This window comes from Rosa rugosa, chromosome 7, assembly GCF_958449725.1.
Source record: "Rosa rugosa chromosome 7, drRosRugo1.1, whole genome shotgun sequence".
Taxonomy (NCBI): Eukaryota; Viridiplantae; Streptophyta; class Magnoliopsida; order Rosales; family Rosaceae; genus Rosa; species Rosa rugosa.
Genome location: NC_084826.1, coordinates 19,128,675 through 19,200,763, shown reverse-complemented (window position 1 = coordinate 19,200,763; position 72,089 = coordinate 19,128,675). Strand labels below are relative to the sequence as shown.

The following is a 72,089-nucleotide window of genomic DNA, read 5'->3' as shown; positions in this document are numbered from 1 at the left end:
AGCTAAAGTCACGCTTTAGCAAGTTCTCCTCAATTCCCAGTGGTTCTCGCTCTGCTCGATCTACAACATCGAGTATCGATTGTGATTTTCAAGAAGCTCAGCAAAAGTCCTCGCCACGAGGCACAAAGAATCCCACGACGAGGTTGGTGCTCTCCTCGTCTACAATCGCTCAACAGAAGTCAGGTCAAGGGACACCCCCGACGACCGCACCCGACGGTGCTGGCACGCCCGCGCAAGAAAATAGACTGTTGACCAGCTGCAACAAAATTGGAGCCAAACAGGAGCTTCGACGGCACAGAGAGAGAGAGAGAGAAACCGGAGGGCAAGGACCCAGGGGAGGCAGAAGCCTTCGTCGCCGATGAGGTCGTTATGGACGGCCGAGGAGGTCGATCTCGACCATCACTCACATCCTTGCCTCCGACGACATCGTTCAGGAGAATCTCGCCGGCGTTGAAAAACCGGCGTGGAAAAACCGAAGGTATTTTTTGCCGGCGTGCTGGAGAGAGAGAGGAGAGAGAACCGGCGAGTTGGACAGAGAGTCAGAGAGAGGACAATGGCTGTAGTTGTAATTCTTTAATTGAGTTGAGGGCAAATTGGTCATTTTGCGTTAGATTGGGTAAGTGGGAACAAAAATCTGTTGGTGGGGTAAGTGGGATAATTTTTACTCATTTTGGGGCTTTGGGTCAAGGACCCTTAAAAAAAATTAGACCTTATTGATGATTGCCCTTGCCGAAGAACAACATTGCCTCCGCCACTAATTAATTGTCATGGTGGTTTTGCCATATTTGAGAATTAATTATTATTTTTTTTTTTTAGGCTCATAGCAAAATTTTGTTTGTAAACTCGTACGAAAGAAAGAGTATCGAGAATCTCTACTACAAATCATAAAAACTCCCCAAATTGATTATCTCTCCAATGAAAGCCTTATTTTGATACCGAACACAACACCCAATTAACCCTCTTCTTCCATTAGTATATCATCACAAGCACCATCAGAATTCATTCGGCTATGACATTACTGGCTCGATTTTTTTTTTCACTTAATAGGAATTAGGATTAGGTCATATTATTTTCAGTCTGTAGATTTCATTTGCTGTCCTGCATTGTTAATCTGCTGACTGCTGTCACACTCACGGACCAAAACCAAACGCAATGGCCCATGACGCATATACCAAAAAGAAACAACAGGTGTTTTGCAGGTGATTTTCGTTTGGATGGGGTTCAACTCCGTTTTAATGGTTATTGTTCTCTCCCATTGGGAGATAGTGTTCAGTTTTGAACAGTGTGTTGTTCCAAATTGTTCGGTTACTCGATTGGGTTTCATATTGCTTTACTCTATTCATCATGGCTGACAGAGATGAACAAATAAACATAGAAGAATTTCTCAATTCAAGACAACCAGCCATCTATCACCTTCGTGTTTCGCCACTGGTGGCGGTCCAGTTTCACCGGAAGGAGGTGGGAACGGTTGCAGGAAGTTTGAGGCGATTACTCACAAGAAGTAACCACACTTTTTGCGGGAGTAGGAACTGCTACTGGCTGCGCTACAAGCAGTTGGTACAGGACAGCTGTCCAAAATTTTGTTTTTGAGTTGGACAGAAGAAATGGGCCTATCGTAGTCCACCTTGGTCTTTAATCATGAATGTTGTTGAGTTGTTTTAGGTTACAAATGTTATAATAGGTGGTACTCTTTCCGCGGTTCGGAGTTTTTCCCATTGGATTTTATACGAACAAGGTTTTAACGAGACCACCTTTAGTTTAGGTTGAGTAGAAGTGAAGACTTTTTTCCACTTCTTCCATTTTCTGGTTATAAGTATGTACTTTCGTGAAAGTTACAGTCAACGCAGCTAATTAGTAGTGAACGCACTTTTGTTTCCTGACTTTCATATTAGGCGGTGGATTGTCATTTTTAACTCTCCCGTACTTATATCTTGTAATCGTATCTCATGTGAATATATATAAAAGCTGGTTACTATAAAAGCTGAAGGTCTGAAACCCTATCACTGAGAGCAGATCACATCTATCACACAATAGCCGCTCTCAGATTCAGAGGCAACTAATAACACCAGCAGGCAGAGGCTCAGCAAAGACGTCCCTAAGAAACTCTTAGGGTCCTCAAAATCACCAGAGCTTTCCTCTTTGCTTGTTGCCACACCTTAGGATGCGTGACAACAAACAAATAAGAACAGCATTGAGATATGCAGCGTTTTTTTTTTTTCTTCGTCTGTTGGTGAATGAAATGCAGATCGATGCTGCGTTCTGTCCTGAAAGATTAGACTGCAGATTCAATACTCGAGTTTTCATTGGGAGTCATTTTGGATTAAATTGTGGCCGAGCTTGTGGGTAAGAAACTGTGAATTAACCCCTTTGCTTACTCAGCTACCTGCAGGTACTCAAACTATATCTTATCTTTTCTATCGTCTGATAGAGTGCTAGCTGCATAGAAAAAGTGGCATACAGAAGCAGCTTTCCAGAACGATTAATCAGATCGATTCCAGATTGCTTACTTTGTGAGGAACTTTGTTTTTAATTTTGTAGGCTTGTGGATGTTTATTAAGTCTTAGATTAGCTAGCTGAAGTAGAGCTATTATTTCTCATCTTTTCCATCGTCTGCTAGCTTCTTACCTCGTCATAGTTGCGTATAAGCACATTCTAGGAATCGAATCTTTTTACTTACGTACACTAGACCCCGTACAAATAAATACCTGGTGCTTGCTCTCTGTTTTATGCTTAACTCGACATATTTATAGCTTAATTGTGAACAATCTTGCTGCACATAATTATTCTTGAGACGAAACATTCATGTGAGATCACTCAACGAATCCGAAAGTTTTTTTTTTAAAAACCTAGAGGAATTGTATAAATTTGACAAATTAGAAGAAAATTGTTTCTGAGATACGGGCAGGGATCGAGATAAACAAAGAAAATCAAAAGAGACTTGATCCAAAACACAAAGTAGAGAGAGGACAGAGGCGTAACGACTTGGGGGTTTGGGAATTATGGCATTAGAGGGGTGATAGATAATATTCGAAAGAAAACTAACAAAAGAAAACGAACTAAAACACAAGAACAAAATCAACTATGACAACAAAGAAAGCAAACCCAAACTGTAAACACAAAAAAATGGTCTGATACACATACGGATAGTTGGTGAGGTGCGACTTACATAGGAAAAATTTATTGACCTAAACATGTAAGCAAAAACGCAAAAAAAAAAAAAAAAATCATAATTTTATCCCATTTATTATGGTATTGTTTTATGATACATCATAATTAGTCACTTCGTTAGGTATCGTATCAATTCGTGTCCTACATTTTGCCCTAACGAACATAGACTCACAGGCCAAAACCAAATCAAATGGCCCAAGACCACATAGGCACAAACGATTATTAGAAACCACGTGGTTTTCAACTACAAAAGCTAAAAACCCTATCACCACGAGTAAATCAGATCTATACATTAGCCGCTCTTGGAATCTTATAGATTGAGAGGTACTGCCAGCAACCAACACACACTGAGCCATTCTTAGGTCATTACAGTCTTGAGTGGGACTTAGACGTCGTCGACCGGAGCATGCTTCAGCCCCTTAAAATCACCAGAGGTTTCATGTTTGCTTGTTGTCACATCTTAAGACGAATGTTATCGAGATAGTACTGATCTTCAGGTGTGACAACAAATACGTACCTAGGAACACTGAGAGAAGCTATTTTCTTTCAAGAAGGATTAGGCTGCAGATCGAGTCCAGATTGCTCTGGAAGTAATTTTTATTCATGTGTAGGTTTGTGGATGTTACTTATGGCCGAACTTAGCTACCTGGTATACTCCAAGTCTGTTGTTTTTTGATAAGTCCGTTGTTATGAGGACGTTTTGTTTGATGAATCTTTCTGAAAGATTAAAAAAAGATAACGGATTTCTTTGTGAGTACGTAATTTTCTGTTAATTTAACTCGTAGGATAACAATAATTGAAAAACTTGCATTAGTTACCGTTGTTTATAAATATATGCACGTGCCTACCATAGCTAGCTGGTAACCCAGGTATTTTATTCTCAAATTTACTATCGTCTGCTTGTGCCTTAAATGCATATATGCATACTTAAATAATCAAATCTAGGAGGCCAAGAATATTTTTATACACAGAGATAAATCTTTATTTAACCTAGTGCTATTGATGAGCAAATTTAGCCGCATTTTACTGCTAACCTTAGTATCTGGACTATCTGGTTAAACAAAGAAATAGACGAGGTGACCAGTCAGAAAAGACAAAAGCAAAAAGTAGAGGCGTAACATGGGGTTTTACACATACATATATGTTTGGTCGCTAATCTAAGCATACATATATACATGCATGAAAGGTATATATGCTCGTAAATTTTGATGTCTATGTTAATGGGGGAAACAGATAATGCGTTTACCAGTAGCTACTGCGCTACTTGAATGTACGTGGTCGTGGTGGAGACTCATTTGGGGAGGCAAATGGTACCATTTGGTTCATGAAAAGCTTGGCAAGAAAGATATACATATCCTCTAATGCCAAGGCACTGCTAGTCATTGGATTCCTTTACGAAAATACAAGTCCTCCAACGTGAAGTGAGAAACCTAAAGTGGATGATCAGTGGCCCTCAAAATTCTCAAGGCCTCTTCCACCCCACTACTGTATATTGTGGAATATAATCATGGCTTACTGCTTTACAATTGGAAGGTGTAAATTCGAACTACCTGAACCCATCATTTCTTCTGCATCCAAAAATTGGCCTTCCATACCGAAGAAGTCGATCAGCTTAGAATATAACACATTCACACGTAGTCTACGTAGAAACCATGCATAGACTAGTAAGCCTTCAACAGATTCCCTATATTTTGATTTTTCTCTAGTTTAGGGAAAAATAAGCCTCTTTTACTCCAACAGATTCCCTATAACTATCCCTATTTTAGGAAAAGTGAGGAAAGAGAAAACCAAATTCCCTATATTTACAGCAAACTCTAAAATTTTAAAGAAAAATATGGAGATTTTAGAGATTGCTGTAAAATAGGGAATCTGTTGGAGTTGGAGAAGAAAAAGAGGCTAAAGCTTTGACTTTTGCTTCCCTATTATTTAGAAATTATAAGGAAGCTGTTGGAGTTGCTCTAAAGGAGCAAAAATTAAGGTAAAGTAGGATGAGTGGCAAACAAAATCGTGGCTGTCTAGTTTCTCTTTTAGAGTTTCGAAATCGGACCTCGTCGACTAAAAGAAAGTCGAATACTACTATAATATGTACAGTAGAATTATTTGTTTTTTTCCCTTCATTCTTGGGAAAGAAGATTGAAAATTAAGACCTCAACCATCATTGTAGAAGAGAGATACAACTAAATATCTTAGACTAACAATTAGTTAGTTAGTTAGTTTTCTATATAAACTTTAGCCCACTCCACCCTTACATATGTCAGTGAGAATTGAACTCATGACCTTTACAATGTTGGAATTATAACTTACCAATAAGTCACAGCTCACCGATAAGATATATTTGACATCATGAAATATCATTGTGACTATTTTTTTTTTTTACGGCACATTATGACTAAACTAGAATAAGGCGCTTTGCACGCTGAGCAAACTTGGATGTCTATCAATCACCAAAATCTTACAAATTACAACTACACATGAAACATCAATATAGGTATACTGTTAGATGCAATTTATTTCTGAACATCTAAATACTTTATCATATATAGCAACTCTGATAATTAAAGCAGCAAGAACACTTGTAAAAAACAGTTTATGCAAATTCTGCAGATATATAACTAATAATGATTAATTTATGATCAATTCTGAATTTGTAAGTTTATAGATTTACATATACAAGACAATTAACATGGCTATGTCAAATTTAGAATTGATATTCAAAGTAACTTAAACATTTGGATCATAAGAACACAATATTGTAGCAACCAACTATGAGACTTAAATCAGAAATTAAAAGTAGTTTGTGATACTGACACAATTCACAAGACACCAAATAGGGCAAGGATCGAAAATGATTCTTGGAAAGTGCCTTACCTGGGAAATACATCTTCAATAGAGTTCCGCTACGCATCCCTCTGTCAACCCTTGGAAGAGAACTATCTTCCCAGCTTCTACAACACAACCAAGAATCAAGTATGCATGTCTAATGATGGTGATGGAGTGCCTGTGTCTATTGCTCTTCTCCAAGATCCACCCTTTAGTCTCAGTTTTGTGATGGGACAAAAGAATCTGAGTTATGGTGTTCTTGCAGGGATCAATACAGATGTTAAATCATTTTTTTTATATCTGCAAAACGGTTGAGACAGTTTCTTCCATCAAGAAACTGTCAAATAACCTCTTTGTTTGTCTGATAATGATTGATATGGATAATCACACAATTTGAATTTCAAATTCAAAACAGATTGCATTAAATAAAATCATTTTCGATTACAACTTTATTTAATTCACTGATGTTACAAACTGAACTCTAAAACTCCTCACAATGTCAACTTAAGTGAAAATGCTGATATCTAGTTCAATAAGGTCTTACATATACTGCCCTGTATTGATCACATATATATTGAAGAAGGCGCTCTGCTGCCTTTTGGGCATCTTTTATATGTCTAATAGAGTTCACAAGTTGTTGGTTCAACATCTTCAGGTTTCAAATATTTCTTTTAGGACTCCTTTCCACTTACTCATGATCCCATTATGACTTGTATTTGTAATCAACTTGAGGGACGTAATTTCTCCCAAAGCGGGAGACGAACCACTATACTTTTCGTGTATATATATATATATATATATATATATATATATATATATATATATATCTCTCTCTCTCTCTCTCTCTCTCTCTCTCACGTTAACTAGAGCCTCCGATGCTATACTTTAACATTTTATATATCTAATAGAGTTCATAACTTGTTGGTTTAACATCTTCAGGTGTCAAATATTTCTTTTAGGCATATCTTCTAAGAGGCCAATATGGTAGCAGATCATTTGCAACTTTCAATCAAAATGTTGTCCATAATCGTGTTTGGTTTCGTAATTCCCTTTTGAGTTATTCCATATGTAAATTTTGATAAAGTTTTGTATAAGATCCCAAGAGGATTGTCTTTGTAATATTTCTTTGGGCTAAAATCTGTTTAATTCCTATAGACCTATACTTTACCTCCAACATCATTTCAGTTCCTAATATTCCAATTTCATTCAAAAACTCCATGATCTCTCACTTTCCCTCCAATAGGTCCACTTCGTCTAATGACTCTATTATCTAGCTGATATGGCCAACTCAGCGCCATGTAAGCGAGATAGATAGTGAAATCTCTAATATAGCTCGGTGTTCTTTCTCCCTTCCTTTTTTTTTTTTTTTTTTTTTCTTTTCTCCCTACCTTTTTCTTCACACCCAAAATCCAAAATCCAAATCTGTAAGCACCTAGATTCAATTGCGCTGGCCGAGATTTTCAATAACGAACTGAGCATACCCTACACCAACATCCTACCGCTCAACCTGACAAAGCTCGTGACCAAGGCCCTCGATCTTGGCTATTCCGGCGTCGCCTACAACCGTACGATCAAAGGCATCATGTCCGATCACTACATCTGCTCCGTCCCCCTCCTCACTCTCCATTCTCTACTCAAACACTCTCCTCACAGAGAAACAGTGAACACGTCGACTCACCTAGAGAAATTTAAAAAAAAAAAAACCCCTTCTTTGTGTTCAAAAGCAACTACGACTGAAATTCCCAAAAGCAAAATCGAATCGATCCGGGCACCAAACCTGTAACACCTCGAACCGTACCTCACCAACTTGAGCACGTCACAGTGTCGCGTGTCTTTAAGACATAAATCGAAGTTTCGATTTACATCCTAAAAATCCGCACGGCATTTAGTTGAATAAATTTTCTGCAAAACGCACAACGGAAACATATTAAAAACTTCAAGGTGAAAACTTTATAAGTCATAGACTTTAAGTTGTTAATCTAAAGCTCGCTTTAGTTAAGTCAAATAAAACTAGACTTAGCAGATTATTGATATAAGGACGAATTGGGAATCATCAGGTTCCGTACAATAAGTTGATATAAGAAAAGTAAAACCTCGAAACCTAACTTTCAATTGGATGACAATTTGTAGAAAAAGTCTCCGCACACCTAGTTCCGTCCTCCACTCACATCACAAGTGCACAGTACCTGCATTCACACTGATGTAGGGGTGGGCTTTCGTCCTTGCTGCGCCATAGAACCTACCCCAGCTAGGTTTGAAAATGAACTAGAAACTTTATAATTTGGGCTTGATATATATGAAAATGAAAACAAATATTTAAGAACGACAAACTTAAAATACTTTTCCGACTTTAAATCTATGCATGACTCAAACAACGTGTGATTTACCTGATGGCTTAGTTCCGTAGAACCAATAACAGACCTTTACCAATCACAAGAGCGCGAAACTTAACACACAAGCTACATACACGGAACCGGATCGTCATTGTGATCGAAAGCACTGTCCGACCGGTATAGCTTATCCTCTGGAGGTTTAGGGGTGGCTAATCCCTAAGGAAGTTGTCACGCCCCTGATTTTTAACACAAATAAAAATCGATATATAATCTCATAATTACATATGCGTGATCGTTCAACCATCAATACCAAGCACCTGGAAACTTTTTCCCTTTAAACTACATACGTATTGATGCCTTGAACCCACTATGTCAATATTGACCCGCCCACAGAGTCATATATTACATAAGCTTACGAATTAAATTGTCAACAACAAGATAAAACGTAAAACCTCCTCAGAGTTTACTACATAGCGGAAGTCATGACAATGGCAAAGCCAACCAGATTTGCTTCCTACCTGTTCTGCTGCCAACAAGCTACCTCAGCTTCAGCCACGATTACCCTGACCTGCAAGATTAACCTCTACATCGTTTGAATAGTGCACCGGGTTGTCACACAACAAACCCGGTAAGCTTTTGCAAGCCCGTATGAGTAACTCAAAACCACACCAAAATCACGGGATGAACCCCGCACGTTTCAATCAAGAAACCAAATCACGCTTTGATCCCTTAAAACACGAAATAAAGGAGAACAACTCACACTTTAATCCCATTCAAATCGAAATAAAAGAAAGCAACATACACCTTGGTTTCTTTTAAAACGAAACATAGAAAACAACACACTCCTTGGTTTCTATCAAATATAACATAGAAAACAACTCACACTTTGAATTCTATCAATCGTACCAAATCGTACCATAGAAAGCAACTCACACCTTGATTTCTATCAAATATAACATAGAAAACAACTCACACCTTGAATACTATCAATCGTACCAAATCGTACCATAGAAAGCAACTCACACCTTGATTTCTATCAATCGTACCAAATCGTACCATAGAAAGCAACTCACACCTTGATTTCTATCAATTGTACCAAATCGTACCATAGAAAGCAACTCACACCTTGATTTCTATCAATCGTACCATAGAAAGCAACTCACACCTTGATTTCTATCAATCGTACCAAATTGTACAATAGAAAGCAACTCACAAATTGATAGAACCAAATCGTACCATAGAAAGCAACTCACACCTTGATTTCTATCAATTGTACCAAATCCATACGAACTCCAAAATTTGCATACTATATATCGAAACGCTCGTATCAACGAGTAGAACATATATAATACCAAAAACAGTCCCTTACATGGCTGGAACGCCGCCACCGGCCAAAACTCATTATTTCCCAAAACTCCCAACACCAAAAAGTTTCATCTAAGCATGCTTGTGAATTTTCATAACTAGCTCGAAATCAGAAAACAAGCATAAAGGATCAAAAACTACCTCACAAGCTTTGATTTTATGCTCAATCCGAGTTGAACCGATTTCCACGTAAATCGATCCAAATAAACACCAAGGATCGATCAAGGAGGCTCCCACGAACCCAAATATGGAAGCTTGAAGCCGTGCCGTCGCCGGAGCTACGTTTTCCGGTCGGGTCCGAAAACCTCAAACTGCACCGCCTTGTAGCGCCGCACAAGGTGGATATCGCCGCTAGAGGACACCACAGGGACGACCAGACGGAGGAGGCGAACCAGCTGACCAAGTTTCACGGCCAGAGATCGCCGGAAACGACGGTTCGGGTCGGGTCAGTCGAATATTTTCGTTTCTGAAGGTGTCAACCGAGAGAGAAGAGAGAGGAAAAGAGTTTCCGGAAATGGAAACTTGGAATTATAAAAATATTTCCGGAAAACCTCTATTTATACTAAAATGGAAACTTCTTCCAATGACCATAACTTCTTCATACGAACTCCGATTTCCGTGTTCCACATGTCCACGAACTCGTATCGACGCGCTCTACAACTTTTGTGAATGAAGTTTTCGGAGAAACCCAACGAATAAAAAGTCAACCCTTGCGCCCCACCCTAAAATGACGCTTCCTGAATAATTATTCCCCCGAAACACTTCCGCTCCATCCACGAGCCACGAAACCGTCCAATAACCGCAAAAATTAAATTCCAGAAAATCCTCGGAAAATAAATACGAATTTCCGGGGCATCACAGAAGTCATTGACCACCTAACCACTCTTAACCCACCACCATCACATTTTCTCACACGCATGTTAACGTAAAAACATTCATAAACTTTGATATATTTTCCATGCATCAAAACAAATAACAAGTGCAGGAAAAATCACAAACTGAGAGTCCGAGTCCCCTACCTGGATTCCGAAACTTTAACTCTCACGTTGTCTGAGCAAGTCTAATACTTCTGTTCCTCGACTGGGGTCCTAATTTCTGACATAATGATCATTAATAATCCGTCGAACAAATATTTAGAGTCTCGACGATTAACTAATCGTCCGACCAACTTTTCCTTGTTTGACCAAGCTTTGACCAATCACAACCAATACCCTTTTCGACCAATTACGCAATATAACGAAATAATTTCCAATACCAACTTAGTTCCAATTCATATTAGGTGCACCCAAATTTACTAAGGAACCCAACATACTTATCTTTTTTCCTTACTTATCATCACTTTTTTTCTCAGTTTCAGTCAAATCAATACGACAATTTCAAAATCATAATCACATTCAGGATCACACCAACAAACAACCAAGGTTTGAGAACTTCAAAGAGACTTCGAGTTTACCTTCGATATCAAACTTGTTCAAAAGCAGAATCAATCCGCTAACTAGTTTCTCGCCGAAGCACACGGCAAATTGAGAATTCTTCCCTTTTGCTTGTCAACTTCCAAACTGAACCAATTTTGTGTTTACCCGCAATGTCAATACGCAACTCATAGTGTAAATCAAAAAAGAGAATTTACTAAGGAGGCCGAGACTGCCACCACAAACAGTAACACCGAAGCGGCAGGACTTACCCAATATCATCAACTCCTCCCAGCTAATGATTTAAGCTCGACCATTCTTCAATTCATGCTTTGTGACGTCAATGATGATGCAAGGAAATCAGAATAGTCGCCAGCGACGACATTCGTACCCAACTAAAAACACGATCACTCAAAACTCAACCAAACTAAAAGATAATTACACTAGCATGTAGAGCACGGAGAGGTGATTGGTTTTCATACCACATGCAGCTCAATCCATTGCTGGAGTCGCTGGTAAAAGCCGAATAATCGCCGAAAAATCTGAGAATTGTCTGCGTCCATTCTCCCTCCACGGTCAATGATTGGTCAAGTCATGACCAGTGGCGTGACGACGATGACGAGATGAGCCAAACATGACTGGTGTGCCGAGTGAATTAGATATGTTACTTGATTGAGCAAGTCTCCAATATGAGACTTGTTTCCCAATTCCGATGTAAGAGTTGGATTGTTAATTGATTACACATGCAGACCTAGAGCTAGGTTGTACGTGAGGGGGCGTGTTGGAGAGGAAATATCTCATATTAGAAAAGTGATAAATAAATAAATAACTTATAAGTGGATGACTCACACCCATTTGTATCGAAGCGTTTTGTGTTAACACCCAACACCTAACGGATGATTAAGTTGGGACAATATCGACACAATGATGGGTCACGGGCCACACTTATCATTGTTTAACAGTTTATATGATACGTCCCGAATCTCAAGTTACCGGTTTACTGGTCATTTGGATGGAATTACTTTCACTTTTTACTTCGTTTAGGTACTTTTCTTTGACGAAAAGTTGACTCTTTGTTCGGTCCAATTTTTTAGAAAACTCCCTTTATTAAAGTTGTAGAGCGTGTCAATGCGAGTTTGTGGATATGTGGTATGCGAAAAACGGAGTTCGTACGAGAAAGATACGGTCTATCGAAGTTTAAGTTTTTCAACGGAGTTCGGGGGCAAAATTGACTTTTTCCACCGAGACTATAAATAGATGAAACCTTCTTTTGGGAGGGGGGATCCCTGATTCTTCAGGTAGCATACCCGAAATGAGCGAGAGAGCTGGAGATCAGGTCAAATTGACCCAGAACGGGAACCTGGCGGGTTCTTCGCCGTCGGTCAGAAAATGACCGTCTCTTTCTCCTCTTTGGTTCTCTGGTAGTATTTTGGACTGTGCGGCGCGGAGGAGGGAGAATCGAAGAGTTTTAGCCGACGTTGTCGATCGTGGTGGCCTGAATCGATCTCCGATATCCGACCACTTCTAGGCCGCGCCATCAATTGGGCTCGAAAGCCTTTTGCCTTGCGAACCCAGCGCCACAGGTCTCGCCTCCTAACTCGTGATTTCATAAGTGATTTTGTGAATATTTGATTAATATCTTGGAATTATATAAAATTATAATTTATGTTTTCTGATTAATATTTCGTATGTAAGTTGGCTTGTGATTGGATTAAATGCTTGATATTTTCGATTGATTGAAAATGGAGATTTATGTTGTTGCAGAGACACTAGAAGAGAGGGGATGAACTAGTGGTTTCGACTTGTGGCACCAAAAGAGTTACTAGTGGCCATTGTTTATGTTGTGAGACCAGGAGAAAAGGGATGTACTGGTAGTCATAGTTGTTGTTGTGGCACCAGGAGAGAAGGGATGTACTGGTGGTTTTAGTTATTTTTGTGGCACCAGAAGAGAGGAGATGTACTGGTAGTTTTAGTTATTGTTGTGGCACCAGGAGAGAGGGGATGAACTGGTGACTGTTATGATTGCTGATTTGATATATGTATACTATGATATATGTTGTGATACGTATATGCGTGATTGAGATCTGATGGGCTGTGACCCCTGTTGTTTTTATAGTGGGTGGGTGGTTGAGGTCATGAAGAGCAGGTAGGCTCCAGGGGTTAAGCAGTGATTTGTGTGATTAAAAGTGTTCTATTGTTTCTGCAGGGTTGGGTAGTCCATTTTTAAGGGAAGTTCTGCTGAATTTTTTCGATAGAACTTCTTCTAAGTTGGGCCCAGTAGGACTACTCTGGATTTCAACATGAAATCCGGAGTCGGTCCTGTCATTATATGATAACATTCGACATTGGATAGTAAATGCCTCCCAAACATTGACAACAGTGATATTCTCACACCTCCAATTCGAGTTGATTGATTAAAAGCTCCATCAAAATTTATTTTCATCCATCCCATGAGATGGCACTTCTTTGGATTAAAATGAACACTGTTCTTTGGTGGTATATTTCGAATTAAAGAGGCAAGATTCATGAGTACTTTTGCTATAAAGTTCCAAATTTCTAGCACTTTGGATGCCGAAATACTAGCGGTTCTAGAAGCTCTACATGTGGCTTTCGATTGAGACTGACTCTGTTATGGTAGTGAGGTACCTTAATTCTCCTTATTTGATTCCCCAAAGGTTACGTACTACATCGACTAACAAACCTGTTCTAATAGCTTGTCACTCGTCTGTTCATGTTTTTTCGTGTCTTCCCGGAAGGTACCATTTATGCTGAGAAGCTGGCTGGCTAAGTATGGTGGGATTAATATTCCTCCCTTTCTTATATCATCAGTAGGTCATGACTACGTACTCATCCAGAACGTCATATTATTTCTCCTAGCATTGTTTTTGTTCTAGTTTGTTTTCTATTTGTTGATTTTAAATGTAATGGTACTTTGGGTAATAAGTTTTCTCTTTCTCAACTTTTGTAATTTTAGATGTAATTTAGGCTTAATTCCCCACAATTTTCTCTATCTTCTCTATTGTATTATTCGTTCAAACATCAATAAAATTTCTAATAATATGTTAGTGGTGTGTTCTTGGATGTAGTGGTCACTTTTAGAATTGTGTGAAAGTGGAGTGCATAAGATCTGAATTTCTTACAATTCGACTCAAAAATGTGCCATGGAGCGAGAACATGCATGTTTTAAATTTATTTTTTATGACATGAGTTTAATGATAACCCTAACGGCGGCAACAGAACGAAAGTATATTCTGAATTATACTTTTTTCGTGTTTCATATAATCTATAGATTATAGCGGAGTGATTGGTCTGCTGGGATACATTACATATGTTTTCGAACTATTTTAATGTTTAGGGTCATCACCAGCAACTTTTGACCAAAAGGTTTAGAAGTTTTCCACAGATTGCCAATTTAATTGTATTGTTTCATTGGTAGAATGGACAGATTTGGAATATAATTGTTGTTTGCAAGTATAAAGACGGATGGGAATGGTGTGAATATGAGTATGTGATGACAAAATGCTTGAACCAAATAGTTCGTTAATATTTGTTTAAGCTTTGATGTAGAGAACCCTATCTCCAATATAATTTCGACTTTGAAGTCTTTGGGGGATTTCGATCTGAGTCATGTCCAGCCATTCATTTGGTGTTTCTAAGATCCTTTGGCTTTTGAAAATTGGTTAATTTAATTTAAAGACAAGCCCGGCCCCATGAAAATGGTTGATGCAATTGCAAAGACCTTTTAGCAACTTGGTCTACGAAAGGCCTAGAAAACAACATGCGCACGGACAAGTCTTTTGAGAACAATTTTCTATTAATACTTGACTTTGGAATTGCAATTTGGAAATTAATTAAGTTGAGATGCTTCTTACAAAATTTAAAGATTATATAATGTAATGTTCAGATGTGCAGTTAGATCACTAGTGATTTGTAACTTGTAATTCTTTTTATTTTCTTATGGATCGAAATTATATGAGAACATTAATGAAGCTAGCTTTTTTTTTTTTTTTTGATGACAAAATACAAACAACAACTAAATGACAAAACCTCTGCTAACACCCCTCCCAGCTGATCCAAATGGAACGCTGGAGACACAGAAAGGGGTAAACAGTAAAACCAAACATATGGATTCTGAGACCTCTGATCTGCCAATGCTAATTGATCTGAGACAAAGTTGGCTTCACGATATATATGACGGAAAATAACCGGCTGTAGCTGACGAGTGAGAATCTAGACATCCTGAATCAGTGTTCGGATTTGCCAAGGTAGTTGGCAAGCACCACAGATGCAGTCCATAACAATCTTCGAGTCACCCTCAACAATAACATTAGGAAAGCCATGTAAGACCGTTGTGTGTAAGCCCTCCCGCAGTGCTGTAGCCTCCGCAACAAGAACAGGAGCACAACCAATCTGTCTATTAGCTACCACTAGAGGTTGTCCATCTTCATTACGGATAACAAAACCAATAGAAGCCACATGATTCCGGACAGAAGCATCAAAGTTTAACTTAACTTGGTGCATATTAGGAGGTTTCCATTTAATATGAAAGTATCTCGAGATCTTTGGCTGGGAGCATTTAGGATTGGCTCTGGCATAGTTAGAGCTGAGTGTGAAAGCTTGAAATAAACAGTCAACCGGCGAAAGTTGTAGATTTCTAAAAATGATTTTATTTCTACAAGTCCAAATAGCCCAAGTCGTGTAAAATATAGTAGAAAGAGCATCAACTGAGGATGGATCAGTACTAATCTTATCAATCCAGTCTAGAAAAGTAGCATGCCAAGACAATGGGTTTATATAGGGGATAGAGAACCAAACTTGACGAGCAAACGGACATTGCATAAAAAGATGATCAATAGTCTCAATTGAATGCGAACAAAGAGCACAATATGAAGGAATATTATGATTGAATTGAGACAGCAAATCCCGAGTTTTAAGTGCATTTCTAACTAAAGTCCAAGCAAAAATCTTAACTTTAGGAGCAATATTTAACCTCCATAATTTGGATAAAATGGATATTCTAGAGCATGAGACAGTCGACTGTGCTAATTGAAGCAAAGAAGCAGACTTAATAGAAAACTCACTTGAAGAAGAAGGACCTCAAACAAAAGTATCCGGGACAGGATGAATAGGGATAGGAATAGCTATAATCTGCTGAACAATATCATGAGGAAGAAGATCTTGAAGAGCCGCAATATCCCAAGTGTTATTAGTGATGAAATGAGCTATCGTAAGTTGCCAGTCCACTTGAGATCTCTAATCTTGTGGTAATAATGTAAATAAAGAAAAAGGAAAAACCCAATTAAAAGACCAAAATAAAATAGAGTGACCATCCCCCACAATCCATCTAATGCCCTCGAAGAGTAAGTCACGAGCATCTAAAATACCTTTCCAAGCCAATGAATTAGAAGATTTTTTCTGAACAGTAAGAAAATGATTATGTCTCAGATATTTCCTCTGAACGAACTAAACCCACCAATTATCCGGCTGAATTAAAATCTTCCAAACCCAATTTAGCTAAAGCCGCTTGATTGAAGTGACTAGATACCTGACCCACTAATCATCATCTCATCGGGCGTGAAGAAAAAAAAAAGAGGAGCAGTGTAACTGTCCTTCCTTCCCAGCCCAAACCCCTAACCCGCCCTTAGCTTTGGGAAGACAAACTTGATTCCAATCAAGCAGACCGTGAGACTTACCCCAAAAAAAACTGCCTAAATTCCCTATTAATTCTATCTGAAAGTGTCTTAGGATATTTAAAGCAAGAAAGAATGTGGTTAGGCATCCCAAAAAGATTAGACTGTAATAAAGTTAACTTACCAGCTCGTGAGAGAGTATTCTTTTTCCAACCTACAAGTTTTTTCTGAATCTTAGCGGTAAGGTCATTATGATTAAGTGGATCCTTCCAACAAATGATGTTCTGAATCCCTAAATAACAAGCAATAACTCTTTTATTAATGAAGCTAGCATTCATACCCTAAAAAGAATATAAACAAAAGTTCAGTAGGCAACGATCATATTTTAAACAAAAACTATGATGGATGAAGCACTAACTTGATAACGTCTTACCTAAGCAAAACTATAAACAAAAGTTCACTAGATACAGAAACAAAGTAATGTTCAAAAAAAAAAAAAAGGATTAAATTCAGTTTACTTCCCTGAACTTTGGGTCTAAAATAAGATTGGTCCATCTTTCTGAAAATCGATTACGATGGTCCCTATACTCTCAAATGACATCACCCGAGTCCAAAATTTGAATTTGGCTCGAAACATGACGTCAGCTGTTGAGTTGGAGCCGACATAGGGGCCCACAAGGAGGGCAAAATGGACATTTCAAATTTTTCTAATTTTTTTTCTCTATACTCTCTCTCTCTCTCTCTGTGAAGCGGCCATAGAAGCAAATAGAGCTTCCAAGCGACCTCTGGGTATCAGCATCTGCACCCGCAACTAATCCCAGATCCAGCTCCACTGCACCTGCTCGGGTCGGGTCATCAACAACTTCCTCACTAGCTCCGAGTCAGACCGGAAAAGACCCAGACCTAGACCCATACCCATCGATTCTTCTAACGGCAATGACGTCATCTCCCTCGACACCTCCATGTCCGCCGCCCCCTTCACCGACACCTCCGTCTTCCAAGAACCCCTCAAACAATTCCTCTGTCTTCTCTCACTCTCCTCCTCATCTCTTTCTCCCCCGCCGCCTCTTCGTCCATGCCTTCGATGACTCATTGTCTACGACCAAACCAGACGAATCGACCGAAAATGGCAGCGTTTCGGCCCCCGAGGCTAAAATCAATGTCGAGAATGCAAAGCTACGACAGACAAGGACTGTCCGAGCGGCGAGTTTCAGTTTCAGGAGGCGAGCCTCTGGAAGAGCTTCGTCGTCATGCTTCGGATGCTATTTGCTTATCCTTGGGAGCGGGTTAAGAAATGAATGTCTTGACCATGACATTGTGTGGCAAGGTTTTGATCCATTCTCACATTTTGCTTTTTATTTTGTGTATTTACAGTGTTCGGTGTTGAATTTGAAAGAGCTGTGATTTTTGGTTTTCGAGATAGCTGATCAGTTAAAGAGTCGATTCTCTAGTGGATTATCGCTGCCTCAAATTTGTGAGAATTTTGTGAAAGCAGCATATGATCCTCGAATTGCTGGTGTGTATCTTCTAATTGAGAGCTTGAACTGTGGTTGGGGTACAGTGGAAGATGTTGTGAATTGTGATTATGTACGTGTTTCGAACTTCAATTTGTGTTTGAAGATGTGCATTTGAGCTTATATGGATTGTTTTTGTAATGCTACTAGGTAGGTGATCACTCTGTGACATTTGTTTTTCTTTGTAATATGATATCAATGTTGTCTTTAGATGTGGAAATTGAGTGATACAGTTATGGGAATTGATAAGACTTCTTTGTCGATGGTTGGTTTTTGATGGGTTCGGAAGAAGGAGAAAGAGGAGGAGGAAAGGGAATTGAAGGTTCGGAAGAAGATGAAGACTTTTTTTTTTTTACGATGGTTGGTTTTTGATGGGTTCGGAAGAAGGAGGAGGACTAGGAGGACGAGGAGGAAAGGGAATTGGAGGTTCGGAAGAAGATGAAGATTTTTTTTTTTTTTTTAAATCATTTTATTGTGAAAATGTCCGTTTTGCCCTTCTTGTGGGTTGAAAAAACTGAAAAGTGAGCCTCCATGTCAGCTCCAACTCAGCAGCTGACGTCATGTTTCGAATCTAATTCAACTTTTGGACTCAGGTGATGTCATTTGAGAGTATAGGAATCAGCGTAATCGACTTTCAGAAAGAGAGACCAATATGATTTTAGACCCAAATTTCAGGGGAGTAAACTGAATTTAATAAAAATATATATATACAGAAACCAAGAGACAAAATCGATCATTATGTGTATATAATTTTGAACCAGAACATGCTCGATATCGCCTAATGGCAGAAGTCCAACAACCTCGGAAGCCAAAAGTTCAAAACCCCTTGCCCCATGGCTCTACAGTCTCTACTTCACTCGAATTCTCGAAAGGATAAAACTGAGATATAAAATTTGTTTCGTTTTTATAGGAATAGAGCCGTTCATTGATAAAGAAATTGGTAACATCCATGCTAACATCTGGAAAGAGCCAGACAGAAACTCAAAAACCTGGACAACCCATAGCTAATTCTAATTTGTAATTATTACAATATAGTGAAACAATAGCTTGAAAATTTCGACGTGTTGTGACAAATGTATTTTACTGATGAAAAGAAACCGACGAGGACTCCGACGCCGAGCCGTCGCAAAAGATAGCCGTGCCGTAATCACAGTCTGGTCCAGTGAGAGCTCTCCTTTGGCTAAAATTGGCATATTAATTGTTATTGCCTTATTTTTTGGTACATAATCGTTATTGCCTTATTGGCTCAACTATTTTTCTTTCCGAAGTATGATTGTGATCGGTAACTTTCTGCAGGCCCACTATGGACCTTTCTTAGATTTTGGTAGCCATCTCTATTCCACACGTCTCTTTCTGGGTTTCTAGGGTTTTGGAGGTTCATGCATGTATCATGGTATCTTTGCTGGTCCATTTCTCTATGCGTATCTTATACATTTATAAACTTCTTTTGGATTTTTATTCTTAAGAAAGTTTATCCAGTGTTATGGAAAAGATAATTGTAAATTATCCATGGTGTGCCATTCGCTAGGGTTCACCAAAACTTTCCTCTCTATACTTCCACCAACTTAGTGCTGCTATTTGCCAAGTCTTTTGATGTGTGTTTTCCTCTCTAAATGTTCACCAAAACAAAAAAAGAACCTGAACAAAATTCAGCTTCTTTAAAAAAAATTATTTAATTAACAATTAGGTGTTATTTACTAAGTGTGCAACCCAAGATTTAATAGGAGTTATTTTTTATTGAAACTGAACTTTATTAAATCAAATAGGAATTAATACATCAATTGGGGAATAGCTATTCTCTAGAGAGGACTCCTAGGGGGTGTTTGTTACATGAGATTAGATGTGATTGATAAGGATCCAGCTTGTGTTACACTAATTTCATGTTTGGCAACAACCAAGACGGTTTTAAATGAGACTCTAGAGTCACAAAATCTCTCTAACACCTTCTACCTACCATAGAGACCCAAAAAACCATGGGATTGTGAAAGCCCTCGTTCTCTCTACTCTTCGCTTCAGTGATCGATGAACTCTCTCATCATTCTCACCTCCTCAAACCATGTCCGACAAACTCCCTTGAAAGCTTCTGCAAATCTCACCTCCTCAAACCATGTCTCACGAACTTCCTTGAAAGCTTCTGCAAGTTGAAAGCTGAGAAGAAACCAAATTGGATGATTGGGAATCAGATTATTGCAATGAAACCAAATTAAATGAGTGCATTCTGTTTGCAATGAAACAACCTGTCAATTGTTTGCCGACTTGTGCCAACTATGACTTTGGTATAAGACAACAATTGATGTACATGTCTTCTGGCTATAAATAAGTAATGAACTTATCTATTCTCTTAAAATAATGCTTCTGCAGAGGTTTTTTTTTTTTTTTCTTATGAGAAAAATTTTCACTAACAAATCGTCAAAGAACATATCAATAATACTCAAAATAATGATAACTAGAAGGAAAAAAAAAAAGATAACTTCAACATTGATTTCCTAACTTCAACATTGACAAGTGCGTGCAATTCATAAAAAGCAGTCTAAACACGCTTGTTGATAATCAATCCTACAACACTGAAAACCCTCATGGATCTCTTTCAAAAGAGAGAAGGAAAAAAAAATTATAGCAAATTAACATGCAACTGTGGTACAAACACACATATGCACATCCTACAAAGCACATGCATAATGAAAATTTCAATCAATTGGACCTATATATTCTTAGCTACTAAACTGAAGAATCATGATCCGGGATTTGTAATCGGATCGAGGTAGGATTAGTCTGCGTTGAAGAATAAATGAGCCAATGTCGACGCTCATCCCTTGCACCTTTCTTCAAATTGAAAACGAAAAGCAAAGAACAAACAAGCAAACAAATTGAGAAACAACAAAGCCACAGGCAGAGTGGTTGCCTATTTACTCCACAAACAAGGCAACAAAAGATGATTGTTAGTTTATCGAGCTAGTTTCAACTTTCAACAGTATTGTAAAACAAGTTTTTATGGACTAAATGCTTTAGCACCAAGCAACTGTCACTCGATAGGGCGTGGTATTATCATCAATGTGTAGGATTTAGAGTTTAACTTTCAAGTTGCAATCTGACCAAGTTTCTGTCCAACCAAATGCAAGATAGCTGTCCAAACTTGCAAAAGTGTGGGCTTGTAGAATTTTAGGAAAATCACATTTAAAATGCACACTAGTGTTTTCTTTTTAATCAATTAACATGATTATTTGATTTTCTTATTGGTTCGAGGGGTGAGCAAGAAACATGGCCATGATTATATATATTTGCAGAGAAAACATACTATTAAAGTAATTATAGAAAAGGGGGCACAGCACGTCAATTCCCATTTACAAAATTGATAGAATAAAGCATGATGGTGGAATGTGCGATTCAACTATGCCTAAATTCCAAATGACACAATGATAGGAACAAGGAACAGGCCAGGTATCAAAAGTCAGATTCCAGAAGCATGTGGTTTGAAACTTGATTGGTTTTTACGTATTCTGCATCACTTCATAGATTTTCTTTGTTAGATATATAAGAGGAGATAATTCTAGGATCCAGGAATTGAAATCCGGCTTACTTCTTCTTCTTTGTTTTTTTTTTTTTGCTAACCTTAACGGTTTGAAAGAATTTTATTAATTAAAAAAAAATTGCACCTATTTTTGTTTTTTTGGGGGAGGGGGGGCTAATGAGCATTATTCTACGAGGTTCAATAGCTTCAAAAAATACATGCACAAAATGCAATAAACAATAAATAAACGGGTCATGCAATACAATATAACAAAATGGCTAATTTCATTTTACTTCCATGGCCTTTACACCTTAAATCGTTGTACCCCTGCACTTCTGATTTCATCACATGTATCCATGTGCTCTCCAATTTAATCAATATTGTAAAATCATTAGTTTTTACTATCAATTATTTTGTAAATTGAAAATGTAGAACTAATGACTCTTTTGTAGGATAATAATTCACTAATCTACGTGAGATGCAAAATTATATCATAAGCGACCAAAATTTCAAAATATATCGCATAATAGTTGACAAAAAGGATAATATTAATTGAAATTGGAAGTACAAGGATACCCGTGATGAAATTAAAACTGTAAGGACACATGTGATTAAGGGTATAAAAATTAGAAATATAAAAAGAATTTTATTTAAAAAAAAAAAACTAACTAAATCTTGCTCGACAAGGTCCAATAACTTCAAACTCTTTAATCTAGAATACAAGTACTCAAATATTTGCAGCTAATAGTAAGCAAGATCAAAGTATATGCCTAGTTTCTCTAGAGTTAGAATTCAAAAACTTGGATCAAGAGATGTTGAAAAGGCTAGGAGTGACCCTTTGGGGATCTACATGCAGTTGACCTTTCTCAACCCTTAGCTTTCACACCCACTTACTCTTCACATGACAAAAGAAAGAAATAAATTCAAACAACTGTCCATCAAAATCTTATCTTCTTTATAGAAAACCCGAATTTCATATCAAAGGCTTGAGGAAAGTAAGTATATATCAATCAAATTCACAAAAGTAGCTTTTGTTTTATAAAAATTTTCAATACAAAACTATCCATCAAATGGGTCAAACTCTATATTTCCATCTCTTTTCATTAAATGGCCTTTCCTTTATGAGAGAAATGAATGACCTCAAAGTAAGCGTTTCATAGATATTATTCATCAATTCCTGTGGTTGACACGCACCAACTTTCCTCATCAAGTACTCAAACACCTATCATCGATCTCTTGCAAAATTTTGACCAAAACCTTTAAAGCTAAGCTAAGCTTTTGAAATGAAAGGTCCATCTCTGTATGTTTGGTAGAGCCAATTAAATTATTCTTAATGAATTTGGATCATCATCCCACAGATAAAGAAGTGTAATTTGATCATCAATCATGAAAGCTAATTAATCATCCTCTCGAAGCTTATATGAGGCCATGATTCCTCTCAACTTGCAACACACAAATCTTGTAAAAGTGCAAAAGCCAAGCTGTAAAGATCGACAACCAGTCCCATATGGGAGAAGAAAAATCCCAAGGCTGGTGGAGCAGCATATATGCATGCAGCTAGGGTCTTTCATCGATCTGGTTCACATAAATGAGAAGAAAGGAAAGTCCTGGATGATCCCTACCCAACTCATGAAGCAAAAAATCCACATGCAATCGAGTGCACGACATGTGCTCCACATGGAGGTCAAAATGGTCCACCAAAAAACAAACCAGTTTATTACATCTCATTCACCTCCATCACTAGCTGTAGCTGTAGCTGTATATATATAAGAAACACGTAGATATAGTCGAGCAGGATTAATGGGTTGGATATGAATATGGACGTTGACTTAATGATTATATATATGGGGTTGCTGAGCAACAAAGCATTACATCAGAAGCATAAATATTAGCACAGAAATGATCGATGCATGCCACTACCGAAAGGTATGAACATATTGACTTGTTTTGAGATGATGAAAGGTATGAAAATGATATAAGCCCTCCCATAGGTTGCAGCAGTACGTTTAGTGATGAAAAGTGACAGGTATAGAGCGAGAAAATCGTAATGTTAGGTTTGAAACAAACACTAATTAAGAGAGCATTTATTCTAAAGCAATTTACCTCAGTGTGGTTTGGCTAATTATGGACTTAAGAGCTTCTCTTTGGGTAATTTTAAGTGAACTCAACTTCTAAACCATTACCAATTATTATTATTATTTATTTTTTTGTGTGACTTAGAGGTATGGAGTCGGAGCTGCGAGGGCCGTGGCTACGCAGTTCAAGACAAGCAGTTGGTTTTTTTAACTTTTTTATGTTAACTATTAATTTCAATAAGTTTCTACTATATTGAGCCAGAGTTTGTGGATTTATTGTTCAGATGGTCTCCACTTGGCACTGGGGCTTTACTGTGGCTTGGTTTAGGTTCTTTTGTAGTATCATATGGCTATGACATTGTTCATGGAGACTAATTACTTTTCATTGGTGTGTTCACGATCGTTGTCAATGAGTTGGTGAGTCGCCTTACACATGGATTGAACATTTGTGACTTGTTGTTGGCAATGAGTGATGATTTATAGTCATTATCAGAATTAGTTGATCTCAGTAACTCGTAGAAATAACTGTTTATAGTCTTAGAGTTTAGGGTTTTTCTTTTTCTTTTTTCCCCTCTTCTGATAAATGTAATAACTAGTTCTCTAGGGATTTTGATTGTTTATCCCCCCAATATATAACTCTTTATCTTAAAAAAAGAAGAAGCCAAAAGACATAAGCACGCATTCCAAGTCCATTACCACAATGACAATTTGGGGTTTATTTGGCATGAACACTAAACGCTTGGGTTTGCTTTAAGCAGAAAAAACTTGAAAGAATCAAAAGGTAGATTTAGATGCTATGACAGGAGGCATTGGGAAGAATTCCATGAGCGGTATTGTCATTATGTAGTATATGGGAAGAATCTACAGCTGGTACATGTTCAAAATGATCCAAACCTAGTAAAATTGTAAGAGCATACTACCATTTCATATCTGTGTCAATTTCGTACAAACTAAGAAATACTAGAGCCATATATAGACATGTAGAGCCTGATCGGATAATGTAGGTTGCCAGTTAAAAGTTCTAGTTTTGGAGTTATCTCATCAATTAGAATTGACCCAACATTTAGTAACGAGAGAATAATTCTGTTAATTAACTAGTAACTACTAGCTAGCTAGTATCAATTTCTATTTCTTCTAAAAGAAAACAGTTGAAGTAATAAGTTTTTACTCTTTCGTCAAATGGGACGTGTGGTTTGGTGACGCACGTTGGCTTGCCGTGTTCGGGTCCTGCGCTAGGAAGATGGCAATAAAGCTGTTGTATGAGACCGCATCAGACTGTGTTGGCCGAGCTGTTGGCTAGGTCGATTGATACTAGGGTTTCAATTAATGGCCAAACCCTAATTGAAACCCTAGTGTTCAAGGCACATGTACTTAAAGGCATCCCATAATCGACTTTACTTCCTCTACGGCGGCGCTGCACAAGCCGCGTAGACATGTCACTATTCGGGAACTAAAGGAACACGGGCATATAGCTGAGCCCGTAACTAGAAAGCGGAGGTTAAGGGCTGATGATGATATTACTATTTCTCCCAAGAAGTTGAGATTGAGTCTGGCTGTAGGCAAGAGGAATTTAGATGCTGTTAATATGGGGTTGGTAAGCTAAGAAGAAGAAAACCTAGACCAAGAGGTCCAATCATCTGTTTCCAAGATTGTTAGCTGCTGAGGAAGCTGTAAGTTCTTACCCTAAGGCCACGTTTGGTTCGCGGAAAGGAAGCATCAGAAAAGGAATCCTGTGTTTGGGAGGCAAAATGAAAGGAAATCGTTTCTTGAAGGAAGGGAAAATAAGGGGGAAAGTGGTTTCTTCCAAATGTGATTTTCTCCCTTCTTTCCTTACATTTATTACTCACAACATATTATTTTATTACATTATTTACAAACTTTTTAACAACTTTCCTGATAACTTTCCTTACGTTACCAAACATCGGAATGGAAAGTTGTTGGGAAATTTCATTTCCCTTCCCATGGGAAAAACAAAGGAATTACTTTCATTTCCGTGAACCAAACGAGGCCTAAGGGGAAAGAGCTTGCTATCTTCTAATTTATTTTTATTTTGGGTTACAAACTTTTTTAGTAGGGATGACTTCTATATATGAACTTTTTAAGATATTTCTAGTTTTTATCTGTACCATAATTGCGTGCTGACAGATGAGATTAGATGAGTGATATTTCCTTAGGAGGAGACGTTGTTCTTGCTTGATTAGGCTTGCTTTAAAGCGAGCATCCCTTGGACTTAAATGAGTAGCATTTGCAATCAAGATTTTTGTTGGAGAAAATGTGTTATTCACTCGACTAAGTATTAGTTAGCATTGATGCAATCAGAAAATTACAATACATTTGTCTTGGAGTGATGAGTTTTATCTCTAAGAAAAAAAAAAGCAGGAATCTTGATATTGAAATTATCTCTTAAACGACATTTCTTAAAATAGATTTTCCAACCAGATCAGACGTTGTTTCTTTCCCAAAATTGTAGTCCTAAAAAGTAGCGAGAATTTGGATTGTTGTGGATTTACACCTTTCCTAAGACGATCTTTATGCTACTTTGAGCAAAATCAGATCTGCTCGTTTTCCCCTAAAACGACTTCCGCAACGTTTACTCTTTCCATTAAAGCATACAAAAATTATAGAAACTCGAAACTCTTTCCCATTTTAATTTCTTTTTCCTTTGACAAAGGCAAAGAACGTAAATCTATATCACGCCAGGTCACCGGATTCATCGAACAGACGCAGTCTCCCATTTAATCCCTTTTATCTTCACCAGATAAATGACCGAGATAAGGTTGTTAAATGACACATTAATGACAGTTAGAATCCAGTAATAATTCCCCCACTACTACAGGACAGTTTTAGTATCCACACTAGCATAATAAAGTGTAACGATACTAACCAAAACTAACCTAACCATCCCCAATAGAAAAAGCCCTATAACCCCAGGTGACCCCATACAACGTCCCTTTCGTGCACACGGTAATCCCCGCTAATAGAGACAAAAACAAAAAAAAAAAGCTTAACCCGAGGCGGTAAATTTTAACCCGAGTTGGTAAATTTTAACCCGAGACGGCAACAACACCATACAAATACAAATTACGAACATAATAAACACCGCAATATTCAACCCTTTCTCTCTCTCTCTCTCTAAAACCCACACCCAACACTCTCTCTCTCTCTAAATACCCAAAATAACGGCCTTCTTTCTCAAATCAAAACCAAATCTTTAGAGACCAAATCTTTGGGGTTGGGTTTGAATCGGAATGGTGGTGAAGATGATGAAGTGGCGGCCGTGGCCGCCGCTGAACACGAGGAAGTACGAGGTGAGGCTGGTGGTGCGGCGGCTGGAGGGGTGGGATCCGGTGCGGGAGGAGGAGGAGGATTCCGGTGAGAGTAAGTTGACCGTTGAGATTAGGTGGAAGGGGACCAGTAGGGGGAAGGTGGGGCCCCTGAGCTCGCTACGGCGGGCCGTGGTGAAGAGGAACTTTACGAAGGAGGTGGAGGCGGGTCAAGACGGCGTCGTTCAGTGGGACGAGGAGTTTCACAGCGCTTGCGCTTTTAATTCGTACAAGGACAATGTGTTTCATCCTTGGGAGATCGCCTTCACTGTGTTTGATGTAAGTCTCGGTTTCTGCTTCTTCTTCTTTTTGATTCAATTTGATTCTGGGTGGTCAATTCTGGTGAAAAGTTTAAGTCTTTTTTTTGTTGGAGGTTAATGTTATTGGTGAACTGGGTTTGATGGGATGTGGATTGTTGTTGTTTTGCTTGGGTTTAATTTATTGTTTTCGGGGTTTGAATTAGGGAAATCTTGTGGCATCGGTGATGGAAATGTAAAATTTTTGTAGGTGGGTACCTGACAAAATCTATTAAAAGCTGTGATGATTTTTTCTTTCTTTCAGAGAATTAGATAGCTTGAAATTAGATACCTAATTTTGGGAATCGAAATTGATATAATTTTATTGTCTGTTCCTGCAAAGGTTAATTTCTCTTATGGCTACAGTACTTATTTGACTTCGTCGCACACAGTGTCTCTTTTGAATATGATACTTCTGTATAATAAAGGGTTGAATATGGTGGATGGCGTTTTTAAAACTTGGTCAAGTTTTTTGGAGATTGGACTTTTTAGGGTGATTGACCCGGTGGAGTATTGACCAGGGTAACTGTAGAGTTTCTTCTGGGTTGCTTCTGCTAAGGGGTTTTTGGAATCCTAAGTTTACAAGTTTATGCATATTTTTCTGTCCGTACACATTCTTTGGTTGTAATAGCTGCAAATTGTACACCAGGGTTTAGATGGATTTTATATGATTTGGTTGTTGAATATATGGGATTAGGGTGTTCCTCAAGTCTCCTGGTTTATGTCACATGTTTTTCGATTTCATTTCAAGTAACTTTGGTCAACTGCAATAGAGAACTAAGGTGCACTTTTAATCCAGGGTCTGAATCAAGGGCCAAAAATTAAAGCTCCTGTTGTGGGAACAGCATCGGTGAACCTTGCTGAATTTGTTGCCGCAGCTGAAGAAAATGAGCTTCAGTTAAATATTCCCCTGATCACATCTGGCGGTGCTGCTGAGCCCTGTCCCTCACTTTGTGTATGTTCCTGCCCATTAGTTTTGAGTTCTTTCTTGTTTCTTTAGTTATTTATGATTCGTTTATCAGTTATAGATCTCAAGTATTTTTTTTTTTTTTTTTTCAAATTTTCAGATATCGCTTGGCTTATTGGAATTGAGAACGGCTCAAGAAATGACAGAGCCGGTGCAGGGATCAATTATTCCTGCTCCATCACCAGCCCAATCAAGAGAAACTGTATCTGCAGAAAAGGATGAGCTTTCTGCTCTTAAAGCCGGTCTTAGGAAAGTAAAGATTTTTACAGAGTATGTGTCCACCAGAAAAGCGAAAAAACCCTGCCGTGAAGAGGACGGCAGTGAAGGTAGGTGCTCTGCCAGAAGTGAGGATGGTGAGTACAACTATCCATTTGACTCTGATTCACTTGACGATTGTGAAGAAGGTGAATCAGATGATGTCAAAGATGATTCCAGTGTCAGGAAGTCATTCAGTTATGGCACACTGGCCCATGCAAATTATGCTGGAAGAACAATATACTCCAATATGAGAATCAATGGCGAAGGTGAGGATTGGGTTTATTACAGCAATCGCAAATCAGATGTGGGGTGCTCACAGGCCGAGGACTCATCTGTATCAGTCTCTGAGCCATCTGCTAGTTCAAAGCGGGGCTTACTACCTTGGAGGAAGAGAAAGCTGAGCTTCATTCGGTCTCCTAAAGCTAAAGGAGAACCATTGTTAAAGAAGGCTTATGGTGAAGAAGGTGGTGATGACATTGATTTTGATCGTCGGCAGCTTAGCTCTGATGAATGTCTATCTCTCGGGGTAAGATCCTGTACTGATAGCTCTTTATGATGGTTTGATTAGGTTATGATTATGATTTACCATCCTTCTTTAGTATAAGGCTCATTGTTCATAGCAGCTTGATTCATCAGTTTGTTTATTGACTCATGTTTCCATTGTTAATTTAGATTCCTTGTCTAGTTGGAAAGTTCTCTCCTAACATTTTCCCATGTGTAAGCATTTGGCCAAGCTTTTTATTTGTTCCGGATTTCTGGTAAAATAATGGAAGTGGTTGAATCTAGACAAAAATTTGTTTATCCCCTGTCAACCTCCATTGTAAAGTGTTTCACCCTAGCTAAAGTACTTGACATATGATGTGATGATTATATCAGCATCTTATTAGTCGCCATCCACTATTTTTCATTAATCCAGTTGTTTACGTTCTTTTACTAATAATGGTAATTATTTTCTCAGTGGCAGAAGACAGAGGAGGATTCATCTGCTAATCGGTCATCAGTTTCAGAATTTGGGGATGATAATTTCGCCATAGGCTGTTGGGAGAACAAGGAAGTGACGAACCGTGATGGACACATGAAGCTTCAAACACAGATCTTCTTTGCTTCTATTGATCAGCGGAGTGAGCGGGCAGCGGGTGAGAGTGCATGTACGGCTCTTGTCGCAGTGATTGCGGATTGGTTTCAGAATAACCCTGACCTCATGCCCATAAAGTCCCAGTTTGATAGTCTGATTCGAGAAGGATCGTTAGAGTGGAGGAATCTTTGTGAAAATGAGACATATATGGAGAGATTCCCAGACAAGCACTTTGATCTTGAAACTGTCCTCCAAGCCAAAATACGTCCTCTTTCTGTAGTTCCGGGAAAATCTATCATTGGGTTTTTCCATCCTGAGGGGGTGGACGAGGGACGATTTGATTTTCTACATGGTGCATTGTCCTTTGATAACATTTGGGATGAGATTAGCCGTGCTGCATCTGAATTTTCAAGCAATGGGGAACCTCAAGTTTATATTGTTAGTTGGAATGACCATTTCTTCATCCTCAAGGTTGAACCAGAAGCTTACTACATCATTGATACATTAGGGGAGAGGCTCTATGAAGGATGCGACCAGGCCTATATTCTTAAATTTGACAGCAACACGACAATTTACAAAAAGCAAAATGTTGCACAGTCATCTGATGATAAAACAGCCAGTGATCAGCCAATTGTGGCAGGAGCTGGTGAACCCAAGAACCAGCAAATGCAGCAGGTCAATGGGAAAGAGGAGGGGTCTATAGTAGAGGCAGAGATAACCAATCCAGAGGAGCAGAAGGAGGAAGAGGAGGTCGTGTGCCGAGGGAAGGAGGCCTGCAAAGAGTACATAAAGAGCTTTCTGGCTGCTATTCCAATAAGGGAATTGCAGGCAGATATCAAGAAAGGACTAATGTCATCCACACTAGTTCATCAACGTTTACAGATTGAATTCAATTTTACCCAGTTCTCGAAACTGCTGCCTACTACTAGTCCACCGGCAGAAGTAACCACAGATGCGTCACAAAGTCCAGCAGCAGAAGTAACCACAGATGCGTCACAAAGTCTCCAACTTTTTACGGCAGAGGTTGTTGCTGAATAAGAGTGTAAATTTTAGGAAGTGTGATTACTCTAACGTTCTTTTCTTTTTTATCTTTTCTCAACTGAGTGTCTCTAATGGGAACTGGGATTAACAAATAGGAAAGTACTCAATTTTTTTGAGTACCATGGGAGAGAGGTGAGCTTGTGTCCGATCTAAGATAGGCTGGAAATGAAAGTGTATGTTTCCGCAGTTGAATTTTATGTCTGTTTACCTAATTTGATGTGGCATTGCTTTTAAGTAGCCTAATCTCTCTGGTAAATGTGTATTCTGTACATGACTCTGTAATCTCTCTTTCAGACTACTCAGCTCTTACTTCTTACCAGTGTAACCCTTTGTCGAGTCTCAAAATTTTCTTTTGATTTTGGCCTTTTAACTTTTGCACTCTTGTATGGAAAATCCAGTTATATATTATGTTCTGCAGCTACTTTCTGATTCCAATTTCCCATATGTTTTCTTCCGGTCACTGTTAACATTGACAGGGGGAATCTGATTGGCTTTTGTATAGGATTCTGGTCATTGATGCCAGTTTTTCCTTTCTCAATTTGCTCGTTATCTTTTTAGCTGTAAAGATGGATATTCATCTTTTTTGCCTCGAGGAAAAACAATGAAAACAAAAGGATGAAGAGAACTTTCAAGTTTGGTCTTCGATGACATAAGATTCTCTAGACATGCACGCTGTTTTGAAGGAAAAGTTGAAGCCTGGAATGTTTTCACTTTTCCACCACTACAGCACTACCCAAATAACAATAACATAATCTTCCCACACAGTAACACACACCAAAAAAAGGAACACAATTAGAGGGAGGGGACGAGGGGTTTTATTAGAAGTTTGGTATCTTTGGCCCTGTAGAGCACGTTCTGAATATACCTACCTCTTAACAGCCTGTACTCCTATAGGTACTGGTTTCTGTCGTGATTCCAAGTTTGCCTCATGTCCATATTACCCAAACACGTGGCTGAAACATGAAGTTATTATAATGGAGAAGAAATGATGATGATGGAATATGACCACTTTGTCCATATGACTTATTGATCAAGAGGACTTGCGTTTAAATGTGGGAAACAACAGTCTTGCAACATTACATAATGTACATATCATTTAATAATTGCTTCTCAATCGAAAAGATAAACTTATCATGATAAATGTGGTTAACCTGATGTCAATCAGGCGATGTCTATCAAGGGATTTGTAGTAGTGGATCATATGCTGTTAATATGAATCATTGATCAAGTGGTTAGTTTGTGAGATCTAGATTGATAGTTTAACAACATTATATTTTGTATAATCTAGCAAAGAACATTATCCTGATAAAAGATTAAATGATTTCACAACCAAAAATATACAGATTCAATGATTTTCAGGAAATCATTTGATCCAATTCTATATATTTTCTTAACTTGGCAAATTTCCAAAATTGATGGCCATGAACTACCTTCATTATTGTTTACAACTGCAGTTTCTCCTTTCTTTTTTCCTTATATTAATCTTCTTCTTAAGGCAATGATGGTGATGAGGGATTATAAACCAAACAATGTTAACTTTTTGACCTTCTCAAAGGGGATTTGTAGTGTGCATACATGAGCCTGCATCATCCAAGAATTGTCAAAGGCCAAGACAAACAACACAAATCCAGCAACTTGAATGCAACAATTAAGAAAAAGTTAAGAACCATGATCATGATGGATAGGATGGAGTCATTTTTAAATATCTCAATTAATTAATTCATCACAGGATTCCTGCATTAAAGTAATATAGTATGGAAGGATTTGATTTGGATTACTCCATCGCCATCTTTCATTGTCCATCAGTGAGCAACTACACGAGCGAGCTTTTGTTTGACAATCGGCAATCATATGATAGGGAGATTCAAAGTCGAGAAACTAAATGTAACGGTAAATTTTATTCACCACTAGAGTTACAAGTCATCACTAGCATAAGGTTTACATAATAATAACTAGAATTGTCATCGATGTTTAGGCTTGGAAATTTTTAAAGGCAGAGATTGGGGCCAGCCTGATTTTGTTGATCTCAAACAGAGGCCCAGAACTCATCTTCTTCATATGCCTTATGTATCCATAAGGTTCTATACACCAACTCGAAAAGAGGGTTATCTGAATCAAATCACAGGATGTTCGGTGCATTTGAAATCACCTTTCTATTCAATTATGTTCTGCGTTCTTGTAACGTGTGAATCTAAATCAGACCTTACTAGTAATTCATAATTAACAATTGACAATGCATGTCAGTTTAGATATATATGACAGTAATTAAAGTTCAGTCCTGAATCTTGAGTCCCAATTAGCATGCAGTAGTATGCTACTAGCCTAATTCGTATCATATAGTATGATTTGTATACAAGCATGCATGATCTGGGATGTTTTTCATTCATGAATCTTAGCGTTTATCATGTACTAATCTGAGCTCAATCTCCTGGTTTAAGTGATGGATATATATACAACAAGATTAGAACATGGAGAAAGATGCCTCGACACTTTAGCATAAAGTTGTTGGCGTGAATGCTTCATCATTAGCCCCACACCTCTTTTAGTACATATATAACCTTTCAATATCAATCAGTGACTTCTATCCAAGTATTAGGACGGGCCATGTGCATGGTCTTCCCTAACCCATCATTTCGAATTTGGTATCTGAAGATAAGAAGAACTCTCATCTACCTGCACATACCTGAGCAGAAGTTAGCATCTCCCAAACCTCTTAAATCCACTTATTTCTGCCTGAAGCTAGCGGTTTCTAGTTCTCTTAGCTTCAAAGTGGATGGAAATGAGGGATACATTAAAACCTTGGTCCATGATTTCTTTTGGATAACTACTCGACTTCCAAAGCTTATACTGTTAGAGCATAAACCAATAATGTATATCAAATTAACGTTCTTTAACAAAGACAACGATGTATAACAAGATAACATTTTCACATGTTATTTTGCAAGACTGTTGTTAATCGGAATCATTGATTATGTTGTGGCACAACAATAACATTAATTCTACTATACATATTAGATTCCTACAACTGAAATTCTACAACGTCAAGTTGTTAGTATTTCAGACATGCTAATGCATCGTACAATCACTAAGCATTTAACGACTTGAAAAGTTACAACATATAGACAGAAAAACTAGTTGAACTACTCAGCAGCAGATGCAGCACCTGATCAGACCATTTTCGTTACACTTTGCACATTTAACGTGCAGTTCATCATTTTCATGATCACTGTCTGCAAACACCTTTCGACTTCCATTGCAATTGAAGCACACAACAAACCGCATGTTGGCACAGCCGCAACATGGCGAATCAGACAGGTCTTGTGGGATTCCTTCTAAGAGCTTCTTCAGCTTTCCTTGCTCATGAAGCACTACTACTTCATCAGCTCCTCCAATGTACCTCCCCTTGATGAAAAGCCTCGGAGGGATCACTTTACTATCAAACATCTTCCACAACTCTTCCCTGAACTCCATGTGCATCGAAACGTCCCTCTCTTGCACCGTTACCTTGAAACTTTCAAGCAGAAATCGGATTGCCTTGCAGTCCTCAAATGTTTTTCTGATACCGGTCAAGCTTGTTGAGTAAAGAATGACAGAGTCGCCTCCCCCGGGTGGACATTTCTCTTCGAAATCTAACAAAGATGGAAGGTTTTCGTCCTCGTCTGTTTCTTCCTCAAAATCTAAAAATGGTGGCGTAACACTCTCATTGTCGCCAACATTGAACCCCAATTCTTTATCTTCATCCTTGAGTGCTTCCTTAACTACAAGCTCAGCGGAGAAACTGTGATTCTTCCGAATGGAAATCTTTTCTGTGGGGCTTAGCTGAAAAACCAGGCCATGTCTGAAAGAACTAATTGTTGGGATGGACTTCAATGTCTTGAGAAGTTTTCCCCTCATTCCTCTCATGTCTCACTTTGTTTAGGTAATGGAATATGGCATGCGATCACCTTGACATAAAAGAGGTGGGAGAGAAAGGAAGAGGAGTATGTTTTCGAGTGAGAATGACTACTGAGGAGATTGGAGGTCCATAGTTTGATGACATTTTCCTTTTGGTTTCCAGTGGTTCAAAAGCAAACACTGGAAAAAGAAACCGACAGTTGGATGCTTTTTAGAGGTTTAGGTGGGGACTGAACTGTCTACGACATTTTACCAAATGCTAATCATGGTTTAAGAATGAAATGTCTGAATACCCCTTCATAATTAGTGCAGGAGAGGACTAACACTAGGTAGCAGAATGTAATTTGGTAATGGTAAGTGTTACAGGACAAGAGTTAATTCCGGGGAGACAAAGGTGGTGCCATTTTGACCATAATTGAGTCTAGGGTGAGCAAAAGCAGCTTTCCATTTCCTCTTTTATCAGTTGGAAGGTACCCTCGAGAAAACAACTAGGGATTAAAGTGATTGAAACATTTGGTACCCGCAACCATCATGCACCTGATCTCAATACCCTACACAAATTGTGTGATTCTAGCAGTAAGCAGTTGGCATGCATATCCCAAAGAAGATGGTGCAAAGCAACCACTATCCTGTTAGGATTTTATGGAAGTGTTTGGCATTGTAGGGGTTCAATGGATAAGCAAACATACTCTTGGGCATCGTTTTCATTGCAAACTGGTTGCGTGATGAGGACAAGTTTTATCGATAAGTTCATTGCAATTCGGTATTGAACCACCCCACACCATGTCGAGTATGGAATCCATCGTAGCAGAAGGGATCATGACTTTGTGGGTATGGTGAATGGGGGACCTTTAGTGATGGTGGTACCTATAGAAAGCATAATCATGAAGCTCGCCCACTTGTGAATGATGGGCCACCGTGACTGGCGGCTTCTATATATGCAGTTTAAGGGTAAGCTAGCTATACATATCACATTGGAGGCACACATTTTCTCAACCAGGTAATATTGAAATAGACTTGATTCTAATGTCAGCTATCTGTATTGTGTTCTTGGTAGAATTACTACTGTAGCTGTTACTAATTTAGGTTGTAATAAGCCCATCAACGAACATATTTAGGGTTCTAACGGCCAGTGGTTGTAACATTGCTTCGGTTTGTTCAAGTCCGGGGTTTGAAACTTTGAATCATGATTTCCCGCTTGTGAATTTGTAAAGATACAAAGTTCTGTGGAGCCAAAACTTCTAAACGAGGATGCAGATCACCGGACTTTTGGGGCAAGTGGTTGGCTCACACTATTTATTCATTTGACATATGGCGATACTCTATTAAAAAAAAAAGAAAAAAGTGTTGAAGGAATATCGATTTAGTGTGCCTTATCAAACTAGGAGTAGCAATAGGAGAGAAGGTTCTAGATTTCCCAATCCTACACGGATTGGTATTCCTTGTAACATTAGAACTAGTACTTTGTAATCCCTATATATAGGGCTCCTATTCTCAATAATAATACACACATCTCTCTCTACAATTCTTTCTCGAATCTATTTTACTTAAACACGTTATCAGCACGAGCCCTAAACCACAAAAGCTAAAACCCAAAAACCTGAAAAGAAATTGTTCTCCTCAAAGATCTGCCGCAAGCTCTTAGCCCTCGCTAGCCTCACTCGCTGCTGTTGCCCTGCGCGTCCCTGCGCCCACTGCTGCCCCGCGCGCACCTCCGCAGCCCCTAGCCCGAGCTAGCCAAGCCTTCGCTGCAGCCTGCTCCTTGCGCGATCAGCGCTACGCGCCCCTGCGCTCCGTGCTGCCCGCCTACGCGCCCGTGCGTCTGCAGCCCCGCGTCACTGCACTGCTGCTCCTGCAGCTCTGCCGCACATCTGCTGTCCCTGCAGCACCTACGCGCCCCTGCGCACGCATCCCTACTGCCCCTGCAGCACCAACGCACACCGACTGCAACTTTCCCCTTTCCTGTGCACGTCCGTCTGTTTGCAGGCTCCGAAACATCTAGTTCGGAACCTCGGATCAAAATCTTTTCTTCATCAAAGTTGTTCATCTCTGTCTCTTCCATCTGACCTCCGAATTTCAGCCTTATCGGAGTTATTTTGAGACCAGTACAACAATCAAAGTGAAAACTGTTCAGAAGAGAATTTGCTCTGAATTTCAACAAGCTTGACCTTATAAACATTCGCTGCACGCCTCTACTCGGATTGCTTCGCTCCATCACGCCTGCATCGACACGCGCGTGATTCAAATACATGTAAGTATTCAAAAGAGTAAGTTTTGAAGTTCCTATAATTCGAAATTTATATTTCTTCTTCTTTTCTCGGGGACTTGAAAACCTCCCTTCTTCTACATCCCACCTTTCTTATAACGTGGGTTCGATCATTGAAAAGCGGAATCGTGGGCATTCACGCAATTAACGAACTAAGAGTGTTCGTAAGACTTCGGACTAAGAGCGTCCGTAAGCATCGATTTACGACCATACAAACATCATTGTTTCGGTCTAATCCAATCATTCTTGGAAATCGATTTCTTGGTAGCATAGCTCGGAAATCTTATTAGTTTTCGTGGAAGCATTGACTCCGAAACTAACTTGTCCCTGTTTCATCTTTCAGGATGTCAAACATGAACAAACTCGATTTTGTTCCATTGGATTATGCAGGCAAAAGGTACTTAATTTGGGTCACTGATGTCGAGATCCACCTTATTGCCCGTGATTTATTGCATACAATCCAAGAGCTTTGTCCTATAGAAACAGCTCCAGACCCTCAAACTGAGAAAGATAATTCCAAGGCACTTGCCTTCATGAAATGTCACATGGATAGTGACCTACAGTTTGAGTTCATAAATGAGGATAGCGCCATAAAGCTTTGGCATGCGCTTCACGAACGATATGGCAATGTTCGTGACTCCATACTTCCGAATACAGAAGCAGAATGGAAAGATCTTCGCTTCTCTGAATTTGACACTGTCATGCAATTTTATTCGGAAGCTCTCAGCATCAGAGCAATGATGCGTCTTTGTGGAAAAACAATCACAGAAGACCAGTTGATTGAGAAAACCCTCAATACCTTCCCCGTCTATGCTATGAGGTCCTCTGACTTACTCCGGACTCATGTAAATGCAAGACGGATCACAAGTTTTCAACAGCTTATTGAAGCTATGGCCACTACTGAAAGACGTGGCAATGAACTTGTGCAAAGAAGATTTGATAGGCTTCAAGATAGCTATCAAGAGCATCGTCCTATGGCTAGAGAAAGTCGTCATCGACGTCATGATCCATACAATCGAAATGCTCAAGAAGGTAATCGCTCAAGGCGACAATCCCACGACCGTAGGAGGCGTGATTTTGAGGGACATAGGGTTGGAAATCATGGAGCCAACGTTGGCCATGGGCACCACTTTCCAACGCCACCAGTCCTAGGGACTATGCATATTGCGCCAATGCGCCTCAATCAAGGGAGAATCCTCTTCTATTTCTGATATGGAACGTCTGATCAATGGACCTGAATTTTCAATGTACCTACGAAGGTAGTCGCATCAGGGTGATCAAGACATCGAGTTCACAAAGACTTTAAATCTGGCGATGAAGACAAAATGCCGCAGATTTTTATAGTCTTTATTATTTCCAAGAATCATGTAATGACAATTATGCCTTAAATCAATAAAATGACTTATTGTATTAACTCTTTCCCTCTAGGCGTACTCAAGAGTAATTGTGATGTCTAGGCAAGGTTTGATCTGAGAGAACGGTTTTAAAAGTGAGCAACGCTCCACCAAAATCTCGCCTTACCTTTCCTGGTCACAACTAAATTGAAATTACCGAACGGATTGAGTGACTACGATTTGTCTACGGTTTGATTTTTATATTGGATTAGATTTTGGTCAAGAAACTTTGATGTAATCATTGGCTATCATATTTTTTCGAACTTTATTACTTCAAAGATATAAGAGCCAATGGTTTTCATGTGGAAACACATTGTGAGAATGGACATGAGTTTCTTTGCATCACCTCTAATGACTACGGACATAAACGAGTCTTAGAGAAACTTATGTGTCGCTCTAGTGGGTTGTATGCAACCACTATTCGAGTCATTGAATCCAACCATGTCATGAGAGATGATTTATGGGATTCTGACACATATAGGCTTTGGCACGACCGTTTGGGACACCCAGGTCGTGACATGATGATCCGTATATTAAAGACTTCACACGGACATCCCTTTTTCAGAACTAAAAGAAGTAAAACTCGGTTTTTGTACACCGAAGGAGCCCCTGCGCCTCACGGCGCCGTTCACCCCCAAATCCGGCCATCCTTGGCCGGCGCCGCCTTCCCCCTGCGGCCTCAGGGTGGCATTGACGCCACCAAGGCTCCTTTGTCTCCAACTTTTACTTCTAAAGTCACTTGTGATTTTGTGGCTCAACCAAAATCCTCATTGGTTGTTTCTAAAGCCCATCATTCGTTCTGCAAAGCTTGCTCTTTAGCAAAGTTAGGATCGAGACCATCCTATGCAAAGGACACCAAAGAAAATATACCATTCTTGCAAAGAATCCAAGGTGATATTTGTGGACCTATTCAACCATCATGCGGACCATTTCGATATTTTATGGTATTGGTTGATGCATCGACACGCTGGTCACATGTCATGCTATTGTCCACAAGGAACGCTGCATTTGCTAAACTCCTAGCACAAATAATTAAGTTAAGGGCTCACCACCCTGATCATCCTATTAAGTCTATAAGATTAGACAATGCTGGAGAGTTTACATCAAAGACTTTTGATGATTATTACATGTCCATTAGGATTGATGTTGACCATCCTGTTCCTCATGTTCACACCCAAAATGGTCTCGCAGAAGCCGCCATTAAACGACTACAAATGGTCGCTAGGGCATTGGTAATGCGCACCAATCTCCCTATTTCTGCTTGGGGCTATGCAATATTGCATGCAGCTGTGCTTATTCGTCTAAGGCCCACTGCCACTCAACCCTTTTATGCGTCCCAGATGGTGACTGGGTATGAGCCTAATGTCTCACACTTACGCATATTTGGGTGTGCAGTTTATGTGCCAATTACGCCACCACAGCGCACCAAAATGGGTCCTCAAAGACGATTAGGTCTTTATGTTGGATATGATTCTCCAACGATTATCCGCTACATAGAACCCTTGACAGGCGATCTCTTTACCGCTAGATTTGCGGATTGTCACTTCGATGAGACAGTCTTCCCGTCGTTAGGGGGAGATAAGAACATCAATGTTCAACAGGAACGACATGAATTGTCGTGGTCTGTCCCCACTCTGTCTCATCTTGATCCCCGAACCGCACAGTCCGAAATTGAAGTGCAGAGAATTCTCGATCTTCAGAACGTAGCAGAATCGATGCCTGATGCGTTTTCTGATATCGCTAAAGTGACGAGATCACACATACCTGCTGCAAACGTGCCTGCAAGGATTGATGTCCCTAAAACTAGAGGACATGACGCCAACTCAAGAGGATATGAGCATGGCGCCAACGTCCCCTCTGACAGTGATGGTGACGTTGTGGCTAGGCCCATGGCTCCTGCCAGGAAGCGCGGGAGGCCCATAGGTTCGATGGATTCTCGCCCAAGAAAGAAAGCGAGTTTGGCACAGAATAATCCATTAATCATCGATGTGAATAATCCATCTCATGAGAATATTCCGGATTATGGTTATGTCCAAGAGACATCATTGGGGGACGCTCCAATGTCAGAACCAACTCCAGAGAATAGAGAGATCTCCATAAATTACACTAATGTACATGAGATGATGGATAGAAATTCTATGGCGATTGATGATGCATTTGCATATCATATTGCAAAAGGAATTATAGAATATGATGATATCGAACCTCGCTCTGTTGAAGAATGTCAACGAAGAGCAGATTGGCCTAAATGGAAAGATGCGATCCAGGTTGAATTGGATTCACTAACAAAGAGACAGGTATTTGGGCCTGTAACGCAGACACCCCCAAGTGTAAAGCCTGTTGGCCATAAATGGGTCTTTGTTAGAAAGCGTAATGAGAAAAATGAGGTGGTAAGATATAAAGCCCGCCTTGTGGCGCAAGGTTTCTCACAACGCCCTGGAATCGACTACGAGGAGACATATTCTCCCGTAATGGACGTTATAACGTTCCGCTACCTTGTCAGTTTGGTAGTTTTCGAAAAACTTGACATGCAGCTTATGGATGTGGTTACAGCATATCTCTATGGGGATCTAGATTCAGAGATATATATGAAGGTTCCAGATGGACTTCAATTACCCAAATCAAGTGGCTCTAAACCACGGAGCGCGTTTTCAATAAGATTAAAACGCTCACTATATGGATTAAAACAATCCGGACGGATGTGGTATAACCGTCTAAGTGACTACTTGATTGGGAAGGTATATATTAACAATGAAATATGCCCATGCGTGTTCATTAAAAGAACAAGTTCCGGATTTGCAATCGTAGCAGTTTATGTCGATGACATGAACCTAATTGGAACTCTAGATGAGTTGAAGGAAACTGCTAAATACTTGAAATCCGAATTTGAGATGAAAGATCTTGGGAAAACACGGTTTTGTCTCGGTTTAGAACTTGAGCACCGTAGTGATGGGATTTTGATCCATCAGTCTGCATATACTCAGAAGGTCCTAAGGCGCTTTAATGAAGATAAAGCGAAGCCTGCGAGTACTCCCATGATCGGCCGTAGTCTTGAGCCCGGAAAAGATCCGTTTTGTCCAAGGGATGAGGACGAAGAACCATTAGAGGCCGAAGTGCCCTATTTGAGTGCAATAGGCGCATTATTGTACTTAGCTCAATGCACAAGACCGGATATCTCATTCGCAGTGAACTTGTTAGCTCGACATAGCTCTGCGCCAACACGCTGCCATTGGATTGGTGTAAAGACAATCTTTCGATACCTAAGAGGTACGATTGATATGGGCCTATTTTATCCCTACAGAGAGAAGAGGAATGACGGAAGAATGGGATCGGACCCCATTAGGCATGGAGCCACCGTCCACCATGACAAAGTGGTCGGCCATATTGCCGCCAACGCCACCACCAACACCAAGGGTGGCCGGCCTCACCCTACTCCCCTCCATCAAAACGACAATGATGTTTTGATGGGATTTGCTGATGCAGGGTACCTCTCTGACCCTCACAAAGGTCGCTCCCAAACAGGTTATGTCTTTACCATGGGAAGCACTGCGATATCTTGGAGGTCTACAAAACAGACTCTTGTTGCTACTTCCTCGAATCATGCAGAGATTATTGCTCTACATGAAGCCGTTCGTGAATGTATATGGCTAAGGTCTGTGATTCGACATATTCAAGGAAGTTGTGGTTTGAAGTCTACCACAGATGAACCTACATGCATTTATGAGGATAATGCAGCTTGTATTGAACAAATGAAGTTAGGTTTCATCAAAGGCGACAACACCAAGCATATATCGCCTAAGTTCTTTTATAATCAGCAACAACAATCACTTCTAAAGATTGAAGTGAATCAAATCCGATCAGAGGATAATGTAGCGGACTTATTCACTAAGTCGTTACCTAAATCCACCTTCGAGAAACATGTGAAGAGCATCGGATTGAGAAAGTTATCCGAACTCCCACGATTGTAGCAATCAGGGGGAGATATCGACATCAGGGGGAGTTATGATGTCTGCATGTTCGATCTCGAAGAGTGAAGGACGTGTTGTGCTCTTTTTGTCCTTCGACCAGGGTTATTTTTATCCCACAGAGTTTCTGTTACCTGGCAAGGTTTTTAACGAGGCAACGGATGAAGCGTCACCACCAAGTTTGAAGCGGCACAAGGGGGAGTGTTGAAGGAATATCGATTTAGTGTGCCTTATCAAACTAGGAGTAGCAATAGGAGAGAAGGTTCTAGATTTCCCAATCCTACACGGATTGGTATTCCTTGTAACATTAGAACTAGTACTTTGTAATCCCTATATATAGGGCTCCTATTCTCAATAATAATACACACATCTCTCTTTACAATTCTCTCTCGAATCTATTTTACTTAAACAAAAAGAAGCCATTCCAATATTCCTAAAAAGGTTCCAAAAACTTCACCAGTGGTGAGTTTGGTGACTTTACTAATGATATAACGTCTGCTGACTTTTGCCGACTAGTATATATATTAGGGAAAATGCTCATTTACCCAATTTTAGCTTAAAATTTGCCCACTTGCTCCACCAACTGTTTTTTAACCTCATTTACCCAAAACACTCTAAGGGATTATTTCCCTATTACCCAATTAATTTTTTTTTATTTTTTTTTTGAGACTTTTTTGCCCTCTCCTTCTTTCTCACTTAAAGAGAGAAGTCGTTGGATACCTTGCTGGACTCCGGTGACTAGTGGCCGGCCGCGGACTCCGGTGACCGGTGACCGGAATCCGGCGACATGTGACTGGAATCCGGCGACCGGTGACCGGAATCCGACGACCGGTGACCGGAATCCAGCGACCGGTCCCTAATAATACTCAGTAACCATATTATTGCCCCCCAGTAATCATATTATTGCCCTCCAATAATCATATTACTGCCTCCCAAAAATCATATTATTGCCTCCAATAATCCTATTATTGTTGTCCAGTGAATTGTATGAACTCCCAAAACCAAAATGAATACACTACAGGCACAATTGATCAATTTATAATCATATTATTGGCTCCCAATAATCATATTAGTGCCTCCCAATAATCATATTATTGCCCCACAATACAAAGTCCAATGTCTTTACTGCCTCCCAATAGACCACTAAAAATGCACCATTTTGTAGGATTCACAGATAATTTGACTTTAATACACAGAAAACAACAGGTAATTTATCAAAACACCACACTATAGTGATCCATGTCTCTCGTATCAAAGTCTACTAGTGGCCAATAATGTGTCTACTGCCCCCCAGTAGACCATCAAACAAACCCCACAGTTACATTGCAATCTCAAGATACCGAAAAAAAAAAAAAACTGGTGCGGGAGTAAGTGGGCAGTGTTTAGTCTAAAATTGGATAAGTGGTCACGGCCCCATATATATTATCATTACTTTTTTCGGGAGGTTTCGATGATTGGTGAATAAAAATCTTTCAAAAAAACTACAATGATAAAAAATGCAATTTTTCTAAAAGAGTACGACTCGCGAACTTTTGCCAATGAACATTTAGTCATCTAAAACCTTCCATACAAAAAAAATAAAAAAGGGAACATACGCTGGCCGAAGCCATGCCCACCCAGCAGGTCCAGGCCCCTCTTCACTTTGAATGAGAGTCTATTGGGATTTTTGCTGCTACGTAGTACGACTTCATGGGTATTTGCTCTACTCTGCCGGATTTGATAGGGTATTCAGTTAAACTATGAAGGCAATGTATTTCGATTGGGTCTATCCTTGAGGCGGAACCTAATCTTGTGTTCGGGAGACATTCTGAATAACACATTGTGAATAAAATCTTGTCACTTAAATAAGAACCATAATGCCAAGTCCGAATGGTGAGAAAAAACAAAAAAAAATTGGTTCATTGTGTAGATTCAATCCATATTCATTGGAAGGGACACTTTTTATGAAGAATGTTTCGTCGGCAACAGGAAAATCATATTCTGTTCCAACACAGATGAAAAGTGACATGAACAGTGCTGCACTGGATTATTCACCGCTAATCCAGTGATCGCACGTATATATCACAAGTAATTTGAGTCGGTGAGAAGTACATGGAGTGCTTAACCAAAAACACTGAAATGACCAGACAGAACACATATTCTAATTCCAGTTCCATTACTTTTAATAGTCTCAACAAGTAGATGGATTGATTATAATATACACATCACAAAATACCAGCAAAGTTAAAGTATAAACATGGAACAGCAGCCACAAAGATGATTTTTGTTACATGCTATGAAGTATAGTTCTGACAGATGTACCATAAGACCCACAAATGAAGCACTTAACTATCGGCCACAGGAGCTACAAACCCAATGTCAAAATCGAAGGCAATGCATGTCAGCTCTTGCTTGTTTCCATCATACATCTTCATCTTAAGAGAGTACGAACCCTGCATGTGGAAACTTTGTCAGAACAGAAAGACTAATTAAATATGACTACGCAAACAAGTACCACAAGATTGTATAGCTGCACAGTGTCATGGGGATTGGTGAAACTCATGTTCCAGATGGAGGACATAATGATAGTGACAATGATGATAGCACAATGATTTCAAAAGCAGGGGACACAAATCAAACATAGAGCAGCAACAATTTGATTTATCTAGCAGACTGATGTATTAAAAGTTTAAAACATTCAACATTTTTACCACGAGCTATTTTCAACTGGTTTTATGCAATTGATATCGTTATCCATCCAGGCCATTTTGCATTATACAAATGCCTAATAAAAGCAAGCAGTTTCATAACAGCATTCTATTAACAGTTCTAAATTAAGTTATGATAACTAAGCAAGATCTGCTTTTAAGGACATAGGTAACTAAAACAATAGCCCAGAGACGTGTAATGAGCAAATAGCAGCACATATTTTAATGCAGTTAGATTCAATTAGGCACTTAGCCAAAACAAAGAATGTATTTTACAAGATCTCATGTTTAGTAAAGAAAGGCAATTAATATCCAAAAGCTGAGAGGTATATGAACAAAAAACCTAATTACTTGAGAGTTTTCTGGATCTAGTAGCAACAGTTGGTAAAAAAGATGAAAGCCCAAGACTTGGCCCAGTGGTCCAAATCAGTCTATAAATAACATTCATCTGAAATTTCATTGAAAAAGAGAAACTTACGTCCCCTAGTTGGAGACATGCTTAAAGCCTTAGATATATTCTTTCTGTCTTTGTTGAATGGCATCTCATGGTCAATGAGCAAAAGATCATTTTCTTTCCAAGGCTAAAACTCAATGGCACAGCTAAAGATCAGCAGGAAAAGTACTAACGAACACCTTATTCATGATGCAACCACCAGTACTTGGGTGGACATGCTTACTAACTATACATGCTACTTTGTACAAGACTACATGCTTCACGTAAAGTTCAAAAATTGGTGCAAGAAAATTTTCTTTGTCAAGGAATATACTAAGATTTTTACCTTAGTCCATTCTAAAACTAAAATTAAGGTGCAAATGGTGCAATTAGGACATGTAAAGTCTAAGCACACTTTTCAAACAATGTCCAAATCAATTGATGACCTACTGTAAAGATGCTCTTATTGCCTATGCGATCCCCCAAGCATGGAGAAAGAAATTGTGATGCTAGAAGAACAAGAAAGTGGGAGGGACAAGAATTTCTATCACAGCAGTGATGAGCCACAACCTTGTTTGGTTCTATTCCCCTCTTTCCACACAAAAGAAGGAAAAAAGAAAAAATTGGGTAAGTAACAATATTCTTCAAACACCTGTTTGATATAAAAATAGTGAAAGCTGCATCTACGTTTTTCCACAGGTGTGGCTTGCCTACTGAGCCACGTCATTCAAAATCCAAAAGGGGTGAAAAACACAAATCTCAAAACCCCAGGATCAACATAGAACAAATTGTCAATCTCCTATTCGTTTTTCCAAAGATAAATGTACTTCTATTTATGTCCTCCTACTGTTCAATCTCCTCTGAAGTTAGATGAACCTAAATTACCATCAACCGTCTCCTTCCTCTTTATGCTAAAAGTCCATTTTCAACCATCTACAGTCAACCATCACCACAGCCAACATCATCCTTTCTAATTTGATTAGTTACAATAAGACACGTATCTTTCTTCATTCCCTTTCCAAGATGACAATCTAACAGTTACTGTAAAACTACCATATTCATGAAATGCAGGCAGGATCAACTGGACTTTGTATTGGTCTAGATGGAGACACCAACTATTAAACTCAAAAGCTTCTTCAGTTGCATGTCAGTAGTCAAACACACACATAAAACTTCAGAACTTAAACATATATGAAGATTAAGGACTTACCGGTGGAGTATATCCAGGTAATTCTTGTGAGTGGGCGACCACGAAATCACCAATAGAAACAGGGCAAGATGTTTCCGAGCAAAGGTCATGATTCTCACTGTGGATGTGCCACCCAAAGTAGGAAACATCAATCACCAATTTCCCTCCGGTGATTGGTTCACCTGTTAGCCCACATACACAAAAACCTAGTCAAAAACTAAACTCCCAGAAATTCTCCAAACGACATAATCCCATCCAATTTTTGTCCTATCTATTCGAAATAGTTAGTAATTGAACTTAATAAGAAAATCAAAGTCCAAATAGAACCTGTAGTTGCAGCAATGTTGAAGCTGGCCGGCTTGCCTCTGGCGATAGGGTAAGGGTTTATGTCGAGTCCCGTAACCTTGACAGCATAGTCAGCATTCTTATCTGAACATATCAGCAGAAATTCGCTTTAGTTTCGTAAACCGAAAAGCAATACAACTATGAACAAACAAACTGCAGTCCAGAAAATCATTCTAACAAAAAAAAACAAATCATAATTTGTAAGGTACTGGAAAACATAATACTTCCAAAATTGTAAAATTCATATAGTTCCAAACGGTCTTCATAATCTGTTGAGCCTAAATCGAATTGAACAGCTGCTAATAAGAATTATTTACATCAAAAAAAAAAAAAAAGTGGAAAATCTGTGATTACAATTGAAAGCACAATCTGAAAGCAATGAATCTCACTAAAATCATACTAAATTCAAAAAAAAAAAAAAAATTAGAGAAACGAACCGCAGTAGCTAACGTCCTTGCTGACGGCATGAGTGAGAGGTAGAAGAACGCAGAAGGAGACAAGGAGGGCGGCGATGAGTTTCAACGGAGCCATGGCTTCACCGATTTCGATTCAGAGAGTAATGTGAGAGGGTTGAGAGAGACGGGAATTTGAGAGAGATGGAGGAAGGTATCTAAGGAGATGAAGAAGTCTAAAGAAGACGGAAGACTGATTGGTATCGGTATTAATTTATTGGTGGGAGATGGAGAGCGTTAGGTGGAAGCAGGAAGGACTTCTCCGATTATAGATTTCTTCGCTGTCACCGACTCGTTTTAACTTTTTAAACCTTTCACAGTTTTCAGATTGAGAGTTATTATTAAGATAGATAGATTGCCGTTTTGACTCGTGCATTTGCACAAAGAAACAAACATAAGAATACATTTTTTTTATCAAAAATTCTTCTATGGACCAAGGTCCAGGTAGACCATAGGCAAAATGAAGGGCAAAATGGGGCATTTGGGTGCAAAAAATACTGATTTTTTGCCTTTTTTTTTTTTGAATCAAACCCAAAGCGGGTGTTAGTTGCATTCATCACATGCCAGAATGGCCATTACATACCATTCTGCTGCCTTCAACTAGACAGGTCAAGAAGGTGTGGTAGTACCCACAATGGTACGTAGAAATAGACACACTCATTATACATTTCAGATCGTAGAGATAGCGGAGATCCTCCTTTGGTACTACGCCAGAGACGCTAGAAATCTAGGTTCCTAATACAAGGGATTTATGGAATTTAGACAAAACTAAAAACATAGGGTTGGTTGGGCTAAGGGCCTAAACCCTAGCCCAACATAGCAGCTATTGGACTAGGGTAAACCCCAGCCCATAAACTCAAGCCCAAATGGGATATCCATCAAGCAGAAGTCCACCCAAGGCCCAATAGCAGGGTCCGGTCCAGTCCACCTGCCAGCCAAGCTCTGTCCCCGTCGCACATACCAGCCAGCCAAAACTCCGTCCGCCGCCACGACCAGCCTCGTCTAGATCCGCGCCCACGATCCACCGCCTGCGACCCAAAACCGCGCTTGACACGCCGCCTCAGCCCACGCATCCCACCCTCGATCCGCGCCGCCAGGAGCAAACTGTCGACAACCCAAACCGCACGAGTCACGTCGCCTCGACCCACACCGCCACGGAGAGAAACCAACCCCGAGCACACCACCACACAGCCAGATCGGTGGCGCCGTCCTCAAGGTTCGATTGCCGGAACTGCTAGCACGACTACCCCCTCTGATCACCCTCCCAGCCAGACCATCCACGAGCCTCAAGCAAACCCCATCAGATGCATCCCTTGAGCAATAGTCCATCCAATACCCGTCCGGCAGCCAACCTCAAGACGACGGCGAGGCCAGCCGGTGCGTCCAGGCGCCGCCGGACAAGGATGATCTCCAGAAACCAAAAAACCGGCCTTTTACTGATTTTTTGCCTTGGTGCAGGTGTTTATTTGGAAAAACTTATAAATAAGATACATCATCCATATTATATATAATTTTTTACAGTATGATGTTTCAACTAAGATCATAGGTAATATGGAAAATCATATTCTCTCTAGCAGCGTGTTTTCTCACGCTAACACTAACGCCGCATCTTCTTGCCGGCAATGCTTGCAATGGCTCTGGCATGTTTCCAATCTCAGGGCGTTTCTGCCTTTCCATTGAACCTTTTAGTAGATGTTATCTACTTTTGCCGGATTCGACCCCTAGTGCTGGGGCTTTGATTGTTTGGGCTGGTGAAAATCATGGCGGCGGTAAAAGGATTTTGATTGTTAATAAGCGCCTTATCCATGGTGTTAGGCCATGTTTGAATTTTCACTTTTTATTTTGTCATAACAGCTGAGGGTGTGCGATGTCTTTATTTTTCATTTCTATTAGAGAGAAGTCACAAATTCGCCCTCATTTTCTATGCTCACTGGACGGATGAAGAATAACAATGATCGAGTCTTTCAAAAGAATTCAGGGTAGCGAGGTGTTAGTGTGGTAATACTGGATAGTGAAGGGACTTGCTGTGCAGCCTTAGCATGTCCTTTTTCTCATGTATAGTCGGCACTACACATGGAGGTAGAGGTTTGTAGGCTGGTTTACTCTTAGCCATCCATCAAGGGTGGAATGAAGTGGAGGTTGAGAATGACTGTACGCTCCTAGTTGCAGCTATCACTACAGTTGATGATGACTGTTCAGAGGTTAGTCGAATAGTTGATGATTGTAAAGCCAACTTGTCAGTCTTTTCTTCTTTTCATATTCGACATGTTTTTTTGTTAAGCAAATGGTGTAGCTAATAAATTAGCTCACCTTGCTAGTGGCTCTTCTGTTCACGAGTGCTGGTTAGAGGAGACACTTGTTATTACTTAGGAAGTTTTTTTATGAGGATTTTTATATTACTTCATGTTTTCAATAAAATTTCTAGGCATGGGGATTGGGTTCCAAACCCCGTTAAAAAAATAAAAACAAAATTTCTAATGAGAACCACTAAAATGAGGATTAGTTGAGGACTTTTTTATGAGACCCACTTTTCGATTACATTTCGCAAATCAATTGTTAGCTATTTAGATATTTATGTGTAGATCATTTATACACAAAATTGAAAATCATTAAGGCATTCATAATCGTAATTTATCAATTATGAACATGAAAGTTCATGTTTGATAGATTTGGTTCGTCTATTGATCTGATCTAGTTCGGTACCTTAATGGTTAGTAATTTGGAAGAAAATTTTCAGAAGTGATCTACTCATGCATACATAACATTGAACGATTGATTTGCTATAATGTAATCGAAAAGTGGTTCTCCTAAACCGTTGAGTAGAAAGTCTTCAACTAGTCCACACTAAAGTGATCCTCATTAGAGGGGGTCCCTTAAAACTAGTTAAACTACCCATGTTTTGGAAAGAACAGGGTCTTTTTAGCTCAATGATGTAGTACTAGATGATTTGTCTAGTTGATGTTAGGGGTGTGGTCCTCTTTTTTTACTTGCTTAGATCAAACATAATTTTTAATTATGTCACTTTTAACTCTTGAATGTATTGTACGTCCACAAGTTATTAATGAAATTATGTATTTAAAAAAAGAAGAGTATCTCAAAATAATTTTCAATTTTCTAAAAATGACTTAGCCGTCTCTGCTAGGGTTTTCTCGTTGCTTGTCTTCAACAAAAACTTCCCAACCTTGAGGCAATATGGCGTCATTGGAGGCTCGAGATCCTACCAGGCTTCACCAAGACTCGGCGCGTGTGTCTCTAGGCTCGGCATGGCTTACAGCTTTGTAAGCCGACAGGTGGTACATGGTGGGTCGTCTTCTCGGTCCCAAAGCTAAGTTCCCAGGTTTCAAAGGGACTATTGCTACTATTTGGCTTATCAAGTCTGGTTTGTCGATTCAGGATGTTGGCGATCGGTCTGTTTTTCAATTTGAGCGTGAATCTGAATGTAGTAAGATACTGCATGGAGGACCCTGGTTCTATAGAAATACTATGTTGTGCTTGGAGAATACGATGGAATAGGATCAGTGGCGGACGTCCCTCTGAATCTGTTGGAGACTTAGGTGGCGATTAAAGGGCTACCAGCAGGGCTTCGTAACAAGGCAGCGCTGCATCTGGTAGGTGCTACTCTTGGTTGGGCTATTTGCTTCGATCAAACAGCACTACACCGAAAAGAAGAAGAACAAAGGATTCGTCTGGTGTTTGATGTCAAGAGGCGGGTTAGGGTTTGGAAGCTTTTTGAGTTCTCGCCGGTGGTAGTGCCGGAGCTGTCATTTATCTTTGAAAAGGTGAAGGGGTTTTGTCGTAGCTGTGGCCTCTTTGAGCATGGTGAGACAGGATGATCTTCTTGCGCAGATGTAGGCTGCGCTAACTGGTTTGTCTCTGTCGGATAGCTAGAGTCCGGCTAGGACGGAGGAGATCTCGAAGCAAGTAGCTTCGGCGATGCTGCAATTGATGGTACCGGATCGGCCTAGGGTCGGGGGTGTACAGAACCTAGTGGAAAGTACTTTGCCGTCATTGGAGACATCAGTGGTAGGTAAGGGTATGCATCGGGCCACTCTGTTTGAGGGTCTTAATCTATTGGCTTTTCTTGAGAGTTGGAAAACTCAGCTGGTTTCCCACACCGGACAAGTGAGTGGAGGCAGTACGCTTTTCAGTACCTGTAGGGGCGTAGCCACGTTCAGACCTGAAGTGGCCATGGCACCCCCAAGTACTGCAAATATGTTAAAATGGAGGCTTGAGTTCTTATAATCAATATGCAAAGATGAGGAATTTACATTTCCGGCCCCCCTCCCGGTTGGCCAATGAGTGTTTGCTAATACAATCTAATATATGAAAGTGGGCTACTTTACGGTTGTACAAGTTTAAACAAAAAGGCCTCATAGCTAATTAATAGATTAAATAGTTCATGAACTTTTTCTTTTTTATCGAAATTGGACTTATTTTGATTTTTTTTTCGTTCTTTTTATAAACTAGGCTAGAAAATGATACTATTTATTTCTTCTTAGGTTTTATATGGCCCCCCCTATACAAAAATTTCTGGCTCCGCCCCTGATCGCCTGTATTCAAACCCGTTAGGATGGGGGGAGGTGTGGACACAATGGTAATGGAGCTGGGCCCTAGATCGGTGCTCGGAATCAAGAGGAAGCCTGTGGAGATGTTGGGACGAGTTGGAAAGAGGTTTGTGTCTACCTCTGAACCCTTATACTTCAAGTGGATGATGGTATGCAGCTTGTTCTGCAACATAAGCATGGTAAGTTGGTGGTTTCGCCACAAAAGAAGAAGCTGGGGAGGCCTAAGGGTAGTAAGAATAGGCCTAAGTGTGCTCGGGTTCTTGAGAAGGAATTGAAGGAAAGAAGGCTAAGAAGTGGAAACTTCGTGATAGTGATAAAGACACTCATGTTCCTGTTGAGGAGGAGACAAGTGGAGATGTTGATGTTGATCACATGGTGGAGGTACCAAAAGAGAGTGGAGTTGTAGGGGAGGTTGGTGCATCCCCTTCCTTTGCTGATAATGTTTAATTTTTTCTAAGGTCGCAAAGCCTAGGTGTTTGGTTGTTATATTTACTTAAACTACTTCTGAGTTCTCTAGGCTTTGTTAGAATAAAGGTGCGTATTTGTCCTTAAAAGGTGGGTGTACCCTGGAGTGCGAAAGTCTATTTTTACTAGAATAGGTAAAGGACGGTTTTTTCTTTCGGCCCCTCAGGGGCATGTCGTTTCTGGTACTGCTTGCTGAACTTTAATATATTGGATGACCTTTTTCGATTAAAAAAAAAAAAAAAAGTTATTAATGAAATTCATCTTTCCAATCTAAAAAAAAAAACTACCCATGTTTTATAGGTTGTGTCCCTATACTTCCATGTTACTGTCGTCAGAAACCGTATGGGACCACTGCTTCTGCTCGGTTCTGAGTAGAGCCAACCACGGCCTCAATAAGCTTCTTCAGGTAAACCCTTATATATGGACTGCAACGTGTTGTTCTATCTTGAATACTAGGGTCTCTTGGTAGGCATGTTTCATTGTTTTCATGATTGTGACTCCTTTGTGATGCGGGAAGCGTGAACACGATAGTAAGAGGCTCCGTCAAGCGTCGAAAGCCATATGAGATGAGCTAGAATCCACTAGCAATTACGGGCACAGCCGTAAGAAACATAGAGAAACTTCTCTAATATTTGGTTTTTTATTGATAACTTGAATGAATATTACAATCTAAGAGGTGCCTTATATATAGGGCACATAGCATAAACCTAATACAACTAGAAAACAAAAAGAATAATTTATTATAGACTAAAACTAGAAAACCTAATTAAACCTCATTAAATAAAAATCAGAAATAAAATCATAGATACTAAAGAATATTACGCAAATATATAATTGGAATCCCAACCAAGATTTTGTTCGAGAATCCCGATATATCCAGAATAGTAATTTATGATTAATTCAATCATTAAGAAGTCTATTTGAATACCAGTTTTCAATATTCAAATTATTGTTCTTGATGTGAAGACACTTATTTCTTTTCGAGATTCTTTGTTGAAATTGGCTAAAATCTCGTCCTACATCAGTCTCCTCCACTTGAAAAGAACTCAACCTCGAGTTCCTCTTGAATGCAGCTCGATCATTACTAGGAATAACACATGATAAGCCATCAACTTCAATATTCTCGAAATTAAAAGGTATCACCATGAATCCAATACCGTAGACAAGTTTAGAATAAGCATCTTGAAACTTGAACTCCTCCACTTGAAAATAAATGGGCAATGACTTCTCCATGGGTTGATCTTGAACACAATTAGGCATGCATGACATGGATATCGATGTGATGAATGAATCAGCTTCCTTATCCTTAATGAGTTTCTCTTCAATCTTCAAAGTTGCTTCTTCATGTTCCTTTTCACACACCTCAGGATGGTCATTCTTGACGTTCTTCCTTCTAGGCTTGATTTTAATTTTGTGCGACTCCCACCTAAATAAATATGTGTTGTCTTTGCAATAACCACCTTTGACGATTTCATGCCATGGTATTCCAAAAAGCACATTAGTGTCGTCCATGTCAATCACATGACAAGTAATCTCTTCTTTATAAAATTTTCCCATAGAGACAGGAACTTTACAAACCTCTGTTACTTGTGCATATTCATCCTCTCCAAATGGAATCCAGTATGGATCACTCAGCTTCACTGTCGGTAATTGAAAATAATCCACAACTTTGTTTGCTACAAAGTTCTCTCGTAGGCCATTGTCAATTATTACAGAGCATACCTTGTCTTTGATGACACATGTAGTTCGGAAGTCGTCGTAATCCGGCGTTGTGAATATCCAACGTTCCATGTTTCTTCTTTTTTTCCTCTTTTTTTTTTCTTTTTTTTTTTGGATTGATGAGGTTGTCCTAGGGCGAATCCCTTGGCATGTTCCTCTTCAACGAAACTTTCTTTGATAGATACTCTACGACCAGCGTCGTTGAGGTTGGTGGTAGTGAACTTCTCCCTTAGATCCTCGTCTGCTAAGGAGCGGGCAAAACCCGCTCTGATACCAAATGATGCGGGAAGCGTGAACACGATAGTAAGAGGCTCCGTCAAGCGTCGAAGGCCATATGAGATGAGCTAGAATCCACTAGCAATTACGGGCACAGCCGTAAGAAACATAGAGAAACTTCTCTAATATTTGGTTTTTTTATTGATAACTTGAATGAATATTACAATCTAAGAGGTGCTTTATATATAGGGCACATAGCATAAACCTAATACAACTAGAAAACAAAAAGAATAATTTATTATAGACTAAAACTAGAAAACCTAATTAAACCTCATTAAATAAAAATCAGAAATAAAATCCTAGATACTAAAGAATATTACGCAAATATATAATTGGAATCCCAACCAAGATTTTGTTCGAGAATCCCGATATATCCAAAATAGTAATTTATGATTAATTCCATCATTAAGACTTCTTAGAATACCAGTTTTCAATATTCAAATTATTCTTCTTATGTGAAGACGCTTCTTTCTTTTCGAGATTCTTTATTGAAATTGGCTAAAATCTCGTCCTACATCACTTTGTCGATTCTAAAAGCTTTTTCCTGTCCACAGCATAGTTCTGAACTTCTGATCAGTTGTATTACGTGAAGTAATATAGTCATTCATGACTTCATGCTTGGATTTCTTAGTTGAACCAAAATTTTGAGCTATAATCCTTTCTTGTTTAGTTCGTAGGCAGTGTTATACGATTTTAAATGCAGTTTTTCTGGGTCTTGGAGGTAAAATTTCTTTTTCTTTCAGAAGAAATAAAGACCCATGAATCTGATGTAGACTAGTTGATAGTAGTGGATCGTAGGGATTTGGTGCAATATTTTAGGGTTGAGATTGGCATTGTTAATGGTGGGCTCGGCACTGAATTCAAGTCTGTGATCATGAATGTAATTGTGGAAGCAGTGTTTCTGGTTGACCAGGCAAAACAACTACACAAGGTCTCTTACACGACGACATTGACAGAACAATATGTCATGTTGCTATTACTTTGTCAATTTTGAAATCCAAAGCCAATGTATATGACAGACATCACTTGTTTTATTTTTTGTTTGATCGAAGACTGTGTGCTTTATATCCGATGGTCCATTGATATAGGCTTTAAGTTTGAGAAGGTTTCAGATGTTCTCGAGCTGCCATCAGCGTTTTGGTTTCATGAGAATTGGAAAGCTAGTAGGACATGGAAATTTGGGAGAGACAGAGAGGTAAAAAGGGTTGATATTCCAAAATCATCGAGAATAGCATTGTTGACAATGCATATACGATTTTATGTATGCCGAGGCACATCTATATACCAGTAATGATCTGGATTTTAGAAGACAAGAAATAGAGTGCAATGGAATGGAATCTATCTAATTGTGGAAAATTATTGTCACTAGTTAACATATGTGCAGTCAAGCATGTAGGGAGTTTTGGGGGTAAGCTAGGGTGGAAGCAAAGCAGGTATGCTGAGGAAGGATGAGGTGTTGATTGTCTTTTGATCATGAGGTTTAGACTTCTATGCTTAGGTGCCGCTTTCCAGTGGAGTTCTTTGCTGTTTTCTGGTTGGAACAGTTTCCTTAGTGACATACAAAAGAATTGTATTAATAAAATGTTGACATAGGTACAACGTTCAAACACTGTGAGCAAACTGTCGTTGAAATATATAACATCCAGCTGCAAGAATTCCATTCATATATCCAATGTCTGGTGTATTGTTTTTAGAACGTACAAAGTCGATGTGGCTCTGTTGCAAGGGAAATAGGTTCTGTTACGAATGAATGGGATTTGGAGATATTGCAGACTATATTTAGAGGAATTTGCAAATTTTTATATTCACATTACTTGCTTATTAAGTAATATTTCTGAAGCTCTTTACATTTCTTGTGAGCTAATGAACTTGTGGACTAAGTCGACAATGAGTCTTTTTTGCGATTTAATTAGTCCCTTTCGTTGTAGATACATCACATGTAGAGACAGTTCTTTGATGCTTGATGCTTCTTAAGTTGACAAATTAAGAACTATACACTGGATGTATTATGATGAGAGACATGGGGGATGAAGGTGATGGATTGGGGCATAGAGGTCAATTTCTGATTGGTCATTACTATAGAGAAGCTTTAAAGAAAACATGTAGGACCTGAAAATGCTGTAAGAAGTAGTACTGCTGTTGAAATGGCGAATGCTCTTATTTCAAATGAAGCTCGTCAATATCGGTGATCTTGTTGCACAGAAAAATGAAGTTTTTCCAATTTCCATCAACAAGAGAAGCAAAAAGAATTACAAGGACATCTCAATATGCGAGAAAATGTCCATCATATGTAGAACATGGATATTGATGAGGTGCTTTATGAGGGGAGTACCATGTCGGGAATTTGTTACTCTTTTATAATTTGGATTAGTAGAGTTGCTCTAAGCCTGATCAGAAAGGTCTTTGCATCTTGGAGAATATCTTGAAAGGTTTCTGTTAACAAAAGGAACACAAGCAGCCCCTTTATTTCGCCCACGAACTATTATAGGCTTATACAAGGATAACCTGTGTCTGCAAATGACTCACTTTGTAGCTTCTCAAACAATTTTAGGCTGGTCAAGCGTTTGTTTTTTTACAATTTGCTTCGATGTTAAAATTGGGTCATATTTTTGACTCACTGGCTCTTCCTTACATGTTTATTCTGCAAACATCAAAATTTCTGGGTGATATTATGAAACTTGGCTCATTATTTTCATGGAGTGGTTTGGTAAGTGCGTGTTATTCCTCTTATTTATATGGATACATCTAGATTCAGTTTTCCCTTCTTTCTCTTGATTTGGTTCAGACATGTTTATCTAAATCCATGGTTAACACCAACTGGCTTAACTTTCTGCAAAGGTGCCAGGCTTTGGTATTAGTTGCTGTTCCAGCCACATGAAACCATGCTTTGTTTAATAATTCATTGATCCCAAAATTATTCTGAATTCTTACAATCAGATCTCAAGCTACATAAAAGAAAAGAATAAGAAATTTCACTATGAAAGAGTTCCATCAATAGTTGGGAACTCTCTATTTCTGTGTACAAAATGATGCAAAAAAGACACCAAAGTCAAATCCATGCTCCCCCTTCACTTTCTTCAATCAGTCTCTTCTGCTTGCCAATGGCACCACCTCAGCCAGAGGAGTCGACAGAGGCGTTGGAAGCGGAGATGTTCTGCAGACCGGACAGGTAGGATGAAGCCGCAACCATGGATCAACACACTTGAGATGAAAGAGGTGTTCACAGTCTGGAAGTAACCGGAGTGTATCAGTGGCCTTGTAATCTGCTAGACATATAGAGCAGCAGGAAGCAGTGGAGCCTGTCTTCTGCAGCTTGGCCTCGGAGTAGAGCATCTTCGGGTAGCTCTTGATAGTGTTGTCATCGAGTCCTATATCTACAACAAAGCTTTGCAGGTCAGGAGGGTTGTGGGCGTTAATCCTCGGCGTTGCAGGGTGTGTTGGTGGCGAAGTTCTGGTGCAGAAGTAGGAAGCAAGGGTGATGGTTGTGATGAGAAGAAGGATGCCAACTGATACACCAATGCCATAGCCAAATCCGCCGATGTTGTTAGAGCCGAGAAAACCACTCGTGTCACTCGTGCTGTTCATGATGATCTAGCAAGAGAAACAGGAGGAGGAGGAGGAGGGATTGAGAAGGAAGGCAATGCATATGATGCAAGAAGTGGTTTATTGGTTTGGTCAGCCATTGACACAATGACAAAAGAATTGGTTATTTGGGGAATCCAAGTTTTGTAAAGTCAACGACTTCATGAGGTGAGGTGGATTGAGAAAGAAAGAGAGAGAGAAGGAGAGAACTCTAGGTGGAGTTTTAATCAAGGGAGGGTGCATTTGAGACTAAGGAAAGAGAGAGAGAGAGAGAGAGAGAGAGAAAGAGAGGTGAAAGAGAGGCATTTACATGTGAATACATCATGGTTTTTTCTTTACGTTTGGATCATGTTAATGGCTAACTATCTGTCTGCAAGTTCTTGGAGGTCAACGATTTTTGGGTGTCATTTTTTCTGGTAAGGTTGTTTGTCTTTTATGAGCAACGCCTTTCATTCATCTAAAAGCATCTCTTATTTCTTTATGTGATTATCTCTCCCCAAACACCCTATCCAAAATCTTATATAATTCTCTTGCACGTTCCATGAATGGCAAGGTTGGTATTTACTGCTTATTTTATGGATATGAGGTAAGCTAAATTAGCTGATATTTGGTGTCAACAGAAATATATGCAGCTATAGGCTATAGGGTAAGGATCATATCCCTGTTCTGTCTGTGCCAAGGGCCCAACGGGTATGACTTTCTAACCAAGGGGTTAGTATGAGGACCATTATTTTCGAAGAAGAAAGCAGTAGCAAATATATTGATCAAAGGCCAGAATGACCATTACATACCCTTCCGCTGTCATATAAGACAGACAAGAAGATGTGTTAGTACCCACAGTGGTACATAGAAACTAGGACACTCATTTGACATTGAATACATCATAGACATAGCGGAATCCCCCTTTGGTACTACGCCGGAGGCGCTAGAAAACTAGAAGGATCCAGCCCTCCCAACCTAACCCGGAACACAGTACATCTAGTCGCCTAGAGACCTCAATTGGTGTACAACTAGATATACTGAGAATTAAGTCGACAAGACTAAGACCCAGTACTACAACTAGATAAGGAAAAAACCACTAGAATGCCCAAAAAAGGCCTACAAAAAACTAGAAAATAAAAGGAGTAAAAAGCCCGCCCACCAGATACAGCCCAGTAGCCAAAGGGAGACCCAAAGGCCCAAGAACCAAGCCAAGGAGCGCGGGTCGGAGTGAACCCGCCTGTGTAGCCGGACCAGCACCGCGGCTTCCGACAGATCATCGTCGCCGCATCAAACCGCCACCAACTGACGACGTCGGCAGGAACGTCGTGGATCACGATTCCAGACCGAAATTTGATCCGATACTGGTTCGATCACCACAGCCTCCGTCCTCCGTCAGACCTTCTCAACCCCAAACCAGGGCACCGCAATGACAACCTGCCTCCGCCACGCACCAGAATCCCTCCGTCGCACCCCCCTTGCTCGAAAAACCTCCGCCGCGCAGATCGGAACGAAAAACAAGGACGAGCCCCTCTGCTGGTCGTTCTCTCTCCGGACGCGACCAAGCCTCCAGCCCTCTGCTCCTGCCCAAAAACTCCTGGTCCTCCCCGGTGGACTGACACAACTAGTTCACCCGTCCGACGACGACGTCCCATGGACGCACCGCCAAACGCGGCTTAGAAAAATTTCTTAGGGTTTTCGCTGCTCCGACTTTCTTGGAGCTCTCGGGGTTTAGTAATATGTATTTAAACATGTATGAGGACCATTATTAAAAAAAAAGATGGTTTGGTTTATTGGGTTAGTCCTTCGTCAAAGGATGCAACTAGTTCTTTTATAAATGTGCTTGGAAGAAAAATTTGTTTTGGCTCTTATCACAAGTAAGGAGTAATTAAGGACTAAATCGCTAAATTCTTCTACAAGTTTTTTATTTTTTTTATTTTTCGATAGTCAAATTCTTCTACAAGTTGAGTTGTGAAGGGCAAATATCAATTTGATACGTTTTCATTTGTTTATTTGTTTTATGATAGTTTTCTTGTAAGTAAATACTAATGTGACCGTGTAGCATTTACTTTAGTAAATAACGCATTTGCTTCCAATAAATTTATTGTTTGATTAGTCTCTAATAAAGTAATAAGTTCCTCAATCATCAACTGCTATGAACTTAGTCTTCTAAAAAGTGACCACCATCTGAAGCTTTGACGAGCAAGGTGTATATCTTTTTCTTTGAGTGAAAACTGCAATTATATTAATTAAGATATTGAAATTACTAATGACCTATTCCTGAAGGGATGATAAAAATAGTCATTACCTAAACAATTCTACACATTTTATCCTCCTCCCAAGTTTAATCAATATGGGTTAAAGGGAGAAGGGAAAAGGGTCAACAAAAATTGAAGAAGCAACTCCCTAAGTCATCGATTGCAAGTCCGTCATGAGAAGCAAGGATCATATCGTTATCAACACCTACCATGGTCCTGTCTGAAGAATGTTGTCACGAGCAGTGATCGATGGGAAATAAGCAAAGAAACCATCCCATGCATGCATTAGGAATCTAAATGACACCGACCCTAGCTACTATGAAGGTTGTCACCTTAATTGGACGACAAGAGACCGATCATTATACCAAATAGGCATTGTCATGCTCGTACACAATGAATTGGTGGCTAGCAAACAATTATTGGCTAACAGATATCAAGTCACCTTAAGCGAAGAAAAAAAATTAAAACAAATAAAAATAAGGCATCAATATATGCTTAGCTATACTCGGTTTTGGTGATAATCAAAACTAGAGTTTGGGATCATCATTACGATGAGGTAGATTGATTCGAAAAATCTTATTTTAAATATTAAAATTGCATGAAAAGTATAAGAGATATGATTTTCGAGTTATTCAAGATGGGATCGAGCTAATTAATTTCACATAACAAACAAACATTTAGTATCGCATACGTAGAATCCTCAAACATGGATCAAGTTCCATACCAATGTTATGCTACGGTCCATTGGCCAAGTTTTCGTAATGGTATTAATTTAGCCATACTATAAGCCAAGATTGACTCCCTAATGGCTAATCTAGCTAACGTCATGCTGTGAGCCATGAATTAACAAATAGAAGCAAAGAAACGAAGAACCAAAATGAGCTATGGATCCATACTATGGTCTGATTGGTATCTACATCATTAACCGTGCCTATAGTCCATTGCCTATGAAACTAAAAGCATCATCAATTGATGAGATTCATAATTCTTGCATGTGACACCTTAAATTTGAATATAAGCTAGCATGCACATATAAAGCATATATTGAAATTGCATAATAATTCAAATTATATACTAGACTAAATTTTAGTTATTATCCTGAATTTTAGAAGTGAAATCACTCATTTTCTAATTTCATAAAAAAAAAATTAAAACATTAAAAATTAAAAACGCTATGCACAAAGATTACCTATTGAATTATGTTAAGAAACGTAAAATAAAGAGAGAGCAATCAAATGAAAAATGATGTTAGAAACATGGAAATGATGGGCAGCGAGGAGGACTAGATATATCTTAATACATTGGCAGAGCAATATGGGTCAGTGAGGGGGCGTCAGAAGGTTTGGGTCATCTCGTTGATGCTAGGCAAATTCTCCATGTTAATCAATCATTATCGCACAAGGGAGGCCACTAGAGCCACATTTTTAATGTAAAATAGTTGATGGAAAAGTTTATGATCAGACAAAATTGATTAAAATTAGAGAGCACATAGATAGATGTAAAGAAATTAAAAGTGGAGGGCACAACTTTAAGGTGTAAAAGTGTTACGCCCCGTAAGCAGAATTATATGTTTATTGGTATTTTGAACTGTAAACAATCAAAATCTTTACTTTTTACATTTGTTTCGAATTTTTAAGAGGTTCTCAAAGTTGGCTTTAGTTCTTTGGCTTAGATTTTGAGGAAACTTCCTTCCAGAAAATTATTGAGCAAAATTATATGAAATTAAAAGTGGACGGCACAACATTAAGGTGTAAAGGTGTTACGCCCCCTAAGCAGAATTATATGTTTTCTGGTCATTTGGGCGGTAAGCGATTACAATCTTAACCTTTTACCTTTGTTTCAGACTTTTAAGAGATTTCAAAAGTTGATTTTTCCTTCAGCTCAGTTTTTGAGGAAACTTCCTTCAAGAAAGTTGTATAGGACGTTAAACCAAATTCGTAGACATGTGACATGTTTAAATCGGAGTTCGTATGAAGAAGTTACGATTTGAAAAGTAGAAGCTACTATTTTAGGAAACCTACTATAGATAGCATTTTCATCTTTCCATTTTGGAAAGTTTTCATTTCAGACAAAACTCTAATTCTCATTTTCTTTAACACAGACCCGATTACCAATTGGACTAGAAACCAAGACTCGGTGGGTACCCCGCTGTTTGGCCACCCAGGCTGATGCACTAGTCCCATCTAGAGGGCCTCCTCATACCGGTCATTTTTCCAGCCTTAGTTTCCTCCGATCACCGTCGACGAAAGCAATTTGAAGTAGAAATAGCCTTGTTGACTCAGTTCGATCACCATTTTTCAGGCACCTCTACTGACTCCACCACCTAGGGTTTGAAGTGTTTGTTCCACTGATCATCCAAGTACAAGCCATATAGCATGAATTATTCGGAGAACGAGCAATCAAAGAGTTGAAGTTTCAGGAGTCCGAAACTTTCGAGGTATTTTTTTCACTCCTCGTTTATTTCTGGAGCTTCGACGTAATTAAAGAAGATACTGGGCTTGTTAAGATGAATCAATTGGTGTATGGGATTGTTCCAAATTGCAGGTTGAAGAAAAGGTGCGTGCCTCCTACTCTGGCTCTTTGTTTTTGTTCGTTACGTAGAGCTCAGAGTTAGGAATATGTCAATATGATTTTTGATGTCATTGGTATATTTTTGTAATTGATCGAAATTTCGTAGTTTTGAGTTTTTGGATTTCAAATTGTGTGAATCCGACTGTTTTAATTGAAAATTATAGGTCACTGGCAGCAGATTTTAGAAGCAACCCAGAGGTTACTTTAAAAAGTTGCTTTCAATTAAAACACTGTCTGAAGTTGTTTTATGTACTGACATCAATTTTAAAAGTATTATTTTAACCAAACACGAAACTGTATTAATTCACAGCTGATTGCTCTCACAACACTGCAGCAACCGTTTTTTTTTTTTTTTTAAGTCACAGCAATCACAAAATTTTTTATGAGAGGTCGAGCTCTTCTCTTCTCTCTCTACTGGCGGTGGCAAACCCTAGTTCTAGGGTTTTGCTCATCGAGATCTTTGGCCTCTGATGATTCCCCTCATGAAGCCTATTTGTTGTCCTCCTTGAGGTCGTCTGTATCCTACGTTCAACCGTTGGATTGTGGCACCCGATTTGATAGACTGCCGTTCTAAACTATACGGCAGTGCTCGTGGGGAGTCTGCTCGGGAGATTATTTGCTCGAGGGATTCTTACCGGAGGGAGTGCTTCTCCAAAGCGGGTTTGTGGGAGAAAATCTGACTTTGGGATCCTGGATCTGTTTCGTCTCTTTTGCGAGGATGGAGAAGAGGGGGCGATAAAGATCGGGTAGGCCTGATGGTGGCAGTCGGTGACGTTGGAGGTCAGGATGACATCCGATCGCAAGGACTGAAGGACTCTGGTTGGTATAGGGGTCCGATCCGCGTTGCAAGGTTGATTTGGGATGGTGGTCCTTGGAGCGCCAGTTTCTTCGGGTGGTGCATGCGAAGAGCAAGGGTAACTGATCGAAGTGGTCTGGGTGCCCATTGTATTTCTCTGTGGGCCTGGGTCTGTATGTTGGGCCTTGCAGGGTGTGTGTGTGCTTTCCCTAGGCCTACGCACTCTTGGGCTCGTGTTTGGACCCAGGTGGTTATTGTTGCATTATTCTATGTGCTCCTCAATTTCACTTAATAAGGCTCGTCGTCTTTCCCTCCAACAAAAAAAAAAAAAAAATAGCCCCTTCTTATGCTAGTAGACCAAATAATACTGCACGTTAGAAATTCTAAGCCGTAACTAGCAAAAATTTTTGAGGTCCAATTTCCATCCTTGTAAATAAGCCCACTGCGTGCTTTCACCAGCTCACTTTCCTCAACCTCCTCCCAGCTTAGAACCATGGCCGTCCCCGCAACCACATGGACGGCGATCTTCATCATCGCCGCCACGCTCCGTTTAATCGAATGCGGCGACAACAACCGCGTCTACTCGCCGTGCTCCGACACCAAGGTCGCCAGGTCCGACGGCTTCAGCTTCGGGATCGCCTTCGCCTCCAGGGACGTGTTTCTCCGAAACGGCGCGAACTCCACCTCCCAGTTGTCCCCGTGCGACACTAGACTCTCGCTCTCCACCGCCAATTCTCAGATCGCCGTTTTCCGGCCAAAGGTCGACGAGATCTCTCTCCTCTCCGTCAACTCCTCCTCTTTCGCTCCGGTCCGTTCTCTCTCTCTCTCTAAACCCTTCCATTTCGTTTCGGTGATCCTTTGATTTTGTGAATCGCTACAGGGTTTTGATGGGTTTACGGTTAATGTTGATTTTGATATTGATAATTGCAAAATGTTGGTCTCAGTTTTGTAAGCTTAGCACTGAAAGTATCAGATTTTAGTTGAGTTAATGTTGGCTTGTTTTGAATTCGATCGATTTATTGTGGTTTTGAATTTGCAGGATAATTATGGGGGATATATGGTTGCTTTTGCTGGGCATAAATATGCTGCAAGGTCTACTGCGGCTTTTGTTGCCAATAGTACCTACACTGTCACCAGCTTTACTCTTGTAAGTGAGCAAGGACATTGCAATTGGATTTGGAGTTTGAATTCGTTAACGTCGTTCGTGGTTTGTGGTTTAGGTTATGTAGTGAATGTGTTTTGATTTATGCAGGTGCTTGAGTTCACCAAGGGCAGGCTGCAGCACCTGTATTGGAAAAGGGATGGGTGCGCCAAATGTTCTGGGAGCTCCAGCTCCAGCTTCGTTTGCCTTAACAATCAGGACTGTGCAATCAAGACAAATAGCTGCAAAACCCATGGAGGCACTGTGGATTGCAGCCTCGGGATCCAGTTGGCATTTTCTGGGACGGATAAGCACCTATCGGTTCTGAACTCATGGTATGAAGTACAGAACCTTGGTCAGTACTCCCTTTATGGGCTCTATTCAAATCTGAAGGATTCTCTCACTAGCCAGTATAACAAGTTTTTCTGATGTAAAACTGTTTCTGTCAGATTCTTGTAATTTTTTTCACTACCCACTCACTAGGTTTGATCGTTCACTTCTTTGTGTTTCATTTGTATGCTGTTGTAAAGTAAATCAAATTTGAGGATCATTGTGATTAGAGGAAAGAGATATGATTTTCAGTAACATTTGTATGCTTTGTTTTTATTGGTTCAATATCCACTACTGCTTTGCACCTTTTAGGTTGCATTGCTTGTTAGCTGGAGTAAAGAGATTTTTGGAATTCTTTGGGACCTAGAACAATTCAAGTGCTACTCTTTCAGTGTTGCAGTCATTATGGATGTTTGTTCTGCTGAAACTCTAATGAGATCTGAATGTTTTGGTTGTTTGTTTGACGAAGACAAGGATCAGAATTCCCATGGTTATATCATTTCTCATCAAGTATGGAAGCTTTCAATTCCCCCCTAAAAAGAATGTGAAAGTTTAATTCCCACATTTTACATTTCTGCATTTACCCTTTTCCTTTGGGGAGGGAGAGGCAAGGAGCTACCGTTGGTAACTCTCACTTGTGGAATAGACTGAATATTTTGGAAAGTACTCAACCCAGTGTAGACATTAGAGCATTCTACGCAAAACACCAAAATATCCATTTTTTCTGCTGTAGGAATATACACCCCGCACCTCACACACCAAATACGTGTACGCCTTAACATTGCTGAGTGGACTTAGCATCCCACGTCAAAATTAATTGGCAATGGGTGATTGGGTGGGACATGTACCTTCAAATGAAACTGGAATTTGTATTTCACTTCTGTGCTCTTGAAGCGTTGGATCTGGTACAGCATTATTTGATAGGATGGAAAATGAAACTTCAGTTTTATGCATATCTGATCTCTGGTTACTCTCAGATTGGACGTCCTGAAGAAGCGCACGATCTCTTTTGAGTTTCGATAAATGGCGTCTTCTTACCTTGTGAAATAGCCACGATTGTTGTAGTATACATGAATCATATTGTAGTATATATGAGTCATAGTATAAATGTCTATATCATGTATAAATAGGCACTTGAGTGTATAGATAAAGTACTTGAGTGTATAATATAGGTATAGAGACTTGTGTGACAAGCTTTATGCCAAATGGCAACAAACATGGCAATTTTCATCATCACAGCTATCATGTTGAGCTGCAGCTGTAAATCAAGTTGATACCAAGCTTGATATTATCTTTGAGCTTTCACACTTGTAATGTATTCCTATAAATACCCTCTTGTATGAGATGAATAAACACACATGAATCTCCATTCTCTCTGAATTATTACTCTCTCTATATTTCTGTCAATTTATGCTTGTCCTCAAACACGTTATCAGCACGAAATTGCTCTAGAATTAGAATCGAAATTGTCAAAATAGAGGAAGTTCATAATCCGATTAAAGCCATTTTGCCAAACCTACAAAAAACCTCCAAACCCTAGCACATATCAAAACCCTTGATCCAAGAAGCCCAGAACCGGTTTCAGAAACGACAGAACCGGCCGGAAACAGCCTGAACCGGCCACCGGAAAAATTGAACCGCTGCCGAGCCCTGCCGAGTCCTGCCGAGATCTGCCGAGAAGCTGCCGAGCGAGCCCTGCCGAGTCCTGCCGAGACCTGCCGAGCGCATCTGCCGAGCCCTGCTGCGCAGCTGCCGAACAGCTGCCGAAGCACCTGCCTAGCAGCTGCCGAGCTGCTGCCTAGCATCTGCCGACAGATTCAGACAACTTTCCGGCGACTTTTCCGGCAACTTTCGGAACACTTTTCCGGCAACTTTCGGGACACTTTTCCGACAACTTTCCGGGCACTTTTCTGGCAACTTTCGGGACACTTTTCCGACAACTTTCCGGGCACTTTTCCGGCGACTTTCGGGACACTTTTCCGACAACTTTCCGGGCACTTTTCCGGCGACTTTCGGGACACTTTTCCGACAACTTTCCGGGCACTTTTCCGGCAACTTTCGGGACACTTTTCCGACAACTTTCCGGGCACTTTTCCGGCGACTTTCGGGACACTTTTCCGACAACTTTCCGGGCACTTTTCCGGCGACTTTTCGGTCATTTCGGACAACACTATTTCCAGGTATTGCTTATTAAAAGTTCTCGTTTTTGAGTTTTTATTCATTTTTCTCCTCTTTCTTTTTATTGGGAACTTACAATCAAAAAGCGGAATTATAGAAATTCACGCTAAACGAACTAAGAGCGTTCGTGACCAATGAACTAAGAGTGTTCATAATATTCGGACTAAGAGCGTCCGCGAGCATCGATTTATGACCCTATTAAACATCATTGTTTAGGTCTAATCCAAATATTCTTGGAAATTGATTTCTTGGTAGCATAGCTCGGAAATCTGATTACTTTAGTTTTCGTGGAAGTTTAAACTCCGAAACTAATATATCTTATCTTCTTATCTTCAGGATGTCGAATGAACCTAGACTCGATTTTCAAATCCTTGACTCAACAGGTTTGGAATACCATAGTTGGAGAACCGACGTTGAGAACCATCTCACATCGAAAGGGATATTGCCCATCATACAGGCACCAATTGCGGGCGTTGTGTTCCAACGAACATCCATAAAGCATGCACAAGCAATTATCTTGATGCGACGCCATATGGACAAAGCACTCAGATTAGAGTATATGTCCATCAAAGATGCAAGGGACCTATAGGCAGCGCTAGAAGAGCGCTTTGGTAATATCCAAGATTCCCTCCTCCCTGACTTGAAGGTTCAGTGGAACAATATACGCTTCTCAGACTTCAAGTCTGTTTCTGAATACAATTCAGAAGCTCTTCGCCTAAAGGCCATGCTGAAGTTCTGTGGAAAACCTCTCACAGAAGAAGAGCTAATTGAGAAAACTCTCTCCACCTTCCCCGTCTCAGCAATTATACTATCAAAGCAGCATCGCACTGAATTTAATGCTGGACGATTTACAAAGTTAAATGAGCTCATCAATATTTTGTCGGTAGCTGAGAAGCACGACAACATCCTTGTAAAGAATTATAATTCAAGGCCCGTTGGAACCAAAAGCGTTCGTGAGGCGAATTATAATGCACCCAAGAGAGGGCGCAAGGAGCGGTACCCTACTAATAGGGGACATGTGTACCCTAATAACAGGGGACATGAAGGACGAACGGGTCCATATAACCGCCCCAACAAAGAAGGCAGCCGCAACTATAGTGCGGGCACACGTGGTGGTAACTACACACGTGGGAGAGGTGGATATAACAACACCATAGGCCGTAACACTGTGGGCCGTGGAGGTCGCACCATACGCCGTGGTAGTAGCAGTAACAACCCGCCTAGGGAATATCCACAACGTGCACCACCTGCACCTCAAATCAAGGGAGGCAACCACAATGACATGTGTCATCGGTGTGGTTCAATCGAGCATTGGTTTAAGCAATGCCAGGCAAGTACTCAACTAGCTGCACGCTACAAGGAGTACAGGGAAACAAGGGAGCAAGAAGCCAACCTTGCTGAAGAAGAAAATGGTGAAGATGTCAATCTCACCATAGAAGACTTCAAAGCTGTAAATGAAGAGCACGAGGATGCCGCAGATTTTGATTAGAATAGTCTTTTCTATTTTCCAATAAAACGGCAAATGTGCCTTAGTCAATAAATGACAATTGTATTAACTCTTTCTCATGTGGCGTACCTAATGAAGTATGATGTCTAGGAAAGTAATTGAGATCGGGGTATTTAAGCGAGCCTCGCTCCACCAACATCTCTCTACTTCCCTGGTCATATTTCATTGGAATTACCAAACGGATTGAGCAATTACAATTTGTATAAGTTTGATTTTATTTTGGAATAGACTTTGGAAACTTTGATGTAATCATTGGCTTTTTCCTTATTAATAAAGTATCGCATTATCATTCAATGTCATGGACATGTGTTAATATTCCGAACTTTATTTTTTCAGTATGTTTTCGGGAGAATTGGAATGCCTTCTTGATAGTGGCACCACACATACTATATTACGACATAGGCAATTATTCTTATGGATGACGCCTAGTCAAACTTCAGTAACTACGATGGCAGGACCATCACAATTGATTCATGGTCGAGGACCAGCTCAATTTTTGTTGCCAAATGGCACAAATATTAATATCACCGAAGCTCTATATGCTCCAAGGGCTAGAAGAACCCTATTGAGTTTTAAAGATATAAGAGCCAATGATTTTCATGTGGAAACACATAGTGAGAATGGACAAGAGTTCCTTTGCATCACCTCTAATAACTACGGAAATACACGAGTATTAGAGAAACTTATGTGTCGCTCTAGTGGATTGTACGCAACCACTATTAGAGTCATTGAATCCAAACATGTCATGAATGAAAATTTATGGGATTCTGACACATACAGGCTTTGGCACGACCGTTTGGGACATCCAGGTCGTGATATGATGATCCGTATATTAAAAACTTCACACGGACATCCATTCTTCAAAACGAAAAGAAGTACGAACCCAAGAGAGGTTCAAAGAATTACTTCTCAAGTATATCATTCGTTTTGCAAAGCTTGCTCTTTAGCAAAAGTAGGATTGAGACCATCCTATGCAAAGGACACTAAAGAAAATATACCATTCTTGCAAAGAATACAAGGTGATATTTGTGGACCTATCCATCCAACTTGCGGACCATTTAGATATTTTATGGTGTTGGTTGATGCATCGACACGTTGGTCACATGTCATGCTCTTATCCACAAGAAATGCTGCATTTGCTAAACTCCTAGCACAAATCATTAAGTTAAGGGCTCACCACCCTGATCACCCTATTAAGTCAATTCGTCTTGACAATGCTGGGGAGTTTACATCAAAGACTTTTGATGATTATTGCATGTCCATTGGGATCGAGGTTGAACACCCTGTCCCTCATGTACATACCCAAAATGGTCTCGCAGAAGCTGCCATTAAAAGACTTCAAATGGTTGCTAGGGCATTGGTTATGCGCACCAATCTCCCTATTTCTGCTTGGGGCTATGCAATATTGCACGCAGCTGTGCTTATTCGTCTAAGGCCCACTGCCACACAACCCTTTTCTGCGTCCCAGATGGTAACTGGGTATGAACCAAATGTCTCACACTTACGCATATTTGGGTGTGCAGTCTATGTGCCAATTGCGCCGCCACAGCGCACTAAAATGGGTCCTCAAAGACGATTAGGCCTTTATGTTGGCTATGACTCTCCAACCATTATCCGCTACATAGAACCCTTGACAGGTGATCTATTTACCGCTAGATTTGCGGATTGTCACTTTGATGAGACAGTCTTCCCGTCATTAGGGGGAGACATGAACACTAATGTTCAACAAAAAGGACAGGAATTGTCGTGGTTTGTCCCCACTTTGTCTCATCTTGATCCCCGAACCGCACAGTCTGAAATAGAAGTGCGGAGAATTCTCGATCTTCAGAACGTAGCAGAATCGATGCCTGATGCGTTTTCTGATATCGCTAAAGTGACAAGATCACACATACCTGCTGCAAATGTACCTGCAAGGATTGATGTCCCTAAAAGACATAATGTCATCTCAAGAGTACATGAGAATGGCGCCAACATCCCCTCTATGGGTGACACATTGGCTAGGCCCACGGCTCCTGCCAGGAAGCGCGGGAGGCCCATAGGTTCGATGGATTCTCGCCCAAGGAAGAAAGCGAGTTTGGCACAAAATAATCCATTAATCATCGATACAAATAATCCATCTCATGAGAATATTCCGGACTATGGTTATGTCCAAGAGACATCATTGGAGGACGCTCCAATGACAGAACCAAATCCAGAGAATAGAGAGATCTCCATGAATTACACTAGTATACATGTGATGATGGATAGAAATTCTATGACTATTGATGATGCATTTGCATATCATATTGCAAAAGGAATTATAGAATACGATGATATCGAACCTCGCTCCGTTGAAGAATGTCAACGAAGAGCAGATTGGTCTAAATGGAAAGATGCGATCCAGAATGAATTGGATTCACTAACAAAGAGACAGGTATTTGAGTCTATAACGCTGACACCACCAAATATAAAACCTGTTGGCCATAAATGGGTCTTTGTTAGAAAGCGTAATGAGAAAAATGAGGTTGTTAGATACAAAGCCCGCCTTGTGGCGCAAGGTTTCTCACAACGCCCTGGAATCGACTACGAGGAGACATATTCTCCTGTAATGGACGTTATAACGTTCCGCTACCTTGTCAGTTTGGTAGTTTCCGAAAAACTTGACATGCAGCTTATGGATGTGGTTACAGCATATCTCTATGGGGATCTAGATTCAGAGATATATATGAAGGTTCCAGATGGACTTCAATTACCCAAATCAAGTGGCTCTAAACCACGGAGCGCGTTTTCAATAAAATTAAGACGCTCACTATATGGATTGAAACAATCCGGACGGATGTGGTATAACCGTCTAAGTGACTACTTGATTGGGAAGGGATATGTTAACAATGAAATATGCCCTTGCGTGTTCATTAAAAGGATAAGTTCCGGATTTGCAATTGTAGCAGTTTATGTCGATGACATGAACCTAATTGGAACTCTAGATGAGTTAAAGGAAACTGCTGAATATTTGAAATCCGAGTTTGAGATGAAAGATCTTGGGAAAACACGGTTTTGCCTCGGAATAGAACTCGAGCACCGTAGTGATGGGATTATGATCCATCAGTCAGCATATACTCAAAAATTACTAAGGCGCTTTAATGAAGATAAAGCAAAGCCTGTAAGTACTCCCATGATCGGCCGTAGTCTTGAGCCCACAAAAGATCCGTTTCGTCCAAGGGATGAGGACGAAGATTTATTAGAGGCTGAAATACCCTATCTAAGTGCGATAGGCGCATTATTGTATTTAGCTCAATGCACAAGACCGGATATCTCATTCGCAGTGAACTTGTT

General features: G+C 39.8%; 5 protein-coding genes across 7 annotated transcripts; 2 read left to right on the top strand and 3 right to left on the bottom strand.

Annotated features, from left to right (window-relative positions):
* The first annotated feature begins 26,925 nt into the window (after positions 1-26,925).
* Positions 26,926-31,110, top strand: LOC133720520 (uncharacterized). Its single transcript, XM_062146865.1, has 4 exons — positions 26,926-27,427; positions 28,244-28,399; positions 28,512-29,195; positions 29,628-31,110. Exons 1-4 carry the CDS (start codon positions 27,074-27,076, stop codon positions 30,780-30,782), a joined length of 2,349 nt encoding a protein of 782 aa, XP_062002849.1. The 5' UTR covers positions 26,926-27,073; the 3' UTR covers positions 30,783-31,110.
* Positions 31,111-33,398: 2,288 nt separating this feature from the next.
* On the bottom strand, positions 33,399-34,891 carry LOC133721393 (uncharacterized protein At5g39865-like). Of its 3 annotated transcripts, none has more exons than XM_062147995.1 (2): positions 33,949-34,883; positions 33,399-33,468 (listed from the first exon to the last, which is right to left on the bottom strand). In XM_062147995.1, the coding sequence occupies exons 1-2, from the start codon at positions 34,686-34,688 to the stop codon at positions 33,414-33,416; spliced, it is 795 nt and encodes a 264-aa protein (XP_062003979.1). In that variant the 5' UTR covers positions 34,689-34,883; the 3' UTR covers positions 33,399-33,413. The 3 variants fall into 3 exon arrangements, with proteins under 3 accessions (XP_062003979.1, XP_062003980.1, XP_062003978.1); XM_062147996.1 differs by having other exon boundaries at positions 33,440-33,458; positions 33,949-34,878; XM_062147994.1 differs by lacking the exon at positions 33,399-33,468 and adding an exon at positions 33,481-33,632 and having other exon boundaries at positions 33,949-34,891.
* A 9,549-nt stretch (positions 34,892-44,440) lies between these two features.
* LOC133721156 (uncharacterized) lies at positions 44,441-47,678 on the bottom strand. Its single transcript, XM_062147688.1, has 4 exons — positions 47,396-47,678; positions 46,941-47,042; positions 46,635-46,795; positions 44,441-44,736 (listed from the first exon to the last, which is right to left on the bottom strand). Exons 1-4 carry the CDS (start codon positions 47,487-47,489, stop codon positions 44,629-44,631), a joined length of 465 nt encoding a protein of 154 aa, XP_062003672.1. The 5' UTR covers positions 47,490-47,678; the 3' UTR covers positions 44,441-44,628.
* Positions 47,679-57,308: 9,630 nt separating this feature from the next.
* On the bottom strand, positions 57,309-58,263 carry LOC133722283 (RING-H2 finger protein ATL70-like). Its single transcript, XM_062149138.1, has one exon. The coding sequence runs from the start codon at positions 58,018-58,020 to the stop codon at positions 57,517-57,519; it is 504 nt and encodes a 167-aa protein (XP_062005122.1). The 5' UTR covers positions 58,021-58,263; the 3' UTR covers positions 57,309-57,516.
* Positions 58,264-64,005: 5,742 nt separating this feature from the next.
* On the top strand, positions 64,006-65,349 carry LOC133721047 (uncharacterized). Its single transcript, XM_062147563.1, has 3 exons — positions 64,006-64,429; positions 64,661-64,768; positions 64,874-65,349. The coding sequence occupies exons 1-3, from the start codon at positions 64,115-64,117 to the stop codon at positions 65,189-65,191; spliced, it is 741 nt and encodes a 246-aa protein (XP_062003547.1). The 5' UTR covers positions 64,006-64,114; the 3' UTR covers positions 65,192-65,349.
* Positions 65,350-72,089: the final 6,740 nt, after the last annotated feature.

Coding starts and splice junctions, on each gene's coding strand:
- LOC133720520 (XM_062146865.1), top strand. CDS start 27,074: ATGGTGGTGAAGATGATGAAGTGGCGGCCGTGGCCGCCGCTGAACACG. Junction 27,428..28,243: donor TCGCCTTCACTGTGTTTGAT/GTAAGTCTCGGT, acceptor CTTTTAATCCAG/GGTCTGAATCAAGGGCCAAA. Junction 29,196..29,627: donor ATGAATGTCTATCTCTCGGG/GTAAGATCCTGT, acceptor TTATTTTCTCAG/TGGCAGAAGACAGAGGAGGA.
- LOC133721393 (XM_062147994.1), bottom strand. CDS start 34,688: ATGAGAGGAATGAGGGGAAAACTTCTCAAGACATTGAAGTCCATCCCA. Junction 33,633..33,948: donor AACGAAAATGGTCTGATCAG/GTGCTGCATCTG, acceptor ATGCTCTAACAG/TATAAGCTTTGGAAGTCGAG.
- LOC133721156 (XM_062147688.1), bottom strand. CDS start 47,489: ATGGCTCCGTTGAAACTCATCGCCGCCCTCCTTGTCTCCTTCTGCGTT. Junction 47,043..47,395: donor CAAGGACGTTAGCTACTGCG/GTTCGTTTCTCT, acceptor TGATATGTTCAG/ATAAGAATGCTGACTATGCT. Junction 44,737..46,634: donor TACCTGGATATACTCCACCG/GTAAGTCCTTAA, acceptor TTCCACATGCAG/GGTTCGTACTCTCTTAAGAT.
- LOC133722283 (XM_062149138.1), bottom strand. CDS start 58,020: ATGAACAGCACGAGTGACACGAGTGGTTTTCTCGGCTCTAACAACATC.
- LOC133721047 (XM_062147563.1), top strand. CDS start 64,115: ATGGCCGTCCCCGCAACCACATGGACGGCGATCTTCATCATCGCCGCC. Junction 64,430..64,660: donor ACTCCTCCTCTTTCGCTCCG/GTCCGTTCTCTC, acceptor TTGAATTTGCAG/GATAATTATGGGGGATATAT. Junction 64,769..64,873: donor CTGTCACCAGCTTTACTCTT/GTAAGTGAGCAA, acceptor TGATTTATGCAG/GTGCTTGAGTTCACCAAGGG.